The sequence below is a fragment of the Dromiciops gliroides genome, chromosome 2, assembly GCF_019393635.1.
Source record: "Dromiciops gliroides isolate mDroGli1 chromosome 2, mDroGli1.pri, whole genome shotgun sequence".
Lineage (NCBI taxonomy): Eukaryota > Metazoa > Chordata > Mammalia > Microbiotheria > Microbiotheriidae > Dromiciops > Dromiciops gliroides.
Window position 1 is genome coordinate 371,566,146 of NC_057862.1, and position 64,825 is coordinate 371,630,970.

Here is a 64,825-nt window from a genome sequence, read left to right on the forward strand (position 1 = left end):
TCCTTTGCTTTACCAGGATTAGTACAGTGGTCTTCACAAAGGTAGATTGCCCAAGAAGTCTTAGGGTGCACATTGTTTGGTTCACCAATGATAGAGGCAACATAGCATGATGGAAAGAATTCTGGATTAGAAATCAGAATATTGGGGCAGCTAGGTGGCACAGTGGATAAAGCACCTGCCTTGTATTCAGGAAGACAGGTATGACCTTGGACAAGTCTCTTTCCCTTTCTGAGCATCACTTTCCTCATCCTGGCTTTGTCAAGAAGTCTGTACTTCTCTTTGTGCACCCTACACATTGTAGAAACTTACAGAAATGGAGTCATGATCTCAACACACAGCATATGAGGGCTGGGAGGGACCTTAGAACACAAAAATCAGAATTGGAAAGAGCCTTAGTCTAGAAAATGTCAGAGCTGGGCTTAAAACAAAATGCCAGGACAAGAAAAATTCTTAGAAAACAATGATGGCTCATATTTATATAGTGCCTTAAGATTTGCAAAACATTTCATACACATCTCATTTAAATATAAATTTTCAGAGGTATGATTCAGAATACAGAATGTTAGGCCTGGAATAACCTTAGATCATCTACTAAAATACTATTTTATAGGTGAGAAGAAACAAAGATGTAGAAAATGGAAGTTAGTTGCTGAAGGTCATACAACAAGCCAGTGCTGTAGTGAAGACTAGAATCCAAGTCTCCTGAACCTCAATCCAAGGTTCTTTCCTCCAATTAGATTAAGTATTTCCAGATTTTTGCTAATGTTTGAATGAGTACTTTTCTCCATCTAATACCAGTCAGCTGGACTGATTTGAGAACAGTGCAGAATTTAGAGATTCATTCTTCAAAACCTTTAGCTTTACTCAGAGAGAATTCCTGTTCCAAAACACCTCCAGCACTCTTCTTTCCCACCAGAATTCTTTTGAATGTGTGGCATTTACCACAGGAAGAATTGAAAGCAAGAATAAATCAAAGCCTCCCATCCTTGTAATATATCAAAGAACACTAACATGTACATTTCCTACTGATCATTAGATGATGGAATATCAGTGTCATCTTTGAATACTTTGAATAAGAGATGGACACACATTTATATATAGGCACATGATGGTTATTCATATGAAGGTTAGTGTGTATACCAGCTTCGAAAATATACCTCCCTCTTCATTACTCTGCCATGGTGCTCCACTCACCCTGGGAAACTGACAGTGAGCTTGGTCTGAAGGTTCATTAGAAACTTGGAAAATCTGTTGATCTTCCAAGATACCCGTATTACCTCAAAATCCACAATTTTGAACCTATAGAATGAGAATAAGAGAGCAAAAATGGATTATTATAGTATTCAGCTATATCAGGCATTGCTCTCCTCTCCAAAAATGAATACTGAGATTCATAAGAATATCAAACTGGTCCTGAGCAAATTTGTGTAACTCCAGTTTTTCATTGTTTCTTTCTTCCAGCTATTTGGTTCCCAAATCCTGACACTTTTTCAATATTTCTATTCTATGTATGCATTCTGGCTAATCTTTGTTATGTTATCAGCCTTGTAACTCATTCTTTCTAATAAATAAGATGTTGACTGATAACTAAGGTATTAGTTATGAACCAAAATGGCAGCTGAAGATGGTAAGGGAGAAAGAAAAGAAAAAGGAAGTTGAGAAGGGACAGAAGGAGAAGGAGGAGGAGGATGAAAGATGGACTGAAGAAGGAGAAGGGTGCAATCTGAATTATATGAAAAATAAGATCAGCAAAAAGGATTAAAGGTGGCAGAGGACAATTGGAGAAGTAAAACTAGGACTTGAGAAGTAGAAGCAAGCTATTAAAACAATGTAAGAAGTTAGTAATACACAGGAAAAGAAGTTGGATGAGGATATCAACATGCCATTGGGAAGCAAAAATACTAATGAAGTGAGGAAAGTTATATAATTCTGAAGCTAAAGATCCTATTCACCACAAAAGTTTCCCAAAGGATATACCAACAATTAACAGAAAGGTCCTAAGCTCTCATTACAATCAAGCATGGAAAACAATGAGAATTTTAAAGTGTATTGTAAAGAGCATACAGTGTTTATAGTTCTGTCATTGATGAGTGACTGTTATCTACATTCAAAATGCAGGCTAGAGTGGAAGCCCAGGTTGGGGAGGAGTGCAGGCATGCCAGAGCTTGCAACCACAGTGAAACAGAATTCTGTTCCCAGGTTAAAGAGCAAGTAGGCCTATGGTTACTTACAGGCCAGGGGAGTGTACAATGTGCCTCTCCTTAAATCATACCACCTGGCACCCCCTGAAGCTTGGGAGAGTGTGCCATAGAAGCAGTGCCCCACTTTAAGAAGGAGTTAAAAGTCAGGAAATAGACTGGCAAAATGAGCAGACAGAAAAACATGCAGACACTAGAAAGTTTCTTCAGTGACAAGGAAGATCAAAATGCACCCTCATAAGAAGATAACAAAGTCAAAGTTCCTACATCCAAAATTTCCAAGAAAAATATAAATTGGTCTCAGGCCATGGAAGCACTCCAAAAGGACTTTGAAGATAAGATTAAAAGGTAGATGAAAAATGGAATGAGAAATGAGAGTGTTGCAGAAGGGTAATGAAAAAAGGCAACACCTTGAAAAGCCAAGTGGAAAAGGAGATACAAAGGCTTTCTGAAGAGAATAATTGTTTAAGAATTAGGATTGACCAACTTGAAGCTAATGACTTTATGCGAAATCAAGATAAAGTAAAGCAAAACCAAGAGAATGAAAAAATAGAGGACAATGTGAAATAGCTCCTTGGAAAAACAGCTGACCTGGAAAATAGATCCAGGAGAGAGAATTTGAAAATTATTGAACTACCTGAAAGCCATGATCAAAAAAAGAGCTTAGACATCATCTTCCAAAAAATTGTTAAGGAAAATTGCGCTGATATTCTAGAAGCAGGGGTCAGCTAGGTGGCGCAGTGGATAAAGCACCAGCCCTGGGTACAGGAGGGCCTTAGTTTAAATCTGACCTCAGACACTTGACACTTACTAGCTGTGTGACCATGGGCAAGTCACTTAACCCTCATTGCCCTGCAAAAGAAAAAAGACTTCTGATGTTCTAGAAGAAGGAGATAAAATAGAAATTGAAAGAATCCACTGATCACTTCCTGAAAGAAATCCCAAAACATAAACCTCCGTGAATATTATAGCCAAATTCCAGAACTCCCAGATCAAGGAGAAAACATTGCAAGTAGCCATAAAGAAATAATTAAAGTATGGTGGAGCCACAATCAGGATAACACAAGATCTAGCAACTTCTACCTTAAAGGATAAAATGGCTTGGAATATGATATTCCAGAGGGCAAAAGAATTGGGATTACAACCAAAAATCACCTATCCAGAAAAACTGAATATAATGTTTCCAGAGGAAATGACAATTGAATGAAAGAGAGGACTTTCAGGCATTTGTGATGAAAAGACTTGAGCTGAATAGAAAATTTGACTTTCAAATACAAGACCCTAGAGAAGCATAAAAAGGTAAACAGGAAAAAGAAATCATAAGGGATATTACATTCCTACATGAGAAGATGATACTTGTAACTCATAAGAACTTTCTCATTATTAGGGCAGGTGGATATAGTATATTTAGACAGAGGGCACAGGTGTGAGTTGAATAATAAGAAATGATATCTTTATAAAATGAAATTAAGGTGTGAGAGAAATGCACTGGGAGAAAGGGAAAGGGAGAGGTGGAATGGGGTAAAATATTTCACATTTAAAAAGCAAGAAAAAGCTTATGGACTGGAGGGGAAGATGGGGGAAGTTGCAGGGGAGTGAGTGAACCTTACTCTTATCAGAATTGGCTCAAAGAGGGAATAACATACACACTCAATTGGTAGGGTAATCTATCTAACTCTGCAGGAAAGTAGGAGGGGAAGAGAATAAGGGGGAGGGGTGAAACAAGGGAGGGCAGATTGGGGAGGGGTAGTCAGAAGGAGGGATAGGGTGAGAGAAGATATAAAACAGAGTAAATATCATGGGGAAGGAATAGGATGGAGGGAAACACAGCAATAGTAACTGTGAAAAAATTTTGAAGCAGAGGCAAGAGTAATGTAAGATGATGATGCTGAATGATTGAATGGCTGAATGAATGATTGATGGATGGATTGATTGATGATTGGATAAAGATGAGGATTGATTGATAAATATTGATTGATGATGATAAAACATATGGTACTTTGCTGGGCTATTTTGAAGAAAATTCTTTGTCAAGTATAAGGTTACTATATAAATGTTATCTATCGCTGTTGTTATAATAATAAACCTCACAGGTTTATTGTAAGGAAATCTCTCTTTAAAGTACTACATAAATGTAGTTTACTATTAAAAAATGATGAGCAGGATGCTATCAGAAAAACCTGGAAAGACCTACATGAGCTGATGCAAAGTAAAATGTACTGTTTACAAAATAACAGCAATATTGTAAGATTATCTTCTGTGAATGACTTGGTTATTTTCAGTAATGCAATGATCCAAGACAACTCTGAAGGACTTATGAAAAATATAATCCATCTACACAGTGTAACAATTGGAATGACGCCACTTGCTGGAGACTTACTGTAGGAAAGCTCCGCCATAAGGAGACGGCATCTGAGGGCAAGCCATGCAGCTTTTCTTTGGCATCAAGAAGTGACGTTTGCTTGTGGGAGGAAGAGGGGGCAAGGCTGGCTCTCTCGCTCTCTTTTGCCAGGACTCTCATGGAGAGTGGAGCAGGAGAACTGTAGCTCCCCGAGATAGATAGCTGAATCTAGGCCTCTTTCTCTCTCTTCACCAAATTTTTATTCTCCTTAATAAATTCTTAAAAGTCTAAACTCTTGCTAAAGCTTATAATTTATTGGCGACCACTCATTAGATATTTTAGACAGACTAGCTAGAATTTTAGCCCCTTAAAACAGAAAGGACTGATGGTATCTGAGTACAGATTGAAGCATAATTTTCTCATTAGTTCCTTTATATGAAGTTTTGGTTTTGACTGTGTTTCTTTCACAACCTGGCTAATGTGGAAATGTTTTGCATGACTACTCATGTATAACATATTCAATTGCTTGAGTTCTTGGGGGGAGTGAGGAGGAAGGAAGAGAAATTGGAATGTGACATTTTAAAAAAATTGATGTCAAAATTTGTTTTTACATGTAATTTGGGAAAATAAAAATTCTATATTAACATACTTGAAGGCAAAAAATGCAGGCTAATCTTCATAGAAAAGAAAATAAAGGGATTTAAGAAAAACCTGTTCAATTTGCTAATATAAAACAATAAGTATATGCATGTCTAATAAAAATGCAAGTCTTCTATGTGAAAAAAGAGATAAAGAGTCATACTGAAATCTTTACCTATGACGTTATTGAAAGGTGGAAAAATTTGACATAGAAGAGGAGAAGAAAAAACGTTAAACACTAAGCAAAGAAACTGCTATTAACCTCTTTCTAAAGAGAAAAGACACTTGAGAAGTGAATAGTTGCTTTGGAAGATTATGTCTCAGAGCAAAATTCTGATCTCTCTTCTTCATTTAGAATAATTTGTATTAAAATATTAATATGGCAGCCTTTTGATCAAGGATGGAATACACATAATAAAGACTAATAAGAATATATTTCCCTAGTATCTTGCAAATCTAATCAAAAAGGCCTTGAACTGAACAGAAATGCATAGGGAGAAAAGTACCTATGCATTTCTGTCCATTTGAATCCTATATTGTTGTACTCACAATAAAGGGAAGAAAAATTGCTGTAGAGCAATGCATAGGAAGCAAAATCCAAAAGGTACCAACAATAAAATCCATGGGCTTATGCATTCCTTCACAAATACACCAAAGATGAAAGAGTCACTTAACTCTCTAGTTTTCTCATCTGTAAATTAGGTTCTTTGGGTAGATTATCTCTAAGGTTCCTTCCAAATGTCAGTATATTATCCTATAGATAAAAAGCATGGTAAACTACACGTTCTAATGAAAGGAGACAATATCATTGAGACTTGGTATGAGACACATAACTGGACAATTGCTATGGAAGGGGAGGATATGCTTTATTTAAAAGAAATAAAATGAGAGAATAAGAATAACATCATATGTTTAGAATATATTCCTATGGAAAGAAAAAATTAGAACTAGAAAGTGTGGTAGAGTACATAGGATAAATTAAAAAATGTCAGAAATAGGAGCAATCAGAAAATACTATAGATCACTTGGACAAAGAGAAGGAAAAAGATGAGAGGTTGAAACATAATACAGAGTAGAGAAACTAATAATTTCCTGACATGGTTTATAACAGTTTTATTCTTCAAAAGGTTGAGAAACCAATGAAGGGAATTTTATTCTAGGTCATATTGGGGGGGGGGTTAGTGGGGCAATGGGGGTTAAGTGACTTGCCCAGGGTCACACAGCTAGTAAGTGTCAAGTGTCTGAAGCCAGATTTGAACTCAGGTCTTCCTGAATCCAGAGCCAGTGCTTTATTCACTGTGCAACCTAGCTGCCCCTCTAGGTCATATTTTGTTCCAATAAGAAATAATTGGATCCTGGGGTAGAATGATAGAATATGGGAGTCAGTCAGTCACTCAGTCAGTGTAGGGAAGAGGGAAGAAGTTGACCACTCTAATAATTTGTGATACAATAGGCAAAAAAGAGGGGTATAGTCTGAAATGCATGCTAGAGTTTTGGAAAGCAAATTTAAAATGGCTCAGGGCAAGGATAGAAAGGATTTCATGGATTAAAAGTCTACAGGGAAAGTCATTCAGGAGAAGCTCTCAGAAATGAAATTCTAGAGTCACAAAGAGAAAGCCAGTGAAGAGGGAAAGGGGGAATTTGTCAGAGATTCATATAGATGCAGAGAACTCATTCACCAATTTAAACTCTAGAATAGAGTTTAAATAGAGGGCAGGCAGTGCAAGATGAATGAAAAAGTATAGTATGACCCTTGAAAAATAGTGCTGGAGGGAGCAGCTAGGTGGCACAGTGGATAAAGCACCAGCCCTGGAGTCAGGAGGACCTGAGTTCAAATCCGGTCTCAGACACTTGACACGTACTAGCTGTGTGATCCTGGGCAAGTCACTTAACCCTCATTGCTCTGCAAAAAAAAAAAAAATAGTGCTAGAAATTATAAAGCTCAGAAATAACTCAAACTGTTAAAGAAAGCTAAAAACAACAAAAAAAGGTGGGGGTAAGATATGGAGGCAGGATGTGGGGAGAATTGAATTAAAGAAAGGATATGACCACTTCATGAGGTGGATAGGAGGACGATAGTAGAAAACAGAGAAGACATAGCTTTTCAACTCTCATTTTGTTTCTATTTTCTCTACAAAAGAGAATGACTAGTGGACAGAAAGGGACAGAGAAAAACTGAGTAATAAGGACTTGAAATCCAGTGTAAATAAAGACCTCAAAAATGACCTCCTAAGCAGCCTGGATGAGTTCAGGTCCCCTAGTCTAGATCCTATCTTGTTAAACTGTGGGTCATGACCCCATATGGGGCCATGAAAAATTTGGCAACAGTAAAAGATTATGTATAACCATTTTATATGCCTATATACCTGGGTTCACATAAAATTTCTTGGGTAAAAAGGAGTCATGAGTGGGAAAAGTTTAAGAAGCCCTGGTCTAGATGAAGTAAATTTAAGCTCCTGAAATAAATGACAAAGGATCCATGAACTATGAAAGATCATGTGTAACAGGAAAGGTACCATAATACTTTAAAAGGGAAAATGTCCCAATTTTCCCCCCGAAAAAAGGGAAGAGAGTAGAACCTGGGAATGTCATGCCAATTAGTTTAATTTCAATTTCTGATAAATTCTAAAGTGCAATCCTAAATTAATAGTTAGAGAAAATCTAGAATTATTCATAAAGAACCAGAATGACTATATCCAGAATAATTTGTAGCCTAGAAACCTTGCTTCCTTTAGTGTCAAGGTTACTAAACTGAAAGATTGGGGGAAAGATATAGATATGATTTGACTAGATTTTAGCAAAGCATCTGACAATACTTTTCATGTTATTCTTATGTTTAATACAGAGAAGTGTAGGGAAGATGATAGTAGAGAAGTGGGTTCAGAATTAGTTGAATGGGGGCAGCTAGATGGCGCAGTGGTTAAAGCGCTGGCCCTGGATTCAGGAGTACCTGAGTTCAAATCCAGCCTCAGACACTTGACACTTACTAGCTGTGTGACCCTGGGCAAGTCACTTAACCCCCATTGCCCTGCCAAAAAAACAAAAACAAAAACAAAAACAAAAACAGAATTAGTTGAATGATTGAACCCAAAAAGTAGTCATCAAGTGGTTTGATACCTACATGATAAGAGGTATCTACAATTTATAACTCCACATCTCTTGAATGCATTCCTTTTTTTTTCAGTAACAACTACTACATTAGTTGAGGCTGGACTATTCCAACAGCTTCCTAATTGGTCTACTTGACTACAGTCTCTCATCACTCTAATCCACCCGCCACCATCTGCCAAAGTGATTTCCCTATAGCACATATCTAACTATGATGTTTCTTCCACTCAGTTTCCTTATCAATAAAACCAGTGAGTCAGACTAGACTGTGTCTAAGGTGCCTTCAAGGTCTGATGTTCTATGCCCTATACTCTAAGGATGATTCTAACTAAATGCTCTGATTCAAGGAACTAAGAAAACTTGACTGATGATCACGTCCCTGAATTTCCAGGGTATACCAGTGCCATCTTTGCCTTGTACACTCAAACTTACCAGTTCTTTTGTTTTCCATAGGGGACACCCTTGTACAGCACATCATTGATTGTTGCTAGGCCTCCATTGCCCCCAAGACTTGTAAGAGAGCTTTTTTCTGGGAGGCCTCCAAGAGCAAGATGATCTTTCTCATTAATGAATAAGTCTTCAAGGTTGTTATTATTGTCCATAATATAATGTAGCAGCAACTCTCTCATCCAGAAATAGTGTTTGTCATTGAGAATGATGTTGCTAAGAAATTCTTTCTGTTCCACCAAGTCTTTATCGAGGAGGTCTTGGCCATCAGAAAGGCCAAGGATACTTCCATTGTTCACATCACCAGTTACCTTGGGGATATCTGACCCTGTAACATTGGGTCTGCTAAGTGAGCTTGGAGCCCCAGAATTAGCCACTGTGCCAGCTCCAGGTGTGTCATCCTTTATTGGGACATCCATGGTTGCATTGTCTTTTTTACCACCATCTGGGCTATCCTTCTGCACTGTGCCAATCTTTGGCTTGGCTACATCTGGCTTGGGACCCTCAGCAATGCCCGCATCTCCCACGTTGTGTTTGGCATCCTTTCCAGCTGGAGGCACGTTCATCTCGCCAGCTGTACCAGCAACAGCAGCATCAGAGCCCACACCCACAGTTGCAGCAGAGCCCAATGTCCCAGCATGTCTAGCACCAGGAACAGTGCTGGCACCATCACCAGCATTTCTTATCCCAGACTGACTGTTATTGATAGAAGCACCCAAATGGTCAGAAGGATCCCTGGTGTCACTGGAACCTCCTGTACCATACCTACCATCACTAGCAGGAAAAGATTTACTGGAACCAAGGGGCTGGCCTCCCAGTCTGACCTCAGATACCTTGGTATGATTATAACTGCCTTCACTGACTTGACCATGGCTAACAGATGTACCCATATTCTTGATGACAAGAGCTTCTACTCTACCCTGACTGTTATAAGATGTTGTCCCTTGTGTGGAGGAACCTGACCCAACTAATGTACCTTGATGAGAGGGGACTGACCTATGTAATGTCCCTTGGCCAGAGTGGTTTGATCTAGCTAATGGCTCTTGTATGGAGGTGTCTGACCCAGTTAATGTCCCTTGTATTGAATGGCCTGACCCAACTAATGTACCTTGATGAGAGAAAACTGACCTATGTGATGTGCCTTGGCCAGAGTGGCTTGATCTACCTAATTGGTCTTGTGTGGAGGTGTCTGACCCAGTTAATGTCCCTTGGATGAAATGGCCTGACCCAACTAATGTACCTTGATGAGAGGAAACTGACCTATGTAATGTGCCTTGGCTAGAGTGATTTGATCTACCTAATTGCTCTTGTGTGGAGGTGTCTGACCCAGTTAATGTCCCTTGTATTGAATGGCCTGACCCAACTAATGTACCTTGATGAGAGAAAACTGACCTATGTGATGTGCCTTGGCCAGAGTGGCTTGATCTACCTAATTGGTCTTGTGTGGAGGTGTCTGACCCAGTTAATGTCCCTTGGATGAAATGGCCTGACCCAACTAATGTACCTTGATGAGAGGAAACTGACCTATGTAATGTGCCTTGGCTAGAGTGATTTGATCTACCTAATTGCTCTTGTGTGGAGGTGTCTGACCCAGTTAATGTCCCTTGTATTGAATGGCCTGACCCAACTAATGTACCTTGATGAGAGAAAACTGACCTATGTGATGTGCCTTGGCCAGAGTGCCTTGATCTACCTAATTGCTCTTGTGTGGAGGTGTCTGACTCAGTTAATGTCCATTGCATGGAATGGCCTGACCCAACTAATGTACCTTGATGAGAGGGAACTGACCTATGTGATGTGCCTTGGTCAGAGTGGTTTGATCTACCTAATTGCTCTTGTGTGGAGGTGTCTGACCCAGTTAATGTCCCTTGTATGGAATGGCCTGACCCAACTAATGTACCTTGATGAGAGGAAACTGACCTATGTGATGTCCCTTGGTCAGAGTGGCTTGATCTACCTAACTGCTCTTGTGTGGAGGTGTCTGACCCAGTTAATGCCCCTTGTATGGAATGGTCTGACCCAACTAATGTACCTTGATGAGAGGAAACTGACCTATGTGATGTGCCTTGGCTAGAGTGGTTTGATCTAGCTAATTGCTCTTGTGTGGAGGTGTCTGACTCAGTTAATGTCCATTGCATGGAATGGCCTGACCCAACTAATGTACCTTGATGAGAGGGAACTGACCTATGTGATGTGCCTTGGCTAGAGTGCCTTGATCTACCTAATTGCTCTTGTGTGGAGGTGTCTGACTCAGTTAATGTCCATTGCATGGAATGGCCTGACCCAACTAATGTACCTTGATGAGAGGGAACTGACCTATGTGATGTGCCTTGGTCAGAGTGGTTTGATCTACCTAATTGCTCTTGTGTGGAGGTGTCTGACCCAGTTAATGTCCCTTGTATGGAATGGCCTGACCCAACTAATGTACCTTGATGAGAGGAAACTGACCTATGTGATGTCCCTTGGCCAGAGTGGCTTGATCTACCTAATTGCTCTTGTGTGGAGGTGTCTGACCCAGTTAATGTCCCTTGTATTGAATGGCCTGACCCAACTAATGTACCTTGATGAGAGGAAACTGACCTATGTGATGTGCCTTGGCCAGAGTGACTTGATCTAGCTAATTGCTCATGTGTGGAGGTGTCTGACCCAGTTAATGTCCCTTGTATGGAATGGTCTGACCCAACTAATGTACCTTGATGAGAGGGAACTGACCTATGTGATGTGCCTTGGCTAGAGTGGTTTGATCTACCTAATTGCTCTTGTGTGGAGGTGTCTGACCCAGTTAATGTCCATTGCATGGAATGGCCTGACCCAACTAATGTACCTTGATGAGAGGGAACTGACCTATGTGATGTGCCTTGGCTAGAGTGCCTTGATCTACCTAATTGCTCTTCTGTGGAGGTGTCTGACTCAGTTAATGTCCATTGCATGGAATGGCCTGACCCAACTAATGTACCTTGATGAGAGGAAACTGACCTATGTGATGTGCCTTGGTCAGAGTGGTTTGATCTACCTAATTGCTCTTGTGTGGAGGTGTCTGACCCAGTTAATGTCCCTTGTATGGAATGGCCTGACCCAACTAATGTACCTTGATGAGAGGAAACTGACCTATGTGATGTCCCTTGGCCAGAGTGACTTGATCTACCTAATTGCTCTTGTGTGGAGGTGTCTGACCCAGTTAATGTCCCTTGTATGGAATGGTCTGACCCAACTAATGTACCTTGATGAGAGGGAACTGACCTATGTGATGTGCCTTGGCTAGAGTGGTTTGATCTAGCTAATGGCTCTTGTGTGGAGGTGTCTGACCCAGTTAATGTCCATTGCATGGAATGGCCTGACCCAACTAATGTACCTTGATGAGAGGGAACTGACCTATGTGATGTGCCTTGGCTAGAGTGCCTTGATCTACCTAATTGCTCTTGTGTGGAGGTGTCTGACTCAGTTAATGTCCATTGCATGGAATGGCCTGACCCAACTAATGTACCTTGATGAGAGGAAACTGACCTATGTGATGTGCCTTGGTCAGAGTGGTTTGATCTACCTAATTGATCTTGTGTGGAGGTGTCTGACCCAGTTAATGTCCCTTGTATGGAATGGCCTGACCCAACTAATGTACCTTGATGAGAGGAAACTGACCTATGTGATGTCCCTTGGCCAGAGTGGCTTGATCTACCTAACTGCTCTTGTGTGGAGGTGTCTGACCCAGTTAATGTCCCTTGTATGGAATGGCCTGACCCAACTAATGTACCTTGATGAGAGGAAACTGACCTATGTGATGTCCCTTGGCCAGAGTGGCTTGATCTACCTAACTGCTCTTGTGTGGAGGTGTCTGACCCAGTTAATGCCCCTTGTATGGAATGGTCTGACCCAACTAATGTACCTTGATGAGAGGAAACTGACCTATGTGATGTGCCTTGGCCAGAGTGGTTTGATCTAGCTAATTGCTCTTGTGTGGAGGTGTCTGACTCAGTTAATGTCCATTGCATGGAATGGCCTGACCCAACTAATGTACCTTGATGAGAGGGAACTGACCTATGTGATGTGCCTTGGTCAGAGTGGTTTGATCTACCTAATTGCTCTTGTGTGGAGGTGTCTGACCCAGTTAATGTCCCTTGTATGGAATGGCCTGACCCAACTAATGTACCTTGATGAGAGGAAACTGACCTATGTGATGTCCCTTGGCCAGAGTGGCTTGATCTACCTAACTGCTCTTGTGTGGAGGTGTCTGACCCAGTTAATGCCCCTTGTATGGAATGGTCTGACCCAACTAATGTACCTTGATGAGAGGAAACTGACCTATGTGATGTGCCTTGGCCAGAGTGACTTGATCTAGCTAATTGCTCATGTGTGGAGGTGTCTGACCCAGTTAATGTCCCTTGTATGGAATGGTCTGACCCAACTAATGTACCTTGATGAGAGGGAACTGACCTATGTGATGTGCCTTGGCTAGAGTGGTTTGATCTAGCTAATTGCTCTTGTGTGGAGGTGTCTGACTCAGTTAATGTCCATTGCATGGAATGGCCTGACCCAACTAATGTACCTTGATGAGAGGGAACTGACCTATGTGATGTGCCTTGGCTAGAGTGCCTTGATCTACCTAATTGCTCTTGTGTGGAGGTGTCTGACTCAGTTAATGTCCATTGCATGGAATGGCCTGACCCAACTAATGTACCTTGATGAGAGGGAACTGACCTATGTGATGTGCCTTGGTCAGAGTGGTTTGATCTACCTAATTGCTCTTGTGTGGAGGTGTCTGACCCAGTTAATGTCCCTTGTATGGAATGGCCTGACCCAACTAATGTACCTTGATGAGAGGAAACTGACCTATGTGATGTCCCTTGGCCAGAGTGGCTTGATCTACCTAATTGCTCTTGTGTGGAGGTGTCTGACCCAGTTAATGTCCCTTGTATTGAATGGCCTGACCCAACTAATGTACCTTGATGAGAGGAAACTGACCTATGTGATGTGCCTTGGCCAGAGTGACTTGATCTAGCTAATTGCTCATGTGTGGAGGTGTCTGACCCAGTTAATGTCCCTTGTATGGAATGGTCTGACCCAACTAATGTACCTTGATGAGAGGGAACTGACCTATGTGATGTGCCTTGGCTAGAGTGGTTTGATCTAGCTAATGGCTCTTGTGTGGAGGTGTCTGACCCAGTTAATGTCCATTGCATGGAATGGCCTGACCCAACTAATGTACCTTGATGAGAGGGAACTGACCTATGTGATGTGCCTTGGCTAGAGTGCCTTGATCTACCTAATTGCTCTTCTGTGGAGGTGTCTGACTCAGTTAATGTCCATTGCATGGAATGGTCTGACCCAACTAATGTACCTTGATGAGAGGAAACTGACCTATGTGATGTGCCTTGGTCAGAGTGGTTTGATCTACGTAATTGCTCTTGTGTGGAGGTGGCTGACCCAGTTAATGTCCCTTGTATGGAATGGCCTGACCCAACTAATGTACCTTGATGAGAGGAAACTGACCTATGTGATGTCCCTTGGCCAGAGTGACTTGATCTACCTAATTGCTCTTGTGTGGAGGTGTCTGACCCAGTTAATGTCCCTTGTATGGAATGGTCTGACCCAACTAATGTACCTTGATGAGAGGGAACTGACCTATGTGATGTGCCTTGGCTAGAGTGGTTTGATCTAGCTAATGGCTCTTGTGTGGAGGTGTCTGACCCAGTTAATGTCCATTGCATGGAATGGCCTGACCCAACTAATGTACCTTGATGAGAGGGAACTGACCTATGTGATGAGCCTTGGCTAGAGTGCCTTGATCTACCTAATTGCTCTTGTGTGGAGGTGTCTGACTCAGTTAATGTCCATTGCATGGAATGGCCTGACCCAACTAATGTACCTTGATGAGAGGAAACTGACCTATGTGATGTGCCTTGGTCAGAGCGGTTTGATCTACCTAATTGATCTTGTGTGGAGGTGTCTGACCCAGTTAATGTCCCTTGTATGGAATGGCCTGACCCAACTAATGTACCTTGATGAGAGGAAACTGACCTATGTGATGTGCCTTGGCTAGAGTGGGTTGATCTACCTAATTGCTCTTGTGTGGAGGTGTCTGATCCACTTAATGTCCCTTGTATGGAGTGGCCTGACTCAACTAATGTACCTTGATGAGAGGGAACTGACCTACGTGATGTGCCTTGGCTAGAGTGGGTTGATCTACCTAATTGCTCTTGTGTGGAGGTGTCTGATCCACTTAATGTCCCCTGTATGGAATCGTCTGACCCAACTAATATACCTTGATGAGACGGCCCTGACCTAGGTAATGTCACATGTGTGGAAGGGCCTGACCTAGTCAATGTCACTGCTATGGAGGATCCTGACTTAGCTAATGTACCTTGACTGGAGGGAACTGACCTAGGTAATGTCCCATGTGTGGAAGAGTCTGATACAGCTAATGTCCTTTTTGTGGTTGGCCCTTGTATGGAATGACCTGACTCAGCCTGAGACCCTTGTCCATTGAGATCTGACCTAACTACTCCCCTTTGCATATAAGAGCCTGATGCAATCAAAGCCTCTTGACCAGAGGTAACCCCACCAATTACATTGTTTTTTATAGGTGGAGCTACGTTGTGCGTACCCATTTTCACTTGTGGTGTTCTGGCCACATTGGTCTTTATGGGCTGAGTAGTACTGGCCTTCTTCCAAGGTCGGGCTGTGTTTAGAGCTGTTTTTCCAGGTTGAGTATCATGAGACTCCTCGATACTGGTATAATGCTGAGTAAACTCATCCGTCTCAGAGTCATCCAGAACAACATGCTCAAAATCTTCATTGCTGACATAATGATTGTGTTGCCTGGTCAGCTCTGTATTTCTCTGAGCTTTGTTACTGGTCCCCTGACCATCACTCCTTAAATGTCCCGTGCCCAGCAAACCCCCAGTCCCTGTAAGACTTCCATCATTGAAAAGCACTGTGCCATGCAGGCCACCACTCCTAAGCAGTTTGCCTTTCATTTTGCCTGCTGGGAAAGAAATACAGCACAAATTTCAGATACCAAACCCACAGAACCTCAGAAAATTCCCAGTGGCAGTTCTGACTTTTGGGCAAATACCCCTGGTTACAGCACAGAGGTTCATGTTCTTTGCCCTCAAGAAGAAGGCTCTGAAAACTGAGGGAATCCAAATTGGATTCACAAGATCCTTGATTTCCACTGGTTCCACCCACAGTGATAAAGGTGCTTGGTACCTTCCACTCACCTCCCACTTCCCATATGCATTCTCTCCTTCAGTTCCCCCGACAATTTGATCCAGGTCTGTAATTTCATCACCATGGATAATTCTTTTTGTAGAAATTACATTCACCAATGCAAATAGACAACTCATCTATCATCACTTAGAGAGTTGTCTGGGATACAGATTGGAGATAGACACAGTGAAGTCATGTGCTTCCAAAATAGCAATAATAGCTAACAGTTAGATAACACTGTAATGTTTGCAAAGTACTTTACATCTGTTCTATGACTGGAGAATAAAAAGGAGCTCAGAATGAAAGGAACAGGGAAGGAAAGGCAAAAGCCATGAGAGGGAAAGCAAGGTGTTACCCATCTGCTCATACTTCTGGAAGAGGAGAAAGGAAGATCAGGCAGGGAAAGGCTGAAGTTCGGTTGGGATATTGCTCCTACAAAGACAATTTGGTTTCCTTTATAGCTTGTGGTCAAAAGCTGGTTATCTAAGGCATTGCCAGTCTAAGAGAAGCTGAGAGTCTGCAAGTGATGACTGACACAAGTTAGTAGGTTAACTTCGCTGAATGATGGGATTTGACCTCTTTGGGTACCTGTGATAGCATGGAGTCACTTACTTGATCCTGAAGATCCCAGAAGAGCGTGACACATACTGAGAAGAGAGCAGGAAACAACGAGGGACTGCAATATCTTGACCATCTTCATTCTGCCTTGAGAGAGCATCCACCTTATCATCAGATGATCCACCACCATATCAATCTACCCATGCCCAGCACTGAAGGGTCCAAAAGAGTTTTGTCATCCATTATTCCACTTGACCCTATGGATTCAAATAATCCAGGTCCAAACTTCTCTACCACTTACTACCAGAGTGACCTTGAGCAATCCACATAACTTCACTGGGCCTCAGTTTCCTCATCTGTAAAAGGCGGAAGATTAAATGGCTATTGAGGTCCTTTCCAGTTCTAGCTCTGGATCTATGACTCATAGATCTATGATCTATGCTATCTCATAATCATCCTGTGATGGAGCCATGGAAAGAATTCTCATCCTCATTTTTACAGGTAATAAAACTGAGGACCAGGTAGAATTGCTCTATAATTAATTCACAAAAACCCTGGAACTAAATATGATGTGACATGCTCCTAGCCTTGCCAGGGGCAATGATAAAGCATTTGAAGCCTTCCCCACCCTTTGCGAAATGGGGTGAATAATATCATTCACTCAATCACTGCTTACTCTGTTCTAGGCACTGTACCAAGTACTGAGAGAGCAAAAAGCAAAAGGAAATCATCCCTGCCTTCAGGGACATTCTATCAGGGAGAACACTAGGCTGCAGGATGCTGTAGGGGCAGGACATCAGGAAAGGCTCATGAACAGTAACAGTGATGCTCCCAAACTCGGAGAATCGATGTGAGATAAAATAGGTTAGGTCCTTGGGGAAGGCTCTTAGGCATACTCTATTCCAATGCCTTCATTTTATAAATGAAGAGTCTGAGGTCCAAATAAGGGGAAGCAATTCCAAGAAGGTCCCAACCTCCCCAACCCATACCGTATTGCCCCCTTTGCTCCATTCAAACTGCACCCCTTCTAGTGCAGGTCTTCCTTACTTCTTTGGACTATTTCGATGACCTCCTAATTGGTCTTTCTGCCTCAAGTCTTTCTCCTCTCCGTTCCATCCTCCACAAAACTATCAAAGTGGTTTTCCTAAAGCACAGTCCTGACCATATCACTTCCCTAGTCAATAAAGTCCATTGGCTCCCTATGACCCCTAGAATCAAAAATAAACTTTCTTGTTTGTCATTCAAACAAACATTACAACCTGGTCCCAACCTATCTTTCTGGCCTTACTATATATTTATGGTCCGTATGTCAAAATGGCCTTCTTACTGTTTCTTAGACAAGACATTCGATCTCCTCTCCCCATACCTTTGTAAAGGTTTATTCCCATGCTTGGAATATGCCCCTTCCTCTCTTGAGTTTCTTAGAATTCCTAATTCAGGTGTAGCCAGGTGGTGCAGTGGATAAAGCACTGCCCTGGATTCAGGAGGAACTGAGTTCAAATCCGGCCTCAAACACTTGATACTTACTAGCTGTATGAGACTGGGCAAATCACTTAACTCTCATAGCCCTGCAAACCAAACCAAAAAAAAAAAAGAATTCCTAATTCAAAACTTAACTCGTACCACCTTCTGTGTAAAGTTTTTTTCCTCATCCCCCAGCTTCTAATATTCTCCTTCCCCTTCCCCACACACAAGTTACATTGAATTTATTTGGAGGAAGCTAAGGGGTGCAGTGAATGGAGCACTGAACCTGTAGTCAGGAAGACATAAGTTCGAATATGACCTCAGACGCTTACAAGCTGCATGATCCTGAGCAAGTCATTTAAGCCTTGTCTGCCTTAGCTGTCTTATTTGTAAAAAGGGAATTATAATAGCATCTGTCTCCCACAGTTGTTGGGAAGATAAAATGAGATACTTCTAAGGTGATTTGCCACCCTTAACACTCAATATAAATGTTAGCCATGATTATTATATAGATATTTGTACATGTTATCACTCCTGATAGAAGGAAACCTCCTTCAGGGCAGAGACTTTATTGTTTTTGTTTTTGTGACCCCAGGACTTTACATAGTACCTGACACAGAGCAGGGGCCTAAGCTCTTTGAAAACAGGGACCACAGTATTTATTCTTTCTTTGTATCTCCAGTGTTTAGCACAATGTCTGGCACCTGGTAAGTGTTTAAATAAATGCTTATTGACTGACTAAATGATGATAGCAGAACCGAGGCCTCTTGATTTCTAGTCAGAGTTCTCTCCACTAAACCACGATGCCTCATATTTTTAAAAATTAAATCTATTTTAAAATAATATTTTATTGTTCTCCAGTTACTCTTTTCCTTTTTTTGCAGGGCAATGAGGGTTAAGTGACTTGCCCAGGGCCACACAGCTAGTAAGTGTCAAGTGTTTGCAGCCAGATTTGAACTCAGGTTCTCCTGAATCCAGTGCCGGTGCTTTATCCACTGTGCTACCTAGCTGCCCCTTCTCCAATTACATATAGAAAAAGATTTTAAGGTTCATTTTTTAAAAAAAAGTTTTGAGTTCCAAATTCTATCCCTCCCTCCCCTACCCCCTCCCTGAGGCAGTAAGCAATCTGATATAGGTTGTATATGTCTAATAATGTAAAACATTTCCATATTAGAGGAAGGAAAGAAGGAAGGAAGGAAGGAAGGAAGGAAGGAAGGAAGGAAGGAAGGAAGGAAGGAAGGAAGGAAGGAAGGAAGGAAGGAAGGAAGGAAGGAGGGAAGAAAGGGAGGGAGGAAGGGAAAAAGGAGAGGGAGAGAGAGGGTGAAAGAAGGAGAGAGATGTAGGATGGAGGTAAAGAAAGAGAAAGGAAGGAAGAAAGACAGAGAAAGGAAGGAAGGAAGGAGAAAAAGAAAGAAAGAAAGAAAGAAAGAAAGAAAGAAAGAAAGAAAGAAAGAAAGAAAGAAAGAAAGAAAGAAGAAAGGAAGGAAGGGAGGGAAGGAGGAGAGGGAGAGAGAGGGTGAGAGAAGGAGAGATGTGGAATGGAGGTAAAGAAAGAAAGAGAAAGGAAGAAAGAAAGAAAGAAAAAGGAAGGAAGGGGGAAGGAAGGGGGCAGGAAGGGAGGGAGGGAAGGAAGGGAGGGAGGGAGGGAAGGCGGAGAGGGAGAGAGAGGGTGAGAGGAGAGATATGGGATGGAGGTAAAGAAAAAAAAGTAAGGAAGAAAGAAAGAAAGAAAAAAGAAAAAGAAAGAAAGAGAGGAAGGAAGAAGGAAAATCCCCCTTACAAGCATGAAAAATCAAGCAAAACAAATTCGTGGCCTGGCCATACCCAAATTACACACATACACACATACACACATACACACATATACACATACTTGTACATACATGCATACGTGCATGCACACAAACACATACAATATTCTAAAAGTTTTAGTGCAATTTTAACCTAGTTTGAAACTTCACAAAGACTTCTGTAACATACTCTTTTTATGTCTTCATCTTCACTCTGAATCCATTAGCTCTGTCTGGAGGGGAAGCATGTTTCATTACGCATGATAATGTGAAGTCAAAGCCCATCTGACCAAATGATAAGTCTAGATCAGAGAATCTGGGAGCGCTCTTCAGTTTAAGAATGCCTGGTTTACACACATCTCAGACAGATGGTCTATATATAAACCACCAGGGACATTCCATTATGTTGTATCAATTCCCCATCACTAGAGATAGTCCAGCAGAGACTGGAGGACCACTCATCAGGGATGGGACTGAAGGGCTTCCTGATCAGATATAGGGAGAAACAGATGACCTCTAAGACCCCTTCCAGAGCTAAAAGCCTATATGCTTCCATGATTCATGACTCTGAGGTCCCAAAGCCACTTATTATCCAAACTGGTTAATTATCCCTATGGTTGTGGTTAGAGGAGAGAAGAGGAAGATGGAGGAAACATGCTCCATTCTGAAGAGTTGGAGAGAATCCCAATGGCCAGCCTAAAAGTGATGTGGATGGATGGAAATCTGCACCATTCCTCAGAGCCCAATCTGCACTAGTGCACCTGGCCCTGAGCTCAGCTCCTTCACAGCTTCCCCTCTCCTGCTAGTCCACACAACCCTTTTAATAAGTGCAGACGCCTTTGATTGCCACCCCGGTCCCTTTGCTGCCTTAGCCCCTCAGTTTCCTCAGCCTATTCAGTCTTTTTTTACTTCCCCAGCATTGTGGAACAGTGGGAAAAGCATTAGCACAAAAGTCAGAGGACCCAGATTCAAATGCCACTACTGAGGCTTACTACCTATATGACTTTGGGTAGGTCACAACCTCCTTGGTGCTCAGTTTCCTTACCTATAAAGTGAGAGGATTGGACTAGATGGTCTCTCAAGTCCCTTCCATCTTTAGATCTATGATCAGTCTCATTAGCCCCCTTAGTTCCCTACCCTTTTTAATCTGCTTCCCTCGAACCTGTTGAGGTAATACAGAGTAGAAAGACTAAATTGAGGCAGTTGAAGTAGGTGACCTCTAAGTTTCCTTCCAGCTCTTGATCTAAAACCCCATGAGAAAGCTAAATAGAGCAACAAAGTACTGAGTTTGGAGTCAGGGTAGACCTGAGTTCAAATTCAGCCTCAGATACCTATTTGCTGTGTGACCCTAGGTAAGTCACTTAACTTCTCTTTTCTTAGTTTTCTCAACTAGAAAATGGGAATAACAACAGCACCTACCTCGTGGGATTGTTGTAAGGATCAAATGAAATAATATTTGTAAGGCACTTAACCTTACACTTAACAGTGCCTGCCACAGAGTAAGTGCTATGTAAATGTTTATTCTCCTTCCTTCCCCATCATCTCTTTGCCCCCTAAATAGCTCAATAGCCTTTATTCCCTCAGTCCTTTTAGTCTTCTCACCCTCTCAATCTATCATGTCTCTTTCTTCAGTCCCAAAGCCCCTTAAGTCTTTCATCTCTCTTGAAAACAATCATTCTCATTATCTTCTCAGCCCAACCAGTCCCTTAATCCCCAAGAGTTCTTCTGTCCCAAACACTGCTCAGTACTCAATTGTCTTGTTGACTGAGGCAATGACTTGGGTTGGGGGGAATGAAGAGAGGCCATGCCAAGCACCATAGGAAAAAAATTCCCATGGAAACAATGTAAGCTGTGGTAGTTAAATTTCCAGACAAAAGATAGTTGAACCCATGATACAGACTCCACACTTGATATTTCCATAGGATTGTCTCCTATTACTGTCTTTGGCAAACACACAGCATTTCAGGTAAAATATAGATTTGGTGAGTTGACCAGGAAGACTGAGGACTTTCATATTTAAGACATCTCCTCTTTCTTCATCTTTGTAGCTTGATTTGGGGCAGAATTCCCCTTCCTCGAGAAGAAGATACCCCCCACCTCCCAAGTCAAAAGGAAGATTGCATTATTACAAACTTTACTCCACAATAAGCACAGGACCATCAACTCAGGGCTGGAAGGAACCCTAGAGGCCACCTAGCTGGATGCCTTCATTTTGTAGAAAAGGAAACAATCCCAGGGAGCCTAAATAACTCATCCAAAGCCACCCAGTAGTGGTGGAGCAAGGATTCAAATCCTGGTCATAAGATTATAAGAAAATAGATCTCAAGGATTGAGAGAGTGGAAGATATCTTAGAGATCAATCAGTCCAAGCCCCCCTTTTCACAGATGAGGAAACTGAGGTCCAGAGAAGTAAAGTGACTTATCCACAGACATTCAAACTGTTTGGTCCTTAAGCCCAGACTTTCCATCTTCAAATCCAGTGCTTTTTCTGGATTTAACAAGCTGAAGGCTGATCCAGAACAAACTGAGTCTATGATGTTTTTCTTCACTCACTATGTTCTAAAGCTCTTCCCCCAACTTGTGAAAAACTCGAGGCTTCTGAGATGAAGGCCACCTTGGGGAACTTACCTAGGATGGGGCTCGAGGTTAACCAGCACACACAGGTTTACATGTAATTATTGGGGTTGGCAGCCAGAAAGGAGTCCTTATGTAGGTCCATAGTCAATGAGCTGCAGGAATGAGGAACATTGTTTGATTGGTGGGAGGCTGTCAGTGACCATTTAGGCTGAAAATCTGGGGGAGGTGCTTCCTGGTGAATACGGTAGGGCATAAGGGACAGAGGAAAGAAAGAAGCTTGAGCTCTCTTTGTCTTTGGTACACAGGGAAGCCAGAGGGTTTAGGGAACATTCGCTGTCATATTCCTACTGAAATGTTGCCACCTTTTCCTCTGACCATTCCTAGCTCTAGCCATATCAAAAAAGGGTCAATCCAGGAGCAGCCCCAGTTAAACATGACACCTTTATGCCTTACCTACAGAGACATTTTAAATCTAGTATGGGTACTAAAAAAGAAAAACGAGTGTTAAGGACATCTCTGTTTTTCCTAAAATAAACACAATTTTTGAAAGACTTTAAAATGGCCAGAAGATGTCCATCCCTGCTCTCATACCTCTCAGAGACATGGGATTAAGGAGCCATTCCCCCTTTCAGTGCTTTGTCCCTTGCCAATTATGACATCTTGGGCAAGTCATGTCCCCTCAAAGAGCTTCCATTTAGACCCTCCAATACCTACCTGACCGGGCTATAGTAAGGAAAGCATTTTATAAGCCTTAAATGCTATAGAAATGTGAGTTACTGTCATCATTTTTGTTTTGTTTTGGTTTTTGGTGAGGCAATTGGGGTTAAGTGACTTGCCCAGGGTCACACAGCTAGTGTCAAGGGTCTGAGGCCAGATTTGAACTCAGATACTCCTGAATCCAGGGCCGGTGCTCTATCGACTGAGCCACCTAGCTGCCCCAACTGTCATCATTTTTTAGATCCAGGGGAACAGAGTTCATAGGAGTCGGTTTATCTTCTGCCACAGGGGTTATTTTTGGCTGCCTTCCCAAGAAGGGTTTGTTTGAAGTGAGTTTGGAGTCTGAGAGAGGAAGGCTGAGTTTTTTTCACAGTTCAATCAATAGGAGGAAAACAAATAGCCCTCTGGACTAAGCCAGGCTTCATATCTGTGAGACCACATGTCCTGACGTGATCATGACCTGGCATTGAAGAAGGAGGCTCTAGAAGGAGCAGATTCAGATCCTTCTCCATTCCTGTTAAGAAAGCCAGAGGAGAGATCCATAAACTATGGATCTTCAGGGTACCATTTTCCTGCAATATTCCCAGATAGCCCCTGCAAAAAGAGCCAACCTCCATCTCAGAGCAGGTTAGAAGATCCCCAAGAGGCTATACTCTTTTAGCTGAAATTCTAGGCCCCAACAATCTAGGTCATTCGTACCTTTCTCCTCCCCAACCAGAGCGACCCCCCATGTCCCCCAAACCCCACCCTATACATTACAACCTTTACCTTTGCTTCCAGGGTGAAGCTTCCACTCTAGCATGATAGGTGTCCTTACAGTCCCACACACCCTCTCTTGCCCAAAGACTCCACCATTTTCAGCCATTGGATTGAGCATTTTGAGACCTGGGTTCTCACTTACCATGTGACATTTAGCACACAAACTTAGGGATAATCTACCTGGAGATGGAATGAATGAAGCTGAAATATCATTGAGTTCAACCTTCTCATTTTACAGAAGAGGAAACTGGGGCCCAGAGACAGAAACTGACTTTCCCACTCAAATAGAAGTGGCAGAACAAGGACCTGAACCCAGATCCTTTCACTCTCTCTGTATTATCCTACAGACTGCTCTTTGGACCTCAGTTTCCACATATGTAAAATGAGGAGTTACATGATTTCTAAAGACCTTTCAGCTTTGAAGTTCTGCATTTGTATTACATGTCCCTCTCCTAGAGTTGGCATAATACATTACCTTTTTCCCAGTCCAGATCTTTCCCAATAAAAAAGACTGAGCAAATGGCCCCTTTAGAAATTCAAGAGGTTATAAGAAGTGGGAACCCCTTTACCTGAGAATCTTATTGGTGTTATGAAAACATTTCTAGCCTGGAAGTCTGAAGACTTGACCTCTATTTATGACTAAGCCATAAATCACTATATGGCCTTGAACAAGTTATCTATAGATCTGTTTTCTCCTCTCTAAAATAAAGGCATTGAACTCAGTGCTCTTTAAGAGTAGGGACCAGGGGGAGCTAGGTGGCGCAGTGGATAGAGCACCAGCCCTGGATTCAGGAGAACCTGAGTTCAAACCGGACTTAGACACTTTACACACTTACTAGCTGTGTGACCCTAGGCAAGTCACTTAACCCCAATTGCCTCACCAAAAAAAAAAAAAAAGAGTAGGGACCATTGGCCTACTAGAAAGTGTTAGCTGAAGTAGGTTTGATACTAACATCATGGAGGCTGACCAACTTCCCTATAATGAATAAACTTTCTTTCACACCTCTGACACCTACACATTTTTCTTTGTGGCAGATTTATTAGAGCAATCCTATGTGTGACAGGTCTTTCAAAGGATATAGGAATATTTATTCACCCTAACATCAATACAATACAACTAAGAATGAGAAAATGTTTCACTCCCCTTTCTCTAAGGTCCACTCATGAAATCAAAGGGGCAAGTGTGCCAAAGTACTGAAGAGGGTATCAAAAGCCTTGAGTCTGAGTCCTGGCTGGCTAGTGACTAGTGTGTGTGACCCTGGGAAAGTCATTTTAATTTTTGTTGTCTCCGTTTCCCAATCTCTAAGATAAAGGCTGGGGCCAGTTGGTTTCTAAGGTCCATTCCACTCCTGGAATTCAGTGATTCTGAGAGGTCTAAAGAACCACATGGTTTAGCCATGCCTGTTTGGACAACTGACTATCAAGATTGTGACTGTGGCATGGAAACATCCACAAAGAAGCAAAACACATAATTAACCATCCAGATAGTTTCAAATCCCATTTGGGTATCTGATGGGGTAAAAGCAATTATCTGGTTTGGGGTTTTTGTTTTGGTTTTTTTGTGGAGGAATGAGGGTTAAGTGACTTGCCCAGGGTCACACAGCTAATAAGTGTCAAGTGTCTGAGGCCAGATTTGAACTCAGGTCTTCCTGAATCCAGGGCTTGTGCTTTATCCACTGTACCACCTAGCTGCCCTGAAAGCAATTATCTGCTGCTTGTATTTTCTGTTTCCATTTGAAGCAACATGTCATTGATGACAAAAAAAGAAAACAAATCTTCAAAACCTTTTACAAGGAGCAGACTTTATTCAGTCATTTTTAGTCTTGTTGGACTCTCTGTGGCCCAATTTGGGGTCTTCTTGACAAAAATACTAAAGTAGTTTTCTATTTCCTTCTCTAGTTCATTTTACAGATGAGGAAGCTGAGGCAAACAGGGTGAAGTGACTTGCCCAGGGTCACCCAGCTCATAAGTGTCTGATCCCAGATTTGAACTCATGAAGATGAGTCCTTCTGATTTCAGACCCTGTACTCTATCTTCAGTGCCCAAGGATTGGGCAGAGCTACACAATTCACTATGTAACATTGTGGAAAACATTTTGGACTCAGAATCAGAAGAACTAGGCTCAAGTTCAAACTGCCTGTTCACATCCTTTGACCATTTAAAACAAGTCATTTCACCTTATACCCCGCCCCCGAGCTTCCCCAACTATAAAATGAGGATAATAATGTCCTGCCTCATGGGGGCAGCTAGGTGGCACAGTGGATAAAGCACTGGCCCTGGACTCAGGAGGACCTGAGTTCAAATATGGCCTCAGACACTTGACACTTACTAGCTGTGTGACCCTGGGCAAGTCACTTAACCTTCATTGCCCCACCAGAAAAAAAAAACCTACCTCAGAGATTTATGAAGAAGAAAGGGTTTTATAAATCTTAAAGCAGTATAGAAATGTTATTTTATATTTTTTTAAATTTTATTTTACTCTAAACTTAAATAAAACAAGAATTTCCATAACATAGTAGGATGGGAGGAAAAGATGATTGCACATGAAAGAGCAAATCAATTATGTACAACTTGCTATTCCTTTTAAAAATATAATAAAGTTGTCGTGTAACTTTTTTCCCTTATTTCTTCCTTACCACCCCCCATCCTAGAGATGGCTACCATTAAACAAAGATATGTGTATATATGTAACCATTCTATACATAGTGATATATAAGTTTTCTCTGGCTACAAATAACATGTTCCTTCATAGGTCCTTTGTAGTTAATCTGGGTGTTTATAATTACTTAATTGTCAAAAATGACTTAGTCACTCAAGGTTGTTCATAAAACAATATTGTTGCTAGTATACACAACATTCTCTTGGTTCTGCTCATTTCGTTCTTCATTATTTTATGTAAGTCTATCCATGTTTTTCTAAGATTATCAAACCCATCATTTCTTATCGCACAGTAGTATTCTATCACAATCATATATCCCAGTTTGTTCAAGCCATTCCTCAATTGATGGGAATCCCCAAAATTTTTGGTTCTTTGCCACCACAAAGAGAACTGCTATAAATATTTTAGAACATATAGTTTCTTTTCCTTTTTCCCTAATTATCTTGAGAAACAGACCTACTAGTTGTATTGCTGAGTCAAAGGGCATAGGCAGTTTAATAACTCTTTGGGCACTTTTCCAGATTGTTCTCCAAAATGGTTGGATCAGTTCATAGTTCCGCCAACAGTGAATTAATGTCCCAATTTTTTCACATCCCTTCCAACATTTGTCACTTTCCCCTTCAATCATTTTAGCGAATATGATATGTGTAAAATGATATCTCAAGGTCATTTTAGTTTGCATTTCTCTAATCAATAATGATTTAGAGCATTTTATATGACTATAAATTGTTTTGATTTCTTCACTGGAAAACTGCCCCTTCACATCCTTTGACCATTTATGAATTGGAGAATGACTTGTATTCTTACAGGTTTGACAAAGTTCTTTATATATTTGAGATAAGCCCTTTATCTGAGAATCTATCTATAACAATCTTCCCAAGTCTCTGGTTTCTTTCTGATTTTGGCCATATTTGATTTATTTGTACAAAAACTTTTTAATTTAATGTAATTGAAATTATCCATCTTACACTTCACACTGCTCTCTATCTCATGTTTATGCATAAATTGTTCACTTATCCACAAGTATGATAAGTAATATGTTCATGTTCTTCAAATTTTCTTGTAATACCTCTCTTTGTATCTAGGTCATATATCCACTTAGAACTTATCTTGGTAAATGGTGTAAGATATTGGTCTATGCCCAATATCTGCCGGATTGCTTTCTAGTTTTTTCCAACAACTTTTACCAAAGATTGAATTATCCCCAAAACTTAAGTCTTTACACTTGTTAAACACAAGGTTACTATATTTATTTGCTGATGCAGATTGTATGTCTACTCTATTCCTCTGATCTACCTATTTCTTAGCCAGTACCAGATAATTTTGATAATTATACCCATATAATATAAGATCTGATACTGCTAAACCTCCTTCCTCTACATTTTTTGTTAATTCCTTTGATATTCTTCATATTTTGTTCTTCCAAATGAATTGTATAATTTTTTCTAATTCAGTAAAATAATTTTTAGTAATTTAATTGGGATGACATTGAATATACAAATTAGTTTAGGTAAAATTGTCATTTTTATTTTAATGACCCTGCCTACCTAGCAACAATCGGTATTTCTCCAATTATCTAAATCTGATTTTATATGTATAAACAGGGTTTTTTTATAATTTTGTTCCTCTAGTTCATGGGTTTGTTTTGATAGGTGTACTCCCAGGTATCTTATACTGTCGAGTTATTTTAAGTGGGGTTTCTCTTACTAGCTCTTCCTATAGGGTTTTGTTTGTGATATATAGGAATGCTGATGGTTTATGTGCATTTACCTTATATCCTACTACATTGCTAAAAATTATTGTTTCAATTAATTTTTAGTTGAATCTTTGGGATTTTCCAAGTATAGCATTATGTTGTCTGCAAAAAGAGGTTTTATTACCTCATTCCCTTTTCTGATTCCTTATTTCTTTTTCTTCTTGTTGCTATTGCCAGGATTTCCAATACAATACTGAATAACATTGGTGACAGTGGGGCATCCTTGTTTCACAGCTGATCTTGTTGAGAAGGTGTCTAACTTATCCCTATTACAAATATTTCATGCTGATGGTATTAGGTAAACACTTTGTATCAATTTAAGGAAAAATCCATTGATACCTACACTTTCACGTGTTTTTCATAGAAATGAGTGTCATACTTTATCAAAAGCTTTTTCTGCATCTATTGATATAATCACATGATTTTTCTTTTATTATTAATAAAATCAAGTATGTTAATAGTTTTCCTTATGTTACTCCATCCTACCATTCCTGGTATAAATGCCGCTTAATCATAATGTATAATCTTTGTAATATATTGTTTTAATCTTTTAACTAGCATTTTATTTAGGATTCTTCCATCCATATTCGTTAAGGAAATTGGTCTATAATTTCCTTCCTCTGTTTTTAACTCTTCCTGTTTTAGGTATCAGTATCATATTTGCTTCCTAAAAGGAGCTTTGTAGGATACCTTCTTTGCCTGTCATTCCAAATTATTTAATATTGGAATTAGTTGATCTTTTATTGTTTCATAAAATTCACTTTTAAATCTGTGTGATGCTGATGCTTTTTTCCCCCTTAGGAAGCTCATTTATAGCCTGTTAATTTCTTTTTCCAAAATAGGTCTATTTAGATATTCTATTTCCTCTTCTGCTCAGCTAGGCAATTTATATTTTTTGTAAATACTCTTCCATTTTCATTTATATTGTTAAATGTGTTGGCATATAACTGAGCAAAATAACTCATTATAATTGCTTTAATTTCAGCTTTGTTACTGGTATATTCACCCTTTTCATTTTTAATAGTGGTGATTTGGTTTTCTTCTCTCTTTTTTTAAATGAAATTAACCAATGGCTTAGCTATTTTATTGCTTTTTCATAAAATCAACTCTTAGTTTTATTTATTGATTTAAATTTTTCCACTCAATGTTATTGGTCTCACCTTTAATTTTTTTTCCCCAGGGCAATGGGGGTTAAGTGACTTGCCCAGGGTCACACAGCCAGTAAGTGTCAAGTGTCTGAGACCAGATTTGAACTCAGGAACTCCTGAATCCAGGGCCGGTGCTTTATCCACTGCGCCACCTAGCCTCCCCCTCTTCTTTAATTTTTAGGATTTCTAAGTTAGTATTTAATTGGAGTTTTAAATTTGTTCTTTTTCTAGTTTTTTTTTTAAATTATATAGCCAATTCACTAGTCTGCTCTTTCTCTATTTTATTGATGTAAGAATTTAGACATACGTTTTCCTCCAATTATTGCTTTTGCTATATCCCATAGGTTTTGATATGTGGTCTCATTATTGTCATTCTCTTTAATGAAATTATTGATTGTTTCTATAATGTATTCTTTAACCCATTCATTAAGATTAGGTTGTTTAATCTCTAGTTTTTAATCTATGATCCTGTGGTCCCTTATTGAATATCATTTTTATTTCATTGTGATCTGAAAATGATACTTTTAATATTTCTGCTTTTTTTTCTTTTAACTATAAAAATTCTATGTCTTAATATATGGTCAGTTTTGTATGTTAACTCTAAAGGTGACAGGACAAATACCCAACTACCAATTATAGAGATGGGCCTCATGGAAATAACAAGTGACCCTACCCTTACCCCTGCCCCCCCCCAAAAAAAAAAACACATTGTCAGAAATGGTTAATGGGGCATAGTGTCTTGGAGTACCAAACTAGAGTAAAGAACAAAAGGCTTTCAGATTTGTACCAACTGCCCTGGGGCCACCCAAGGGTTTTGCTCAACCTCACACTGTGGCTTTTGTATTAATCTAATCCCTGAGGTACTCTGTGTGTGTGTGTGTATATGTATATATGTATATATGTATATATGTATATATGTATATACATATATATATGATACGTGAGGTGTATATATGTATGTGTGTGTGTGTATATATATATATATATATATATATATATATATATATATATATATATGATACGCGAGGACACCAGTGATGACTAACAGTGAGCTGCAAGCAGCCTGGCAATGGGACCAGGGTATACAACTAGGTAATATTGGATATTAGTGGAGTCCAAGAGAGCAGTTAGCTCTTCACAGATTAAAAAAACAAGATTGTAGTTAGAACTACAAAAGACCTGAAAGGCCATCTAGTCAAATTCTCTCATTCTACTGAAGCCCAGAGAGGGAAAGGACTGTCCCAAGGTCACACAACAGGTATTTGTCAAATCGGGTACTCAAATCTACATTTCTTGACTCCTTGATTTAATAGATTTTGGGGTTTTGGTTTTGGTTTGGTTTGGGGTTTTTTTTGCTTTTTTGTTTATTTTTTGCTATAAATGGCACCACATTCTAGGCTTTGAACCAGGGTTTGGGGTATTGCATAGGTTTATAAGGCATAGAGTTGGACGGGAACTTAGGAACACTAGGATCATTAATGTAGAGCTGGAATGAACTACAGAGGGCATCTTGTCTATCCTTTTGGAGGCCCAGCAAGGGGAAGGGGCTCACCGAAGGTCATACAAGTAGTAAGAAGCTCGGGTTCCAATCTGGAGGGAATCCTCACAACAGTAAGATCAAAGATCTACTGGAGTTGTAACACTGAAGGACTTATAACTAGAAGGAATTATATCTAAGGGATCTCTTAGGTCATTTAATGATATCCCCTTCTTTTACAAAGGAAGAAACTGAGACCAGAGAAGTGAAATCACACAGTAAGTAGAAGAGCTGGGATTTGAACCCCAGGTCTTTCATTGCCAAATCCAATGCTCTTTCAACTATATCACACTGCCTCTTGAACCAAGAGGCCCAGGAAATTTTGGGATAGAAGCAACTTGAATTCCTAAAATCATACCTAGGACGACTGGAAACTGGGAATCTCAACTCTCCAGGAAACTGGTATCATGTCATGAGGCAGCATGGGGTTGTGGAAAGAGCACTGAGGGCACCATTATGGAAACTCATCTCCATGTGAAGTGCAGTGAAAGGGTAACCTTTTATTGAAAGAGCAACATGAACAACAAACAATGTTCAAAACATCCAGGACTCCTCCTCTCCACAGCCCCTGACCATGTCCCTCTGGCTGGTCTTGACCTCAGTTCAGCAAACTGGGAAACTCAATTGCTTTGGAGCAAACCATGGGTGCAGAGACCTCTAAGTCTATTGCAGTCAAGTCAGCCTATTACAGTCAAGACAGGTGTCTTGGGGGAGAAGGATGGGCTCAGGCACCATCTCTGTGAGATAACAGTGAAGGAGAATATGCTCCTGCCTTCTTCAGGGCTGTGATGACGGTACTATAGAGTACCAATTTGTAGATGAAGAGCAGGGCTTAGAGCTCTATGCCATGGCCTTCTTGAACTCATGCACTCAATACAAGGAGGTCCTAAGGGAAGGAAACACAGAAGTTCAGGTTACATCTGTCCCTTGAGAAAGAGAGCTTTGCAATCAGTGACAACTTCATGAGGGAAATGACAAAGGAGAGATTCCAGAAGGGGTCCCCTGTAGTACCATGCTCAGGGTGTGTGCTGTAGTCCAGCCTTAGAGGAAGATTACTTTAAAATGAAGCACTACTGGAATAACCAAAGACAGAGGTTTCAGTACCCACACCTTTTGGAGGGGGTCCAAGGTAGAGAGACCTCATATCAAGTTGCTTGGATTCAAGGAGACCTCTGCTCCATGACCATAAAACATTCCCTTCTCATCCCCACCTACTGAAGGCTCAGATTGGATTCTGCCTTCTCTGAGTTTTTCCTAATAGCTGTTCCCCACATCTGAAAGTATTCCCCATCTCTCCAAATTTTCCTAAAACACTTTGGATCTCCCCTCCAACCCGATCACACTCTATTTTTATTAAGCCTATCAATGTACATGCCATATGCAGCTTAGACCCTTTGAGAGCAGGTGCTATGCTATTTTCATTTTTGTATTCCCAGCACTGAACCTAGTGCTAAATAAATGCTGACTTGATTTGAACTGGAATTCTGTTCCAGAGGAAACAGCACCACAGAACAAATTTCTAGTGTAGGTTTCAAAAGTCACTAGTCTACACTGATTCCTTTGAGTTCATTGTCTCCAGTCCTGTTTCCCAAAGCCCCCTTCTGGCTCATCCCTAGACCCTGCTCCAATGCCCCAAGTCTCTTGTCTCCAAATATACTTGCACCTTCCAGCAATGAACATATGGAGAGTCTTGCTGGACTAGATTCCCAGTGAAGCCAGAGACGCAGCTCAGATGTAGTAGAAATCACATTGGACTTAGAAGGTCTAGTTTCCTGTCTCCCTCATACACCAATGATATGACCCTGGATAAGTCACCTATCCTCTTCTCTGTGTTTCAATTTCCTCATCTACAAGATGAAGATAATAAGCCCTGCCCTGCCTCACTCACAGAGCTATGGGAAGGATCAGATGAAATTAGGACAATAGTACTTTGTAACCAGCAAAGAATAGGGAGGTGAGCTATTATGGTGACGAGAATCAAAACCAAAAGGACTTCTATGACATGATTGCTTTGGGGCCCTGGACCTTATTGCCTGGGAAATAGGCTGAGTGGACAAAGGGATATAGATGGGTGGATGGGAGGGAAAGCCAACCAAAAACAAAAATATTGCAGAGAAGAAGGTGGACCCATCATGCCAACACCCTCACCTCCAAGACATCAATATCGGCATTGCTGAAGTCAATGTTCAATATTTTGGAAGCGGAACTCCAGAGCCTAGCACAGCTGTGAAGAGAAGTACACAGGTAAGAACAGTGTAGCACAAGGGAGGGCAGCTGCCTCATGTGGAAGCCTTCCATCTATTCCCTATGAATGTAACCCAGGTTTCAAATTGAAGCATTTTGTATAAGACTTTCCTAATTGGTGAAATAATGATGATTCAGTGCTTCATGCTTCAATGAGAGCAAGATAGAAGGGAGTTGGAGAGGAGGGACCTATTTCATTTATTCTTCAAGAGAGACACACTTTGTTCTAGACTTTCTTGAGGGAAAGACCAATATAGAAAGAAAAACATTGGGGAAGCAATGAACACATAGAGGAGTTTCAACATGTCTCCAATTTCTAGCTTGCCCCACTAGAGACATCAGGCAATTTCTCCTTGAATGAGATCAGGACCCATCTCAGTAAAAGGAGATTTCTGCTCACTCCCCTCTAAAGAATGCATTTACTCATTTATATTTTCTGGTATATTCTGAGATGGAAGACTTCTCTGATTTTTGTTTTCTATTTGCTGGAATAAATTGCTTACTCACTCTTCACTATTTGTGATTGTCTTCTGTACAATTAACTTTTGGTGAGAAGGACAAAGCTGCAGATGTAAATTTGGTGTACCTTCTCCATTTAAAGGAAAGCTACCAGAGAATCTACTGGCTCTGTTGCTTTGGTACCTAGAAAAACAGTTCCCCTAGATATGCAACGTTTGGGAGGAACAGAGACATATAATTCCAGTCTGGTATCTCTCTCAGAGAAGAACAGAGTAGCCAGCTTCATGGCCTTTTCTCCTATTCCAATCCATGGAAGCATCAAAGTCTCCTTCCAAGAGGTATGGACGTTCTAGAGATATTTATCCGTGCTTCCCCATAACCTATATTTAGACAAGCCATTTGCACATATACAACTTACCTAGGCAAGACAAACCCTACATGGAGGGACTCCATATATATCTTGAAGGTGCTTAGTTAGTCACATGTTATCTTCTTCACCAGAATCTAAATTCCTTGGGAGCGGGGCCTCTTTTTGTCTTTCTCTGTATCCCTAGTACATATGCCTAGCACATAGTATGAAATTAATGAACACTTATTGACCAACTGACTTATTGCAGATGAAATTGGCCCATGTTATAACAGGGACAATGAAAATTCCTCTCATTACATTAAAGCTGACTGTGACAGAGCAGTGAGGTTCATTCCAAGGTGCTCAGAGGGAATGTAGTGCTTTCAAAAGAAGATGAAGAGGTATAGAAACTGGTACTAGAAGGTAGGGGTCTTGAATTCTAGCCCCACCTCTGCCACCAGTTTCCTATGTGACCTTGGCTAACTCACTTCTCCCTTTCTGAGACTCAGTTTCCTTTTCTGAAAAAATAAGATGGTTGAGCTAGAGAGCCTCTAAGGTCTGTCCCAACTAACATGCTATATTCTAAGCTATATTCCAGCAATATTCTATTGTCTAAGTTCCCTTCTAGCTCTAAGGTTCCATATTCAATGTTCTCAAATTCTCTGATTTTTTTTTGAGAAATATCAGAGCCACCCCAGAGGCAGACAACTCACTCTAGGGCTCTCCACACTCAATAAGTCCAGAGGATAGCATAGTTCATTTAAGCAGCATACTCAGAATAATGACCCTGAGTCTATGAAAGTTTCCATTTTGTTTTGTGGACTCTCCTTAAAGAGGAAGAAGTATGTCATACATTTTAAGAAGATTTGAATCCAAAATTGTTAAAATAAAAAAAAAAATGCCTCTTAAAAGGCAAAGGGTGATCTTCAATTATTTGGAAAATCCAATTACATGGATCAGAGGGCCTTGACAATGCCAGAAAAAAATGAGGTATTATGCTATTCGAGGAATGACATTACAGTATATTCAATAACTACCTCAAATTTGAACTCAATTGATTTGAAATTAGCTACTGTGCTCATAAGTGTGAAATTAGAGTGCATGAAACACATGACAATCTCTCTACAAGGAATTGGGAGCTGTCATTACCATTCATTGCCGGCATGAAAGCCAAGGTCAAAAATCTTGCCAACCAGCACTTCCATCAAGCCAACCTATCAAGGAGAAGAAAGTGATTTAAGAAGATTAAAAATAGGAGCAATTGCTAAGCTGTAACCCAGAGACCTTCCCCATTTCCCTTTTTAAAATATGTTCTTTAAGGCCTGGATCTTGGGGGCAGCTAGGTGGTGCAGTGTTTAAAAGCACCGGCCCTGGATTCAGGAGGACCTGAGTTCAAATCCTACCTCAGACACTTGACACTTATTAGCTGTGTGACTCTGGGCAAGTCACTTAACCCTCAATGCCCCGCAAAAAAATTAAATTAAATTAAAATAAAGCCTGGATCTTAAATTGATTGAAAGAAGCAGTCAATCAATAAGCATTATTGTGCACCTACTATATGTCAGGAACAAAATGACATGAGAGGAAGCATAACATAGCATAGTGGATAGATAACTGCCCTTGCAACCTAGAGGACCTGAGTTCAAAACCCATCTCTGACAAATGCTGCCTTCAAGACCGTAGGCAAGTCATTTAATGTCTCAGTGTCCAGGTAACTCTTTAAAGCTAATCTGAATTTGTAGAGTGGGTTTCTTCACAGGGATTCAGCCCCCTTTACCAATTAAATTTTATCTAAAGAGAGAAAATAAAAAACAATATGCCAGGCCTTCTTCTGGGTAGTAGGGACATAGATATATAGAATCAGGATAGTGTCCTCCCCTTAGGGAGTTTACAGACCTCTAGAGAGCTCATTCAACCCAACAGTCTAATTTTACAGGGGAAGAAATAGATGCCCAGAAAAGAAAACTCACTAGTCCAAGGTTTTACATCATGAACAGGCAGCAGAAGCCATATCTCAAACCCAGTGAATTCAAGGCCAGGGGTCATTCGGCTCCATCAGATAGAACTACTATAATCAGGCTCAGTAACATTACTTGGGGGTCCAATAGGCCATCACAGAAGTCACTGTGTATAAAGGCTACACTAGCTCCTTTTAATTAAACAAGTGACATTCTCAGGGCATCTTCAAGGGCATCAAGCACTGTAGGCAAAAAATTGACACTGCACATAGCCCCCTGATTATCAGGCAGCGCCCAACTGTTGTACATAAGTCCTGAAACTTGTTGAAGACTAATTGTTTCATGGGTTGTGATCTGTATGGGAAAAATGCCAAAGGTGATGGAGCATGAGGGATTTACCCAGTAAGAGACAAGAGTCCTTGCTGGTTCCCTCCTTGGTGAAAGGCAGTGTGATGTAGTGAAAGAAGCCCTGGGCTTGGAGTTAAGACCTGGGTTTGAGTTCTAATTTTGTCCCATTGGCCTCAGGTAAATAATTTCCCTTCTGTGGGCCTCAGTTTCCCTATCTGGACTAGATTATCTCTAAGATCCCTCAATGCTCTGATCCTCTGTGCTCTATGTATTAAACCCCTTCTAGCTCTGCCATCCTGTGATAGCTTCCCTTTTCCTTCTCCCAGAATTTGGCACTTACATCAAAATTGCCCACATTTGAAGTTTTCAAGATGAGTGTTGTCCTACAAAAAAGAAAGCATCCAGTTAAGGGAATGAATGTTTCTCAGAAGGGATGTGATAGTTGGGTATAGACTGATATGATCAGAAGAGTTATTATCTGAAGCAGCACCTCTCACCGAACCTGTGAGCCTTACCCATTATGGGGCAAGGAAAGCAGATAGACTCAATGAGTTACTTACTTGTCCAGCTTGGCATCAATCATAAGCTTGTCATCTTGCACAGAAAACAAGGCCAAGAGCTCTGCATCCTGAAAACAGAAAATGTTGAAGAGTTGTGAAAGGAGCAGAAGCAGCCCACAGTCTTGTGTCAACAGAAGAAATGTAACTTCTGAGAAGTGCCTTGACATGATAGGGAAGGGGCAGAGTTGGGAGCCCCGGGGATAAGACTTGGTTCTAACACTTACTAGGTGTGAGACATTGAGCAAGTCATTTTGTTTCTCTATACCTCCATTTTGTCCAACACCAATGTTGGACTACTGGACTCACAAAGACTATTGTGAAGATCCATCAAGATTAGGTCTATAAATCCGTTTGGAAATGGTAAAGCATTATAGCTATGTCAAGGTCTGTAGTTGTTGTCACTGTAATTATGACTTATATCAATGCTAATAAGAGCAAGGTCATGGGCACTATCTCTCCATGAATGACTTATTTCCTGACAAGATTGTCACTCCTGGAGGCAGCTAGGTGGTACAATGGATAAAGCACCAGCCCTGGATTCAGGAGGATCTGAGTTCAAATCTGACCTGAGACACTTAACACTTACTAGCTGTGTTACCCTGGGCAAGTCACTTAACCCTCATTTCCCCATTTAAAAAAAAAAGATTGTCACTCCTTGTATCTCTGAGGAGTGGAGATATGAGTGGTTTGTCTCCTCCTACAACAGGTAGATAACCCTGCATCTTACTTACCTCAAGTCCCTTTGACTTTAAAAATATCACTAATTATTATATTTCCTTTGAGAAGAGAAGTTCCTAATGATTTAGCCAAATTACACTTTAATCATCTACACTCAGAGTCAAAAGTCCTGAAATCTTAGCCTGACCATTCACTAGCCATGAAATCTTGGGTAGGTCACCAACTTCTTATTGCCCCAATTTCCTCCTCTTTAAAATGGAGGTAGTAGGGGCAGCTAGATGGCACAGTGGATAGAGCACTGGCCCTGGAGTCAGGAGTACCTGAGTTCAAATCCAGCCTCGGATACTTAACACTAGCTGTGTGACCCTGGGCAAGTCACTTAACCCCAATTGCCTCACTAAAAAAACAAACAAGCTATAGATAGAAGGACCACCATCAATTCCAGAGTTATCTTCATTCACTTTTCATAAGAGGTTGGCATCACCATCTTATTCCCAACTCCAGCCATCGACTAGTCACAAAGAGGACAGAAAGGAATGTGGCTGACTCAGGACAAACCCATCTCCACTACTGGAGAAAGAGATTAACGTCTGATTGATAGAGGATGAGTCTCATCAGCTCAAAGTTGGAAAATACCTCAGATTTTTCTACCTGAAGTGGAAATCCCATCTACAACATGACAGAGAAGTGGTCACTCAACCTCTGCTGGGAAATCTCTAGTGACAGAAAGCTCACTACTTCCATAGTTCATTCCATTATTGGACCACTGTGAGTATTAGAAACATCTTCCTTATATTGAATCAAAATCTGCTGCCTCCTAACTTCAAACTATTGTTCCTAATCCTCTTCTCTGGGGCCAAGCAGAAAGGCAAACACTCTTTTCCCCATGACAATCCTTTGGGATATTTGAAATAGGTGAATAGGATTCTTCATTTCTTTGAATAATTTTGACTACGAATCGTTGACCCATATTAGGAGAAACAATGTTCCCAACCCATGATCAGATGGAAAAAATAACTCTTTACCATGATCACTGATTGAGAGCCTATAATGAGGATGTTATAAATGGCTGCTCTTCTCCACCACCAAAGATAGAAGCCACTCATCCTTGGTACACATAGAAAGGGGTTCTAATCTCCCAGAGAAACTGTAGAGATACTCTATCCATGTGTTTTTTTTCATTAAGTTTTTAGGACTTAGGCCACAGAGACACTCTTTTTCCAAGAACTTACCACATTGAGAAGACAGATAGTAGTTTCCACATCATTTGGCTGGGACACCATGACTTTCTGCAGTGGCAAAGACCTTCACCACAGCTTCATCTTTTTGTAAAGAGACATCAGGAGGATTGGGGACCTGAATTCTGATGGTCAGTGGTCGTGACTCAGGATACTGCTGGAAAACCTGGAGAACCACAGACAAAGAAAAAGTAAGACCATTTGACTCTGAAGCTTTCATCAGGAAATCACACAAGAAAATGGAGAACAGTCAACTTTCCTGGAATTGGCAAGGGTTTCCTGTAGCCTTCTATGGGGCTCTTGATGCTTGGACACAGTTCTACAAATGTATAAAGCAAGGGGGGTGGACTAGATCATCTTTCAGATCTCTTCTAGATCTTTGTCCCAAGGTCCCTTCCAACTTTAATATTATACATCCTAAAGAGCATTAGGTTTCTGTTCTATGTACTTTGTTCTAATGTCTATTCCAGCTCTGAGATTAGTAAAAATGAGTCTGACTTCTGAGATCTCTTCTATCTCCAAAAGTCTATGGGTTAGTGATTCCATGTCTATTACATAAAGTAAGATAACCCTGCATCTTACTTACCTCAAGTCCCTTTGACTTTAAAAATATCACTAATTATTATATTTCCTTTGAGAAGAGAAGTTCCTAATGATTTAGCCAAATTACACTTTAATCATCTACACTCAGAGTCAAAAGTCCTGAAATCTTAGCCTGACCATTCACTAGCCATGAAATCTTGGGTAGGTCACCAACTTCTTATTGCCCCAATTTCCTCCTCTTTAAAATGGAGGTAGTAGGGGCAGCTAGATGGGCACAGTGGATAGAGCACTGGCCCTGGAGTCAGGAGTACCTGAGTTCAAATCCAGCCTCGGATACTTAACACTAGCTGTGTGACCCTGGGCAAGTCACTTTAACCCCAATTGCCTCACTAAAAAAACAAACAAAAATAAAATAAAATAAAATAAAATGGAGGTAGTAATACTTAGGCTGCCTCCCTAATGAGGTTGCTATGAAGACTAAATAAGGCGGGGCAGAGCCAAGATGGCAGAGGAAAGACATTAAGCTCATAGGGCTCCTGATACAATAAGCCCCAAAATAGTAATAAAAGAACCCTTGGGACAGAAAAACACACAAAATACGGCTGAGAGTTTTCTCCAGCTATAAATAGATTTCAGGGGGCGTGCTGGGCCACGAATAAAGCCTAACACACCACAATCAGGCCTACACAACAGACACCCGCCAGAGGAATTTGCCCCAATGTCTCTGAATCAGCTGCAGCACCAGCGTCTTCTGGAACCAAGCGCGGGGTCGGACTGAACGGCTAGCCTGGGGGGGGGGGGTGTAAGTGTAGGGGTACCAGTGGATTGGGGGGGAAGGATTTGACTGTCCCACCCCAGCTGGCAACCAGGAAGAAATCCTGAGCGGTGGGAGACCCAGGTGGGGGAGGGGAGCAAGGGAGCAGTCTCATTGGAAGCTGAGGACCACACCACAGAAAGCTTTGCTGGTTGGTTTCTTGGTAAATAGGCCTGAGGTTATCTCTGGACCTGAGAACAGGCCAGGTGAGATTAAAGCCTTCCCCCCCCAACTCAAAACACCTGGGACCCTCTGAAGCTGAGAACAGGAGCGGAGCCAAGAAGCAGCCCCACCCCCCAGTGGAGAGTTTTAAAATCAAATGAAAGGGAGGCCAGGCAGGCTGAGAAGAAGCCCAATCACCCCCCTGGGCCACGCTGTAGCTTGAACAGTGTGTCCTGGAAGCAGCGACACACTTAAAGAAGGAGTTAAAAACCAAGAAATAGTAAGCCAGGATTAGCAAGCAGAGAAAGCAGAAGACCATTGAAAACTTCTTTGGGGGTAAGGTAGACCACAATACAACCTCAGAAGAAGAAAAAGAAGATAATAACAGGGTCAAAGCTCCAACATCCAAAGCTTCCAAGAAAAATATGAACTGGTCTCAGGCCATGGAAGCTCTCAAAAGGGACTTTGAAGAGAAAGTAGGAGAAATAGAAAGAAGATGCAGAGAAAAGGAGGAAAGAATGGAAAGGGAAATGAGAGCAATGCAGGAGAGTCATGAGAAAAAAGTCTGCAGTTTGAAAAGCCAAATGAAAAGGAGATTTAAAAAACTGTCTGATGAAAATAACTGCCTAAGAATTAGGATTGAACAAATGGAAGCTAGTGACTTTATGAGAAACCAAGACACAGTAAAGCAAATCCAAGTGAATGAAAAAATAGAGGGCAATGTGAATATCTCCTTGGAAAAACAGCTGACTTAGAAAATAAATCTAGGAGAGAGAATTTGAAAATCATTGGACTACCTGAAAACCATGACCAAAACAAAAGCTTAGACACCATCCTCCAAGAGATTGTGAGGGAAATTGCCCAGATATTCTAGAAGCAGAAGCTAAATAGAAATTGAAAGAATCCACTGATCACCTCCTGAAAGAGATCCCAAAAGGAAAACCTCCAGGAATATTATAGCCAAATTCCAGAACCCCAGGTGAAGGAGAAAATACTGCAAGCAGCTAGAAAAAAGGAATTCAAATACTGTGGAGCTCCAATAAGGATAAAGCAAGATCTAGCAGCTTCTACATTAAAGGACCAAAGGGCATGGAATATGATATTCCAGAGGGCAAAGGAACTGGGACTTCAGCCAAAAATCACATACCCAGCAAAACTGAGTACAATTTTTCAGAGGCAAAAATGGGGTTTCAATGAGAAAGAGGTCTTTCAAGCATCTGTGATGAAAAGACCTGAACTGAGTAGAAAAATTTGACTTTCAAATACAAGATCCTGGAGAAGCATAAAAAGGTAAACAGGAAAAAGACTTCATGAGGGATATTAAAAGATCAAATTGTTTACATTCCTACATGGGAAGATAATACTTTGAAATAATAAGAACTATCTCAATAAGAAATTCAGGGGCAGCTGGGTAGTGCAGTGGATGGAGCACCAGCTCTGGACTCAGGAGAACCTGAGTTCAAGTATGACCTCGGACACTTGACAATTAATAGCTATGTGACCCTGAGCAAGTTGCTTGGCCCCGGTTGCCTCACCAAAAAACAAAACAAAACAAAAATTCTTCACAAGAAATTCACAGAAGACAGGGATGAACTGAACATGAAGGGATGATATCTGTAAAGCATTTATGTTTTGTTCTTTGTAGGGCAGATGGGGAGGGGTGTCTTATGTCTGGGGCTGGATTTGGGCTTGGGGGGCCTCCTGGGTCCAGGGCTGGTGCTTTGTCCACTGTGCCACCTAGCTAATCCATGATGACATCATTAAAATAGGGTTAAGGTGTAGGAGGAATAAACTGGGGGAGGGAGAAGGGGAGAGATGGTCTGAGGAGAGGTAGTTCACATGAAGGAAACAAGAAGAAAGCTTATGGAGGAGAGTAGAAGAGGGGAAGGAGTTGGTGAGTGAACCTTAATATCATCAGAATTGGCTCAAAGAAGGACTAACATACATACTCAAGTAGGTATAGTAATATACTTTTGCTGAGGGGAGGAAGAAAAGGCGGGGAGGAAGAAGGGAAGGAGGAAAGGGCAGATTGGGGGAGAGAGCAGTAAAAAGCAAAACACTTTCAAGGAAGATGAAGATGTTCTGCATTACTGCATCAGTATGACATATTGAATTGCTTGATCTCATAGGGAGGGTTGAGGAGAGAGGGGGGAAGAAAAATTTAGAACACAGAATTAGCTCAGGGACCCTGATCTCATTGGAGTGGGCTCATGGAGGGAATAGCTTTCATACCCAATTGGGAGGAGCAATCTATTTAACCCTGCAGGAAAATAGGAGGGAAAGAGGACAAGGAAGGAAGGGTGAAAAAAGGGAGTGCAGAGCGAGGGAGAGGATAGTCAGAAGTAAGGCACCTCTGAGGAGGAATAGGTAAAAAGAAGATAGAGTAAATGTCATGGGAAGGGAATGGGATGGAGGGAAATAGTTATGATGAATGATTATAATGGCAAAATGTATGGTACCTACTTTGCTGGGCTTTTGTGAAGAAGATTCTCTATCAAGATTAAAGTACTATATAGAGGTTGTGATGAACAGGATGCTATTGGGAAAACCTGGAGAGACCTACATGAGCTGAAGCAGAGTGAAATGTACTGTATACAAAATAACAGCAATAGTGGGGGATGATCTGCTGGGAAGCATGTGGTTGTTTTCAGCAAGGCAATGATCCAATGTAACCCTGAGGGACTTATGAGATTGCTACCCATCTGCAAGAAAGAACTGACAGTATCTGAAAACAGATGGAAACACATTTTAAATTTTTTTTATTTCCTCTTTGACAATTCCTTAATCTGAAGTTTTGGGTTTTTTTTACTGTTTTCTCTTACAACTAGCTAATATGGGAATTTTTCCATGACTACTCATGTATAACTTCTTTTGAATTGATTGAGTTCTTGTGGGTAGGGGGTGGGAATGGAGTGGGAAAGAGAAGTTAGAACACAAAGTTTTTTAAAAATGATGTTTAAAATTTTGTTTTTTACATATATTTGGAAAATAAAATTCTATTCAGAAAAAAAGACTAAATAAGGTCATGTATATAAAGGCATATGTAACCTAAAATTCTTTATGACTGTGAGCTATTATCTCTGCTGTTATTATCATGCCTTATAACTCAATCCCTGCCTCACTCTTTCCTCTCTCCCTTAGGACTTGGTCTCAGAGACTCTACCTAATACCCCATGAAAAGCTTCATTACCACCACAATGCACCCGAGGAAGGAAAGGAGAACTCTCTGGATTGCTGGGCATCTTTTCTTCCAATCCAATCCAGGTTTTCCTAGCTATGTTATCTTGAGCAAGTCCCTAACCTCTTTTAGCCTCAGTTTCTTCCTTTTTAAATTGAAAGTAGTAACAACTGAGCTGCCTTCCTCTTAGAACTGTTGTGAGGTTGACCTTAAAATTGATGAGGACCCCAATGGGGATTCAGAACAAAGCAGAACTCTAGGGACCAACCCCCAGGACACACCAGCTTCACTTACCTTAGGGATCAGTGCCCCAAGAGTGGATGTGGTTAGAGGAGGGAGCTCAGGAAACTGTAAGGAGAAATAAAGATTTCAGTGACCCTGCCTATAATAGAAGTTAGAAATGAATCCTAAAGCAAAAAAAAAAAAATTAGTCCCATGAAAAAAGTCAAACTGCTTTTTACATAGATCACCACTCAAGAGGTCTGGCCTTGCACAGCCAACCCTAGAAAGGCTGGTTTCAGGCTTCTGTCACACTATACTTGCAATTCCATTTACTTTCAACAGGTGGTGCCTATCTCATATGGACTAGGGCAGCTGTGTGGTGCAGTGGATAAAGTACCAGTCCTGGAATAAAGAAGACCTGAGTTCAAATCTAGCCTAAAACACTTACTAGCTTTATGACTCTGTGTGCCTCAGATTCTTCATCTGTAAAATGAGCTGGAGAAGGAAATGGCAAACCACACTAGTATGTCTGCCAAGAAAATCCCAAACAGGCTCACAAAAATTTAGATGGGTCTGAAACAACTGAGCAATAAATCCATCACAACAATGGATAACAGTAGCATCATGCAGAGACAATAGCAATGGTGCTTTTTTCCATCACATGTACAGATGTGCATATGTATGTATACACATGTGTGCATGCATGTGCATCTCTTTATAGCATGCATGTGTGTGCAATGTATATGTGTGTGCTTGTGTGCATATGTATGCATGTGTGCTTCAATACTTCAGAACACATTTCATCTATGTGCAGAGTTCACCAATGAAGATCATGGTCTATTAGTAGTCATAAATTGTGGCAATAATAATCCCTTGTGGTCAACTTTATGGAGAGGCATTCTTGGTTCTCAAATGGCAGGTATACAACCAGTCTCAGGGCCCATACTCTAAGCCCATCCATCTTGACCTGACAGAGCTTTCCATCCATTGGCACAGTCAAAGAATTCAGGGTCACCCCTGCACTAGAATAAGGTATCAGTAGAAGTTTAGTAAGGGTTAAAATAATACTCCAGTAAAATAGCACAAACATTGGCTAATTAAGCACATTTGCCTAATATACCTGAGCTACTGGGGCCAAATAGTCCAAACAAATAGTCGGTTGGCTAAGTTTTTCATGCATCAAATAATGTAACAGTGTTAGAGAAAAACAACTTGTGCATAGAGAAAGGGAGCTTATATATATGGTGGCTCTGACACTTGCTAACTGTATGATCCATGGTAATTTACTTCCCCTTTCGGACCTATGTCCATAAAATAGGAATCAGATATGCCCAACCACAAAACAAAGGACTTGGACTAGATAGGGGTTTCTTAACCTTCTCTGTGTCATGGGATTCTTGGGCATTCTGGTGAAATCGATACACCCCTCTCAGAATAATTATCTAAATGCTTTAAATAAAATATATAGGATTACAAAGAAAAACAATTATATTGAAATACAGTTATAATATCTTTAAGATATCTACAGACCCCAAGTTAAGAACTCCTGGTAGAGGATCCCGGGAGTACCATGACACTTCAAATTCTCTAATCTATAAAGATATTTGCCTCCCTGCCTGGCCTGCCCCAAGCTCAGCTAGGAAATGTCTAAATAGGTCCAAGTGGGACTACTTACCATACCATCAGTAATGTCTATATCCAGCGCTCCTTGCTTTTGCAGGAGAGCCAACACAGAGCCCAAGAAGTTGGCAGAAATTGCAAGTTGGGAATTGGTTGAGTCTCCCATGGGTGGCAAGTTTGGCATCTGGGGCTTTGGCATAGTAGCTGGTCGGCCCAATGGATAGTCAATCAAACCTCCTCCAGCCTCCCCAACAAGAGTCTGTCAGGAATAGGGGAGAAAGCTATGATGAAAAAGCAGAGACTTAAAAGAGGCTACATGAATTTCTGAATGGACCTCATCAATCAACAAGTATTCACTAGGCACTTACTATATACCAGTGATGCACTGATGACATTTGCTGCCATTCCCCAAGAGTTTTTTGAAAGCTGATAACTAATAAACCAAGCCACTGCTGAAGCCACACACATATGCAAAAGGACACACCATTGTAAACACAACAGAATGAAGAAGGCACAAATGGAATGTCACGATGGGGAAAGAAGTAGTGGTAGTCACACAGCTGAAAAGAGTTTTCTTCTTGGGCTCATTTTCCCCTTCTAGATAAGTCAGTAGGGGCAGTTAAGTTGTGCAGCAGATAAAGCACTGGACCTGGAGTCAAGAATACCTGAATCAAATCCAGTCTCACTCACTTTCTAGCTCTACAAACCTGGGCAAATCATTTACCTCTGCCTCCATTTTCTCATTTATAAAATGATAATAATAGCACCTACTTCCCAGGGTTGTTGCGAGGATCAAATTATATAATATTTGTAAAGTGCTTTCCAAATATTAAATTGTTATTTAAATTCTAGTATTAGCTTATAAGTATAAAGCTAGTATCTATCTAGTATAAGCTTATAAGCTTATTAGAATTAACTTGTAAAAAAGAATTAGCGGGGGCAGCTAGGTGGCACAGTTGATAAAGCACCGACCCTGGATTCAGGAGGTACCTGAGTTCAAATCCAGTCTCAGACACTTAACACTTATTAGCTGTGTGACCCTTGGGCAAGTCACTTAACCCTCATTGCCCCACAAAAAAAAAGAGAAAATTAGCTTAAAAGAATCCTATAATATTCTTTGTTGTTGCTCATTGTTCATTTTCAAAAAAAGAACAATGACATCACGAGTATGATTGTCTTGACTTGCAAGTGAATTGAATTTAAGTGAGGCAGAGTTGCACAAAATCGTTAGCCTCACTCTCTCTTCCAGAGTTAGCAAAGTCCAGTGGCAGGACAAAAGTCAAGATGCCCGGTGATGGCCAGGGGCGCATTGGATTACCTTGGAGTAATAATAATATTAATCTATAGGCTCCTTATCCTCTGTAAGCATCCACCAGCCCAATGCTGGTGAGTATTGCTGATTACTTGCCTGTGGCCACTTGAGGCAAGTTATTGTTAAAAAGGGATGGTGGACCTGACACCTATCAGATTGGCTAATATGACAAAAAAGAAAATAATGAATGTTGGAGAAGCTGTGGGAAAATTGGAACACTAATGCATTATTGTGGAATTGTGAACTGATACAACCATTCTGGAGAGCAATCTGGAATTATGCCCAAAGGGCTATAAAGCTGTGCATACCCTTTGACCCAGCAATATCCACTTTGGGTCTTTTCCCCAAAGAGATCATAGAAAAGGGAAAAGGACCCACATGTACAAGGATATTTATAGCTGCTCTTTGTTGTGGTGGCAAGGAATTGGGAAATTGAGGGGTTGCCCATCAATTGGGGAATGGCTGAGCAAGTTGTGGTATATGAATGTAATGGAATTCTATTGTGCTGTAAGAAACAATGAGCAGGAGGAGTTCAGAGAAACCTGGAGGACTTGCATGAACTGATGATGAGTGAGATGAGCAGAACCAGAAGAACATTGTACATAGTATCATCTACATTGTGTGTTGATAATACTGTGATGGACTAGATTCTTCTCACCAATGCAATGGTACAGAAGAGTTCCAGGGGACCCATGATGGAAGGGGATCTCCAAATCCAGAAAAAAAAAAAAAAAAGAACTGTGGAGTAGAGATACTGATTGAACCATTCTATTTCTTTTGTTTTTTGGTGCTGTTGTTTTTCTATTTTGAGGTTTTTCCTCATTGCTCTGATTCTTCTCTTATAACATGACTAATGCAGAAATAAGTTTAATGTTATTATGTGTGTATATATATATTATATATATATATATTATATATATATATATATATGACCTATATCAGATTACCTGCTGTCTAGGGGAGGGGGGAGGGAGGGGAGGGAGGTAGAAAAATCTGAAATTGGAAAGCTTGTATAAACAAATGTTGAGAACTATTTTTACATGTAACTGGAAAAAATAAAAGACTTTTATCATAAAAAAGGGATGGTGGGCTCCACAAATGCAATCTTTTCAGAACACATACAAATGAGAGAACATGCATCGCTCACACAGTGATGGGGGCCTCTCCCTATCAGTTAAGTTAGTGTGGTAGAAAATACTAGATCTGGAATACAAGAATCATAGATGATCAGAACTGGAAGAGACTTTCGAGATCATCTAAGCCAAATGTCCTCATTTTTACAGATGAGGAAAAGTGAGATTCAGAAAAGCCATGTGATTTGCACAAAGTCACATAGGACACAGGTTCAAATTCCATTCTGCCACTTACTAGCTTTAGGACAATGAACAAATCACTCCCCCCTCTCCAGGTCTCAGCTTTCTCCTCTGTAAAATGAGGGAGTTCTACTGTAAAGTCTTTTAAATCCCTCCCAACTTTAAGCTTATGAGCCTGCTATTTGGATCTTGGACTCCAGAATGGTATTTCATTTCTGTATTGCCCCCCCCAAAAAAAGAGATCCCAGGCAAGGGACCCATTTGACTATGTCTCTTTGTAGAGTCAGCAGAAGGGAACTATGGCACTAAATTCAGATTAAGAAGAGGACCAGGAATTATCATTATCATCTGATTTTAGGTTAAACTAATTCAGCTCTTATCCACCTGGAAAACTGGAAAGAGCTCCGGACTTTGTGTAAAGAGAGCAGAGTTGGATCAGATGACTGATAGGGGCACTTATTAACTGTGTAATCATGGGCAAATCATGTATTTTGCCATTCAGAAGCTCAGTTTACTAATTTGTCAAATGAGGGTGATAAAATATGAACTAGCTAGCTCACAGGGTTTTGAAGAAAATACTTTGAAAACTTGAAAATGCCACATAAATGTGAATGGTTGCCTGGAGTACAGCTCCAAAACAGCCTCCCTCCCTTCCATTAGGAAAGTGGGAATCCATCTCCATAGATAATGCCCAAGGTTCCTGTCTTTGTGACAGGCCATTCTAGAGGAACCCATTGATGGCTTCTTTGGAAAGGATTTCTGAGCCCAGGAAGGAGCCCTGGTAACTCCTGATTAAAGGAAAGTTCAACATAACCTCAATGAAATGGCTAGACTTACATTTAGGTCCAGCTCCAGGAATTCACCAGTCACCAATGAAGACTTGAAAAGGTATATTGAACACTTCCTAATATACCAAGTGGTATCAAAGCTGCAGGGGAAACAGGTCAGGAATCAGAAAAAAAGGTGGCTATACCTCTGTACACATCAATTATCCTTTCATTCATCATTCATTCATTCATTCAACAAATAATTTATTAAGAACATACTGTGTGGGGTGAAAATTAAAAATAAATAAATAATTTTAAAAGAACCTACTGTTTATAGAGTATTGTGTTAAGTAGTATGAAAGATACAAATGAGGAATGAGGTCATTGGATAAAGGAGTTTGAGATAAAACACCATTCCTGCCCTCATAAAGCACACAGTCTACTATCAGGATAATACATCAACACAGTTTACTGTAATATATAATATTAAACAAATAGAAGAGAGGTACAAAATGAAATGTTATTTTGAGGTCTAAGGGGAAAGATCCCTCGCCAACTCAAGGATTGAGAGTCAGGGAAGACTTCCTAGAGGAGGAGGTATTTGAGTTGGGCTTTAAAGGATGGGTAGGCATTCATCAGGTAAAGGTGAGGGAGGACATTCTAGGACCAGGAAATAGGTCCAAGCAGAAGTGCAGAGATGGAAAATGAACATGTTCAGAGTATGAAGAATAGCGAATTGTCCAATACATCTGGTGGTATTGAACATGTGGAAGGGAAAAGTCTAAAGACTAAAAGAGAAGGCATCACCAGATCATAGAGGCCTTTGAAAGCCAGACTTTCAACTTTACTAAGAAGGCAAGAGGGGGGCAGCTAGATGCACAGTGGATAGAGCACCAGCCCTGGATTCAGGAGTACCTGAGTTCAAATCCAGCCTCAGACACTCAATACTTACTAGCTGTGTGACCCTGGGCAAGTCACTTGGACCTCAATTGCCTCACTAAAAAAAAAAAAAGAAGGCAAGAGGGAGCCAGTTTCCTCCCTGCAGTCTGGGCAGACAAACAGCCTTCCCCCGGCCAACCTTGACTTCCCTAGAAGGCCAGGCTCTAGAGCAGAATGCTTGAGGAACTCAGGTAATAGAGCATAGGATCACAGATTTAAATCTGAAAGGACCCCTGAGGGCCATCAATTCAATTTTCTCATTTTAAAGATGGGGCAACTGAGGTCTAGAGAACTTAAGTATCTTGCCTAAGTTTCCATAGTACAGGACGGGGCAGGATTCAAATCCAAGTCCCCTGATTCCGAATCCAATGCTCTTTTTACTGTACCATTTGCCTCCCCTCCCATTTCCACACCTCGAGCCCGTCCCCCATCCCCGCCCCCTGCAAAGTGCACACCAGCAAAGCTGGTAGTCATCTCAGAGTAGTCATCTCAGGGGGCTGGGTATGAAAAACAAAATAGGGAAGATTGATTCACAATGGAAGTTTCTTCTGATAATCATAAGATAAGGCCAATGATCCCTAGAGTCTCTGGATGTACTTGGAGTTTCTTGCTTAGGGTCATGCATAAGAACCCCTTGATTTCCTACACCCACCTGCCAACCTGCCAGATTCTCCATCCCTCCCTCCATGCAAAAATTACTCTGAGCAATGGAAGAATCTAATAGAAGCCCAGTCAGGAGTCCCACACTGATGACTTGGGCTGTCCCTCAAGATGCTCATGCCTGTTTGGAATGAAAAAGACTTCAATCCTCCCATTGTCTTACATAGAATCCGAGCATTTCAGAACTAGAAAGCACCTAAGGGAGTGTGCAGCCCAAACCAAATATGAGCACGCGATTCCACACAAGCAGTTATCCAACTCCATTTAAGATTTCAAGTGATGGGGAACCCATCCCCTCCAAGACAAACCCATTCCTCTTTTGCTAAGATCTAATTAGGAAGTATTTTCCCCTTATAACAACCCAAAATCTGCCCCTCTTTGCTACTTCCTACTCTTAGTTCTTTCCCCTCTGAGGCCAAGAAGAGGCAAACCCTAATCCCATTTCTGTATATCTTCTCCATTCTAAACATTTTCAGTTCCTTCAGTCATCCTCTTTAGTATAGTGTTCCAAGCACTCCTACATGCTGGTCACTCTCCTCTGGATATTTCTGAACTTATCAATGCCTTTCTTTTAAAATGTGTCACCCAGCACAGGACACAGTACCCTACATGTGGTCTGTCCGGGATCAAACACATAAGAAGCTCTCTTTCCTTCATTCCAGACCCTGCTCCAATATCTCCCTGAGTTTTCTCTCTAGAATGGTTTGGGGAGGAAGCCTCAAGTTTCAGTTCTCAGATCTCATGGCAATGGTCCTGTCCTTCCACGGAGCTCAGATGTAGAAGGCTGGAAGGGAAAGGGCTTGGAGAAGGATTGGAAGGAGCAGGCAGCAGATCCTGAGGCAGGAGAATGCAAGAGAAAATGAAGAAACCTACAATCCACAAGACCCAACTGGTCATTGACAAGGCCCAGAACGACATCCACAATTGGACAGAGCTGAAAGGAGATACAGCAGCAATGTCACAAGGAGGCATGACAAAACCCAGCCCACAGGGGTCCTCAAGGGCTGGAAAGCTCTGCAAGACCTTTGGATCTTCCAGTCTCAGAATAGGGTGGGGGATTTTTGTGAAGCACCCAAGGACATTCACTTTGTAAACTCTTTCTGGAGGGGGATGACCTTCCTTCAGGAGTTTGATCTGGTCTGAAGCAAGCCTAGTCTCAAGGCTAAGAATTCAGGGAGGCAGACCTTGATGTTTCCTCCCCCAAAGAGAAAACAGCCAACATGGTACATCTCCAACAGACTCCAAGACCATCCTTTAAGGCTCCTTGAAAGAGTTTTCTCTCCCACCATGAGCCTCTTTATATGTTCCTATCATCCCTCCTCCCAGTGGGAGAAAATGATTGTTGCCCTTCAATCTAAAATAATTCCAATACAATGAATGCTATTCTCTTCTTCCCCTTCCCAAAGCAAAATAAAAAAAATTATCTAAATGAATTTTGGGTCACTTATTACTTGAATTCTTCAGAAAGAGAAATCTTACTATGTCCCAAAATAGCCAATTTCTCTATTGGACAATTCTAGGACCAAGAAGAAAAAACAGCACCCTTGAGATTTCTCCCCCCACTTACCAGATCAGGAAGAACATTGGCCAGGACTCTGTTGACTAAGTTATCCACAAGATTAGGGAGCAAGCTGGAAAAGCCAGAAGGGAAACTGAGTGAGTAGAAGTTGGTTAATCTTAACATCCCCTGGGTTTGCACCAGGGAAAGAAGAATCTTTTCTCACTCTAGTGGGATATAAGCTCCTAGAAAGCAGAGATTCCCTCATTTTTTGTCAAATACTCAAACCCTAGACAAGTGGCTGACACATAGTAGGCACTTAATAAATGTTTGTTGACTGATCCATTGAGTAGTATGTCATCAATGAGTTGGCATAGTGTAGAGTAAATGGTGTGGTATATATAGCGTGTCTTGTCACATCATGGTGTGGTGTGGTGGGAAGAGTATCACAGTGTGATATGGTGAGTAGAGTGCTAATCTTGGGAATCTTGGAATCAGAAGAGACCTGAGTTCAAATTCCACGCCAAACACCAGTCACATGACCATAAGCATGACTTTGGCCATTAGCCTCTCTGAACTTCAGGCCTCATCTATAAAATTAATATAGCAGCACCTGTAGCACCTACCCCACTAGCTTATTGTGAGGAACAAATGAAATACCATACATAAAGCACTTTATACACCATAAAGCACTACATAAATATATTTGTGTGGTGTGTTCAAGTCTCCTAGATGTCTATGGGGGAAAAAACAAGGAGGAGAATGGAGGGAATAATACAATTTAATAACTATGACAAAGCAAATGTAAAGATCACTCAAAGGAAATTAAAGTCTGAGTAATAGGAAAACCAGTGAAGGTCCTGAGGAAAAAATAACACTAATATATTTACTCCCTCATAACAGAGAGGTGGGGGACTCCTAGGAAGGAATATTTTATACACTGTCAGACAAGGTTGAAGAGGGTGATGTAAAGATAGAAAACAACAATAAAACTTCCAAAAAACCCTTATTTTAAAAAAATAGAAAGAGCACTGTTCCCTGGGGTTTCCTCACACTTATTCCTCACAGAGTGATAATAACAAGATTTCACATTTCTATAGTACGAGGAAGTATACAGAATGCTTGCCTCACAATTTAGCAATGTGAGTATTATCCCATCTTATAGATAACGACACTGAGGCTGAGGGAAATGGGGTCAAGATTGTACAATTCATATACTGTGGAGTTGGGAGGACAATCCAGGTCACCTGACTCCAAACTAAGGCTCTTCTGTTTTACACTCTCCCCAAATAGGAGGATGGTGATCATTCATGTAGAGAACTGCCTCCAGCACTGAGTGAAACCTACCTGTAATGCAGTGGATAAGTCCTAGGGAGTTGCCTGTAGCAATACAGTCTAAATTATTTAAATTTAAATAAGCTGGAGGTCACACTCTAAATCCCACACTCTAGCACAGTCCCAGGCTATCTCTACATCATACAAGCTCTCATTGGAACCACTATGGGGCAGTAAGAAGGTGTTCTGTTCCTCAGGTAGACCTCCTGTCATCCATCTCCCAAATGTAAGTCATCTGTCACAACAAGTATTGGCGAGAAAAGTGGAAATGGCTTATTGCAGACCACTTCTGCTCTACAGAAAACAAACCAATATGTTTATCCAATGGTCAGGGTCTTTTTTATATAAAGGGCAATATATAATGAAGGGAGATGCCCAGACACTGCTGCCACTCACCCCCGAAGTAGTTTGACCTTGATGCCTCCCAAAAGGGTGTCACATCTCTCGATGACCAGCCGGGGATAGCCTGTTCGGTCCATGGTCAGTCGGACTTTGGCGGTGATATTCACTTCTACAGCAATGTCCAAGAAGCCGATGAGACTGGAAAGAACAAGAAGGAAACAGTCGTCTGCCCAAGGGCATGGACCATACCTAGTATCCCCCGGCTAATCAGCTTCTGATTTTCTGATTACAACACCTTAGACCAGTGTACTGCAGCTTTATTGCTAATTCATCTGAATGAATGACCCTGATGCCCAGCCCCAGAGTGAAGGAGACTCACCTCTTGCCATTGATGGCCACTCGAGTGTACAAGCTCAGGTAGACTCCCACACCAGGAAGGAGCCTCACAGATACTTTCGGGAGTGTGAGTTCCACAATTCTCAACCTGCACATCAGGAAGGGCAGATATAAGGACAAGAAGTGTTGGGAGAAAGAAACTCAACTGCTGAGATGATAAACATGTCCCAAAATGGAGAGCCGTTCACCTCACAAAAGGAGGGAAGAAACTAAGAAAGAATTCCATCCTGACAGACCAAGAAAGGAGTCATACATAGATCTTAGAGCTGGAAGGTGCCTTAGAAACAATCAAATCCAACCCCTTCATTTTACAGAAAAGTTAAGCTCAGAAAATAAGTGACTTGACCAGGGTGATAGTTAGTGGGAATCTGAAGTACAATTCAAATAGTAGGTGCTTAATAAATGCTCATTGACTGACTGATTTCAAGTCTAGTGCTCCAACCACTATGCCATGTAGCAACAAGATTATAAACTCCCCATCTCTAATGTCAGCCTAAATCATTGCAAAAATGATAGGGCTGGTTCACAGAGTATGTCTAGTCCTGAATCCTAAGCCTGAACTGCAGCAATACACAATATAGCAATACACAGTATGTACACTGGTGTACATACTGGGGTTGCCAAAGATGCTCTGCCTGGTGCTCATTCAAGCACTGAGCCCACAAATCTTATTTGTGGATGATCTCTATTGTTGAGACCTCCATGGATAACCTTGATAGTGAACACCTTTCGCTGTATAACTTTTATTCTCCAAAGCTACCACCTACTAAAGATCAGAGCATGACTACAAATGAGAAGTCATGCATCAATCCTATTTAATTACTTGTGATTTTAAAATAAATCTTTAACCAACAATACTGTTTTCAAGGCCACATTAGCCTCTAATGAATCTCTTATAAGGAACACAGCCAACTAAATAATAATAGTAGTGATAATAATAATAATTAATAATGACCTTCCCCATATCATTTAAGACTTACTTAAGTGTTTTCCTTACTTGACAGTTCTGCAAAGTAGGGCATGCCATTAGTATTACCTTCATTTTACAGATGAAGAAACCAAAGCTCTGAGAAATTAATTCCTTCACCCAGAGGTCATACAACTAGTAAGTGTCAGGGCCAAGACTAAAACGTCAGTGTCCAAACTCTAGGACAAGGGATCTTTGCATTTCATCATCTCAGAGTCGTTTAAGATAATAAGACCCAAAGAAAAAAATTCTCCTGAAAATTCCCTCCTGAAGGAGGAATGGTTTAAGATAGGGTTGCCAGGGGCAGCTAGGTGGTGCAGTGGATAGAGCACTGGCCCTGGAGTCAGGAGGACCTGAGTTCAAATCCAGCCTCAGACACTTACTAGCTGTGTGACCTTGGGCAAGTCATTTAACCCTCATTGCCCAACCAAAAAAAAAAAAAAAAGATAGGGTTGCCATATGTCTTTGGAGCATTTCTAAGATTTCCTTCTAAGCACACTCCAACCTTTGGAAAGACATAAACCTTTGTCACACACATTGCATTCACAGGTGTCACAGTTTCATAATGTCATAAAATCATAGACTGAAAGCTGGTAGGAACTGAAGGACCATATAGTCCAGAATCTTGATCTTTTCTTGTGTCAGACACCCACTTTGACCATCTGGTGAAAACTATTGACCCCTTCTCAGAATAATGGTTTTTATATGCATAAACCGAAGGGCATAAAATTACAAAGGAAACCAACAATGTTGAAATAGTATCAAATTTCTTTTAAGTTCACAGGCCCCAGATTAAGAACTCTTGATCTTAGTTCAACCCCCTCATTTTACAGATGAAGAAACTGAGATTTGGAGAAGTCAAGTGATTTGCCCAAGGCCACACAAGTAACAAATGATGCAGTCAGGACTTGAACCCAAATCCTCCTATGTTCACAGTCTTTAGAGCTGAAAAGAGACTGGAAAATCAAGTAGTCTAACCCTCATAGTGCCGCTAGGTAGCATAGAGGATAGAGAGCAGGACCTGGAGTCTAAAAGATTCATCTTATTGAGTTCAAATCCAGTCTCAGACACTCACTACCTATTTGACACTGGGCAAGTCATTTAACTCTGTTGCAGTTTCCTCATCTGTAAAATGAGCTGGAGAAGGAAATGTCAAAAACTACGCTAGTATTTTTGTCAAGAAAACCCCAAATGGGGTCAACAACAACCCTCTTACTTTATAGAGAAAGGAGGAGAAGGGACTAGTATGAAGGCCTGTGGCTAACAAGTAACATGGTTGGGATTTCACCCCAAGTTCTCTGATTCCAAATTCAGTACTCTTCTTTGGCCTCATTTAGACTCTATCATGAACACACATTACATAAGATCAAAGTTTCCTTACCTGTGATTCCCTGGACAGTGCTGAGGATGCCACCTTCTCCAAGGACACCAAGGACAACCTCCTCCTCCAAGAAGACCTCCATCCCCCAGAAGACCACCACCACCAAGCAGGCCCCCTTGTCCAGCCAGGATGCCATCTGCAGCCAGCATCCCTCCTGTAACCAGAAGCCCTCCTGGGCCTAGTGCCCCAGTGGCTACACCAGGAGGGATCTCTCCAGGGAGCAGTTCACGACGCTGATTTCTAGCAGCTACATCATCAACAGATCTATAAGTACGACCACCACGGCCTCTACCACCTCCATATGCATTATTGACATTTCGAAGATCCCGGACGCTCCCATCTGTTTCTAATATTTCACCATATCTGTATTTGCCACCAAGCTGAGCAGGATTTTCATTGGACTCAATGAGGCCATATTTGTAATTCCCTCCAAGTTGCTTGCCATTGGTGTATTTTGGGGGGGTTTCCCGAACGTGGAAGTCATTGTATGGAACACCACCAACACCTCGAGGAATTTCGGCACGTCTGTAGTCATCATAACGGTGTCGGCCACCACCCAGTAGCCCACCACCACCACCACCACCTAATAGCCCACCACCACTACCACCCAACAACCCACCACCGCTGCCACCCAAAAGCCCACCACCACTACTACCACCACTACCACCCAACAACCCACCACCACTGCCACCCAAAAGCCCACCACCACTACTACCACCACCACCCAGCAGATTTCCTCCAACTCCACCTAACAGGTCATCATTGCTCCCACCACCCCCACCACCAAGTAGGCCTCCCAGCAGGCCACCACCTCCACCCCCTCCACCTCCTCCTCCACCAAGAAGGCCCCCCAGCAGAGGGCCCCCACCATCACCACCAGCTCTACCAAGGGGAACGTCTCTCAGGGCCGATCGTAGTGCGTCTCCTTGCTGCAAGGTACCAGAAATGGCTGAAAATAATTCAGAGAAACTCCGTGAATCAGTATAAATTTCCTTCATAGGTACATAAGATCAATGCATTTTAGAGGAAGAAGGAATGTCAGAGATCATTTGGCTCAAAGTTCTCCTTTGATAGGGATAAAGACACAGAAGTTGGCCCCGTGATTTCATTGATCCAGGGAACTCCCCAATAAAGAAATTCCCTCCACCAATGCAGGTAGCTACCTTCTTTGCAGTTTATCATCTTAGTAGCATACAGCACTAAGAGGTTAAGTGGCTTGCCCAGGGTTACACAGCTAGTATTTTACAGAACTCAGGACTAGGACTGGGGTCTTCCTAGTTCCAAATCTAGCTTTCTACCCATGGTGCCATAATATGCTTCCTGTTATGGAGGGGAAAAGCAAAGATACTTACTTAGATGACACAAATAGCAAGGGGGCAGTTAATGGATAGAATGCTGGAACTGGGGTCAGGAAGACTTGGGTTTGAATCCAGCTTCAAACACTTAATGCTACTCTGCCTCAGTTTCCTCATCCATAAAATGGGGATACTAACCGCACCTACTTCCCAGGGTTGTCTTGAGGATCAAATGAGATAATAACTATAAAGAACTTAGCATAGTACCTGGCACATACTAAGAGCTACATAAATGCTAATTGTTAGCATCATTACTGTTTAGAAGAGGCAGGATTTGGATCCATCCTCTGACTCCAAATCCAGGGTTTGGTTTGGTTTTTTTCTTGCTAAGACATGCCTCCTCTCCTTCCTCCACTAAAGTCCCCTTAAATGCCTAATTTTATGATAGATTTTGTCTTGACTTCCCATATATATATATTTTTTTTTACCTTGGCAGAGCAAAAATCCCAATTATCCAGAATTCCATTTACTGGGCCTTCAATAAGCTAGAATGTTTTTGCTACACCCAATGTAAACAACGAATAAGAAAACAAGCCAGTAAAAAGCATATTTGCTGTTGCTTTTTGTTAATTCCTGGGGGTGTGTTGGGCTCAATCCACCATCAGCCCCATCTCATAGAGTAGCAAGAGAAGTTGCAGGGACTGACTGACTAGGAATAAGAAGCACTGAGTTCTGGGCCTGGCTCTGTCACTTGCTGGTTTTATTGTTTGTTTGTTTTCTCCAGACTAGATGTGTGGTTTTATTGTTAGAGAGAACTCTCAGCAAATACATTTCCTGCCCCAGTGTAGACGGCTCCCATTCTGCAATTAAGCCCAAAGCTCTATGCAGGGCCAAATATCAAGTGTATGTCACAGTTAAGACTTGATGTCTGGGGGCAGCTAGGTGGCGCAGTGGATAAAGCACCGGCCCTGGATTCAGGAGGACCCGAGTTCAAATCCAGCCTCAGACACTTGATACTTACTAGCTGTGTGACCCTGGGCAAGTCACTTAACCCCCATTGTCCCACAAAAAACAAAAACAAACAAACAAACAAAAAGACTTGACATCTGGTCTTTCTGACTTCAAGGCCAGTTCTCTATCCACTATGATATGCTGCCCTTCTTACTTTCTAGGTCTTTTTTTAGTTTGGGAAATGTATTTGCTCTGGGCCTCAGTTTTATCTTCTATAAAATGGAGGTGGTAACCCTTGTTCTGCTTCCGTCCCAGAACTCACGTAAACATCTAATGAGCTGATGTGTGTTGGAAAGTTCTATCCTTGTGGGTACAGTTGGGAAGGAAGGGAACAAGCGCCCATGTGCTAGGCAGGCAGCTAGGTGGCACAGTGAATAGAGCGCCGGGCCTGAAGTCTAAAAGATTCATTTTATTGAGTTCAAATCTGGCCTTAGACACTTATTAGCTGCATCACCCTGGGCAAGTCATTTAATCCTATTCGCCTCCACTTCCTCATCTATAAAATGAGCTAGAGAAGAAAATGGCAAACCACTATGGTATCTTTGCCAAGAAAACCCCAAATGAGGTCACAGAGAATCAGACATGACTGAAATGATTAAACAACAACAATCTGCTAGGCACTGTGTTAAGCACTTTACAAACATTATTTTTATAATAAAGGATTATTATCATGTTCCAGCCTATCCAGAAAGAATTCTCAGGGGTCCTACTGACCCTCAGTCAACAACAAAGATTCATCTACAGTCACTAGACTCCATTGGCTAAGGCAACGAAGTTGCCTTATATAAACTAGAAAGATGCTCAGTAACATAGATTAGAACAAAAAGAGTTTTGGAAATAACTTCTTCTTCCTTCTTCCAGTTGCTAGTGAACTACTCTTACTACAAGTATTCCAGCTAAAATCATATCTAGGATCAACTAGTCCAAAACCCCTCATTTTACAGATAAGTAAACTGAGGCAACAGAGACAGCTAAGTGGTTCAGTAGATAGAGCACTGGATCTGGAGTCAGGAAGAACTGAGTTCAAATTCTGCCTCAGATACTTAATAGCTGTGTGACCATAAACAAGTCACTTACCCTCTCCTTGCCTTAATCCACTAGAGAAGGAAAAGGCAAACCATTTCAGTATCTTTGCCAGGAAAAAAACCCTAGGGACAGCATTGTTGTACAATGGTCCATGTGGTCACGAAGAGTCAGACATGACTAAATGACTCAAAAAAAATAAAAACCTGAGGCAAAGAGGGGTCAGGTGATTTGCCCAGGATGACACACCCAGTAGGTAGTGAAGATGAGAATTGAAGTGAGTATCTGACCCCAAATCCAGAACTCTTATCACTATATCATGTCATGTCAGAGCTGGAATGGAACTTAGAAACCACCTCTTTTTTTTCAAACCACCCACCCCTATCACTTTTGCAAAAAAGGAAACTGAAGCCCAGGGAGGGAGAGTAACTTGCCCAGTCCACATAAATTAGTGGCAGAATTAGGATTAAATGCAGTTCTCCAGACTCTCTGACCTCAATTCTTTCCATTGCACTCCCCATCCTCCAACAACATCTATTGATTTCTTCCAAAACTCCTCTCTGATATGCCAGTGCTTATCACATAGTAGGCGCTTAATAAATTTTGATTGATTGATATCATACAAGTTCCTTGGGAGATTCCCTCTACTAGCCCCCAGCCTCTGGTACAAGGGCCTATGGCCCTCCCCTCAGTCTCTTGGAAGAGATTGCAGTCTTTGGTTCTGACCTCTTCCCTACAGTCTTCTAGGCTGTGACCCTGAGGGGACACTTTACCATTACTAAGGACTTCTTTGCTCACCCTGAGGACTGTATTTGTTTCTGCCCGAGTACCAGTGAACACCACGGAGCTGCACAGAGCTGCAGGCACCATGTCTTCAGCATCTTGCCTTCGTTTCCCTAAGAAGGAAGCTTGTCATTAATCATTAATGGTAATGAAATGAATTTAACAGACATTTATTAAGCACCTTTTGTAGAAAGAGTTGTCCTTTGGTGTGATAAGAAACATACAAAGTTTAGATAACATCATCTCTGCCCTCCATGGAGCTCATAGTCTTATTGAGGGATAAGGTGTAAACTGGAGCAACTAGGTGGGCACAGTGCATATAGAGCCAGGCCCTGGAGTCAGAAAGATCGAAGTTCAAATCTGACCTCAGACACTTACTAGCTGGGTGACCCTGGGCAAGTCACTTAACCTTGTTTGCCTCAGTTTCCTCACCTGTAAAATGGAACTGGAGAAGGAAATGGCAAACCCCTCCAGTATCTCTGCCAAGAAAACTCCCAAATGGGGTCACAGAGAGTCAGGACTGAAAAATGACTAAGCAAGAACAAAAAGTGCCAAGAAGTAATAGAAATACTGCATATAGTATATGCTAATTGCATCAGAGCAGTGAAAACAACTCTATATGAGCTCTGGAGGGAAAAATCATTAATGATGGGAGGGACCAGAAAAGGCTTCCTAAAGGGTGACATTTGATTAGGGCTTTAAAGGATGGATGGGAATTTAAAGGTGAAGAAGAAAAGGAAGATTAGTCCAGGTCTATGGAACAATCTGAGCAAAGGAATTAAGATAGGAAATTACAAGACATGTTGGTGATGGGGGTGGGGGAAAGAACAACACAGTCTAGTTTAGCTGCAATATAGAGAATGTGGAAGGGGATAATATAAGGCTGGAAAGGTAGGGTGATGCTGAAGACAACTAAGTGGCAGAGTGGAAAGGTGCCAGACTTGGACACAGAAAGATAAGAGTTCAAATCCTGCCTTGGACACGTATTAGCTGGATGACCCCAGGCCACGTCACATAACTTCGTCTGCCTGTTTCCTAATCTATAAAAAGAGGATAATAATACTATCTGCTTCCCAGAGTCTCTGTGAGGATCAATAATATCTGTAAATCACTTTGCAAAGCTCAAAGCCCTATTTACATGCTTGTTCTCATTATTATTATTACCACATTTAAAGAGCTTTCAATATCTAATAAAGGATTATTCATTTTGCTCAATAAGAAATAGGGAGCAGCAGGGCAGCTAGGTGGGCGCAGTGGATAAAGCAGTGGCCTGGATTCAGGAGGACCTGAGTTCAAATCTGACCTCAGACACTTTGACATTTACTAGCTGTGTGACCCTGAGCAAGTCACTTAAACCCTCATTGCCCACAAAAACCAAAAAACAAAAACAAAGAAATAGGGAGCTATTAAAGTTTTTTGTAGCAAAGGGTGGTGGATAGGATATTAGACCATAGAGTCAGAAAGACCTGGGTCCAATTCTGCTTCAGACACTGACTCTGAATGTGCCACTATGTCCCTGTAAAGGTTAATGTGACAGCCTGTGCAGGATACATCAGAGGTATGGAGAGGATTGAAGCCATGACGGAAAGTTCAGGAGACTATTGCAATAATCCGGGCTCACTGCTTGGGTGATAAAAGTGGGAGAAGGGATGGAAGGTCAGGAAAGAAAATGGCCAAGGCCCTGGTGGCGTATGATGTGGTCACAAGTCCCATGGGGAGGTTGTAGTAAAACACAGCAGTTATGCTGAAAAGAATCTGATTTTATAGACTCGTGGGGTCCCCCTCCAACTCTGAAACATTGGACAGTACATATGGTAATAGACATGTGGAAGGGCTCTTAGAAACCTTCTAGGCCAATTCTCTCATTCTACAAATGTAGAGATTGAAACCCAGAGTGAAGTGGACTTACCCCAAGGGCACACACTTAGTATGGATCAGAGTTGGGATTTCAACCAAGTCTTGTGCCTCCAAAATCCAGGCACTTGCCTTGCCAACAAGGTTGCATCTGTCAGCCTCCAACACTGTGATCCCAACACACTCAGAGACACCTTGGCATCCTAGCTTGGGCCAAGGCTGAACAGGGCTTCATCCCCAAGGGACCTGAGGCATCACTTTACCAGTCAGGCCACTGGCTTAATCACGGGTCTGGTTAGGGGACTCGTCTGAGATCTCCAGGTGGTTTCTAATTCAGGAGGTCCTGTCCCCTGGACCTCTGGATATGGGTGCCTTGAAGCAGGACTTGCCTTTTATAGCATGTGGGCACTACCAGGGGGGATAAGAGGAAATCTGGTAATTGAGAGAGGTCAGAATTAGGATTTCCTCAGCAGGAAAAGAAAAACAAAAACAAAAAAAAACATCCCAGAACCCCAAACCACAGTGTTTTGTGGTTTGTGACTAAGTCTGATGGGAATGATTAACCACAACCTTGGATTCCTCAGAGGATATCACATAGACCTGTATTTAATCAGCCCAGGCTGTTTGTTATCAGGCATTCCTGAGGATGGGGGACTAACTGGCCCAATTTGTTGGCTGATCCAGCCTGTTCCTTGTTCAACAAAGAAATGGGGGGGGGGGGGTCCTCCTCCCCAGATGAACCCAATTATAACCCACACCACAGTGTTCTGTTCAGCTCTGGCTGAGGCTGAGAAAAACATGGAGAATGGTCATGAAGGGGTGGGAGGCAGGGCCTAGCAGTACAAAGTGCATTGATTCGCTGTCAGGAGAGCTGTGTTCAAATCCATATCTTGGCTGTTACTACCTCTGTGACCCTATACAAGTCACTTCTCTGAAATCCAGTTTTCCTTATCTGCAAAATGGTAATAATGACATTTGTAATGCCTATTCCCCCAAAGTAGTTGTGAGAAAAGAATTTTATAAACCATACATGCAATTGAAATGTATTATTATATTTAAGGAAACATAATCTGAGTCATGTTAGCCCTACATTAATTAGGTAGGGGTAGTATGCTGAGGTAGACAGAGGCTTAGAGATGTGCTGAAAGGTCATTTAGGCATTCCCTAATTGATATTTCCAGCACTGCAGGTGCTCATGCACAAGAGGGAATATGAGGGGCTTCCCACCCATTCCCAAAATATTTTCTCTCTGGTTGGCAACATGTCTGAATTGTAGAAATGTATTCCTTTAGTCTGAGAAATGTCTCTTAATTCAATTAAATGAATTAAATAGCTACACTGAACAATTCAATTCAAATAACTGCTATTGAACAATTACTATGAACTATTGGGCTCAGCCTTGGGTTTTCATCAATGAAAAATGACAAAGTCCCTGCCCTCAGGGAGTTTACAACCTAACAACAGAGAGGATGTAACATGTATAAGAACAGATGTAATACAAAGAAGACAGGGATGGGGCAAAGAGGCAATACAGACAGTGTTCTATAAAAATAATCATAGTTAACAATTATATAGTATTTACTATATGTGCTAGGCACTGAGCTAAGTGATTTACAATTTTTATCTCATTTGAGCCACACAGCAATCCCTGGGAAGTGGGTGTTATTATTATCCCCATTTTGCACATAAAGAACTAAGGCCAGAGAGCAATCAAATGACTTATCCAGGGTCACACAGGTAGTAAGTATCTTATCTGAGGTCCATCTTCCTGACTACAGGCTCACTGCTCTATCCACCAGGCCATTGAGTTACCCTTCTGGATGTCTAGAAGACATTAGAACTCAAATCAATGAGCCTTTTGGCTCCAGAGGACTGAGGACGAAACACTCCTCTCACTCTCTTAGTAGAGAAGTGGTGGATTACAGGTATGGAATAAGGCATACCCTGTTACACATGTTCAATGTATTGGTTTGTTTGCTTAACTATACTCCTTTGGTAAAAGATGGGTTGTCTTGGGGGATGGGAGCAGCATTGGAAAATGAGAATGTCATTTTTAAAAGCACCAGTAAAAGAGTCAGGGTTATGGTTTGAATGGGGCTTGGGGGTGGGGGGTGGGGACGGGGATTGTTTGGTTTACGTTTTGCTCCTTTTGTGGCAGCAAAAGACCTGAAAATATCAATTAGGGAATGCCTAAACAAATTGTGGTACATTGATATATGGAATATAACTTTTGTTATAAGAAGTGGGAGTATTGGGGAGTTCAGAGAAGCATGGGGGGGGGTCATAAACTGGATAAAGAATGAAACAAGCCAGAAACCAGGAAAATCATATACATCATGACAATAACAATGAGAACAAAGAAAAAATTATGAAATTGAACACTGTGTAATTATGATGATCCAGCTTGGCCAGAAAAGAGTTTGAGACAAATGTAACATTATTGGACTTTTCTGAGGCAGCTAGGTGACTTGTAGATAGGCACTGAGCCTAGAGTCAGGAGGACCTGAGTTCAAATCATGTCTTTGACACTTACTAGCTAAATGACTTTCAGCACATCACTAAGCCTCTGTTACCTCAGTTTATTCAGTTATAAAACAAGAATAACAATAGCACCTTCTTCATGGTGTTGTCATGAATATCAAATGTGATAATATTTGAAAAGTACATTAACATAG

General features: G+C 41.3%; 1 protein-coding gene across 1 annotated transcript; it reads right to left on the reverse strand.

Annotated features, from left to right (window-relative positions):
• Nucleotides 1-31,763: 31,763 nt before the first annotated feature.
• On the reverse strand, nucleotides 31,764-60,394 carry BPIFB4 (BPI fold containing family B member 4). The gene is given in 22 exon segments (XM_043989059.1): nucleotides 31,764-31,787; nucleotides 33,050-33,093; nucleotides 33,096-33,125; nucleotides 35,103-35,127; nucleotides 35,129-35,167; nucleotides 36,600-36,642; nucleotides 36,820-36,887; nucleotides 38,730-38,783; nucleotides 38,785-38,901; nucleotides 43,727-43,780; nucleotides 45,330-45,533; nucleotides 48,737-48,774; nucleotides 48,777-48,827; nucleotides 51,139-51,199; nucleotides 51,833-51,896; nucleotides 53,495-53,638; nucleotides 53,820-53,924; nucleotides 56,157-56,239; nucleotides 56,241-56,689; nucleotides 57,062-57,133; nucleotides 60,287-60,376; nucleotides 60,379-60,394. Coding segments are annotated over 22 exon segments (1,875 nt in total).
• Nucleotides 60,395-64,825: the final 4,431 nt, after the last annotated feature.